Raw genomic sequence first — 72089 nt, 5'->3', positions numbered from 1 at the left:
CTGCATGCCAAATGCCACTTAGCAAAGGTTTATTCATTTGGATATATCTCAATGTGTCCTACCGGAGCCAGGTCCACATAGTGGCATTGAGTCTGCTCGATGACGTTGAAGTAAGGTACAACAAATGCAATACTTAGTCCCAAACAAATATTTTACTTAAGATCGATCTACATCGTCTTGAGCCTTTTTAGATGGTGAAATCATAAGATTTTAAGATTTGGATCAAGATATAGCAACCATAGAAATAGAAGAAAGAGACAGAGAACCGAGTGAGAGGAGAGAGAAAATGGGATATATCATATATGACCTGAGGGATAAAAAGAGATTTTATACATGCTTCACTTGGTACAAATCCATCTTACGTGTAGAGGAGTATCATGGCGGCTCAATATTTGGTGAAGCAGGGGAGTCGGTGGAGTGTAGGTAAGGAGACATCCATTCGGGTATGGAGAGACAAGTGGCTGCCATCTACATCAACATACCAAGTAGTATCTCCTAGACTGTTTTTGAGTGCAGAAACAAAGGTGTGTGAATTGATTGCACAGGATTCTACCCAATGGAAAGCACAGGTGATTGATGCACTTTTCCTTCCATACGAGGCAGAGTGTATTAAAAGCATACCATTAAGTATACAACCACCTGAGGATTATTTAGTGTCCGTAGCGCATACAAGTTAGCAATGAATCTTTATCGGCCTACCAATCATGGTGCAAGCTCAGATGATAGCCAAACTAAAAAATTTTGGAAGTTACTATGGTAGATACCAGCACCACATCAAGTTCGGCATTTCATATGGAGGGCATGTCGCGACATTTTACTGACAAGGAAGAATCTGGTACAAAGACAGGTGCTGCAAGATGACCACTGCAGTGAGTGTCATGAAAAACTCGAGACATTAGGCCATCTATTTTAGAGCTGCCCGAGAGCAAGGGAGGTATGGAGTTGCACAAAGATCCATTTTAGTATAGACACAGATAATATTCACTCTTACTTTGATTTAATGTGACATATGATTATGGGGGGAACCTATGATGAGTCAAAGGTGGCAATATGGGGTAACAGGAATGAGGTGCGTAATGGGGGTAAAAAGAAGTTGGGCAGTGAATTGGTGCAGTGGACTTCTCGCTACCTTAGGGAGTATTATGCAGCACTTGAGCGACCAGCCACAGTTCCAGGGATTCAAGTAATGATGTGGCCACCTCCACCCCCCGACAAATATAAAATTAATGTGGATGGAGTGGTTTTTAAGGCCCAGAAAGCAGCAGGAGTAGGTGTCTTAATTCGGGAGTGTCGTGGTCCGGTAATAGCAGTGTTGAATAAGAAGATCAATGCACTTTTGGGGCCTTTGGAATCTGAGGCAAAGGTTGTTGAAGCAAGAGTTCAGTTCGTAAGAGAAATTGGTATCCAGGACTTTATCATTGAAAGGGATTACTTGACAGTTTTTAATGCCTTTTGTGGTAACACCTCACCTCCCTCTTCAATGGCAGTAGTTGTATTAGGTATTAAGGTCTTGAGTGGCTACTTAAGTCGTGTGGAATTTTCACATGTCTGTAGACAATGTAATAGACCAGCGCATCTGTTAGCAAAACATGCCATTGGTATTGTTGATTTTATTGCTTGGTTCTCTTCACCATGATGTATCATTGTTGAATTGATTTGATTAATGAAGTTTTCGAAGTTCCTATCAAAAAAGAAAAGAAAAAAGAGAGATATGTAGAGAGAGAAAGAAATATTTAAATGGAACAATAAAAAATAAGAAAGATTATGTTGGAACGTGAATTTGAAAAGTGGGTTAGCTAAAATAGTGTATGTGTCTATGTGGTTAAAAAGATAAAATTAGGAGGGAAATTGGTTTAGGGCTAACACATTGTTAGGGTACTTTTTTTTTACATCTAATTTTAGTTGAGTACCACCTATTTATTTTCAAACACTACTAATAAGTTATTGGGTTTTTTCAAATATTTTTGCTCTATTATTTTGTTAATCACAAATGTTTCATATCTCATCATCTAAATTGGGTTATGATATAAAATATCACAAAAAAGCCCAAAAACTCATATTTTATCCAATTTTTTATCATTATTTAGCTAAGCCCAAAACCGGCCCTATGAACCCAATAAACACATCCTATTTATATAATAACTAATAGCCGAAACGTTTGACTTTTTGTTGACCTTATCTCATTGCACCATGTGGCTACATAAATTAATGCCACGTCTACCATTAAAAAAAGTAGAACAATGTATCTTTTTGGTGGTGACTTATTTAGTTTCAGTGGGTAACTACTTATTTGTTTATATACGCTGATTATGTTGTGTTTTCTTCTTTTCGTTTTTCCGTTTTCTGTTTTTTTTTCCCCGCTGCAAGAACAAACTCAGCGAACGTTGTGAACCAAAAATAGAGTGTCCTTGATGCTACTGCTACTGGTAATTCTTTTCTTCACAAACATTAGTTGGTCTTGCTTACTCTTGCATTAGTTGTTCTAACTCTTTCAAACCCACACCGTTTCATTGGGTAGTTATTTACAGTGAAGATTGTGGAGAAAAAACAAAGTAACCCAGCACAGGTTGTGGAGAAACAACAGAGTAACCCACAAAATCGCTATGGTAACCTTCCACTAATTTGGTAGAAATATTGGTTTTCCATTGTATGTTTTGATTTATACAACTTTAGTAAATTTTCTAAATTACGCTATGTTTGCTTTGGCGATAGAAAAAAACAATGTTTCCAGACTCCGATTTTGATGTTCTTAGTGTCCGTTTTTCTGTTCTCTATGAATGTTGGGTTTTCCTTTTTCAGATTTTAGGACTCAATTTACTTTCGGTGGTCATATAGATTTTGATGTTGGATTACATAGTAACGTTGGGTTACTATCTTTTGTTTTCTTCTCTCCATTTTTCTGTTTTTTTTTTTTTTTTTTTTTCCCGCTGTGACAACAGACCCAGTGAAGGTTCTTCACAAATATTAGTTGCTCTTGCTTATTCTTGCATTAGTTGCTCTAACTCTTTCAAACCCACATTGTTGACATTTCGTTTTCTGTTTTGTGTTTTGTTTTACCCCTCTGTTAGAAGGAACCCAGCAAAGGTTGTGGAGAAAAAAAACAGAGTAGCCCAGCAAAATCATTACGGTAACTGATTTATTCTTTTCTAATATTATTACTTTTTCAAACAACAACTTTAGACAACCTTACAATGCAACAGTAAAACGAATATAGTAAATAGAATATGTTTGTTTTGGCGATTTAAAAACAAATGTTAGACATGTTGATGAGAAATATAAAAGCCATGGAAGAAGGTTTTTGGCATTACAGGAACTGTTCAATTTGTCAACAGATTGTATATTTCTGTTTTATTTTTTTTTCCTTAATAATAAGGAATGTTAATAGCTAAGACATTGAAATTTTGTGCATACCATTTGTTTGATAAAATGCCTTACTCTTGGCTTACTTACTCTTACTTACCGTATTTAATATAGGATTCATTTATGACAGTGCCGATTTGTAATGATGATATAGGATTCAATAGATTTTTTTAAAAAAAAAAATCAAAGTAACCTTAGTATGATTATTACAATAAGAAGCTACGAACATGTGGCTTCTAATATATTAAACGTAGCATAAACATGCTATGATTATTTAAAAAGAATAATCATGAATTTCTTCACTATTAGCACAAAAAATTTTATTCCTCCATCTCATATATTAAATGTAGCATAGCATATAGGTTCAAAAATCAAAAGAGATTTACAAAAACAATCACAGCAAAAAACTAGAACACCAAGAAATAAGTTTTTCTTTAATTATAAAACTCAATCACATATTATACAATGGTAGAACTTTGTTTCTAAGGTATTTAATTTAATGCTTGGTAAATGAGTTTCTTTTGGAACATGTGGCTCCTCCTGCCACTGGTTTGAAGCCATATCATATCTGTAATGCATTAAAAATGGAAAGCAAATGGCTGTTTCTAAGCAGATCAAATAAACATGAATGGGTTTGGGTGAACATGGCTTATGAACCTAACTGATAGTTTAAATTTTAAAATTAAAAAGTTATAATAAAACTTATTTTGCAGGTCCTTTCATTTTTGGATAAAGAGCTGCATACTTTTTGAGGGAAAGAGCTACATAGTTAACTGTGTCAAGTCCAGGTTTGTTAACAATTGCTCTATTTTAAAAAAAAAGTTTATGTTGCATTTCTTTTCTACATATTCATAATAATTATTAATGTTATCTTCAACAAAAATTTACAGCATAAAAATGCTAATTAACAATAGATACATGCTTGAAAGAATATTCCCCTTTTTAACGTCTATTTGCTATCTTTTATTTATACAATAATAGTTAAGATTTGATCTTCTATAAATACTATGTTTTTTATTATATCAGTATGGAGTCCACTTTATTTTCAAGAGCGAGAAGAAAACTGATTCTATCACAGAAACGAAACAGAAATGTACCTACCAAATTTACAAATTCTTCATTAAAGGGAAGTCCTTCAGATGTTTCAGTAACTAGAAGAATGCTGTTAAATAAAAAAAGAAATGTTTCTGATGGTGTATCCAGTCCCTTATCTTGTGGTGATGCTTTACAAGGAGAAGTTTCAATAGAAAGAGACTCAATTTCTTGGAATGTATTGTCGCACACCACTATTCATGAAACGCAATCATTGCATTCTGGAAGCAATGATGAAACATTTGTAAGAAGAACTCGACAGAGAAAATATAATCCTGAAGCTGAAAATACAAACTCATTAGTGAATATATTAGGAAGAACTATTGTGAATGAAGATGGGAGTGTTACCACCAATATAACTGAGCAACAATTGCCTTTGCTAGAAGGTAGCATTCTATCTGCTGCAGCTGAAGGTATATTAAGAATTCTATTATATTAAATAGAAATTTTGCTTTGAAGAATTCGTTTTTGATTTTGTTTACATCTTAGACCTGGAACGGACAAATGATAGTGAAAGCTCAACAATGAATATTACAGTTGCTGAACATGATTTTTGTGATGACTCTGATAGAGAAGCAAATAATCTTTCAACCTTTGACCCTAGACGAAAACATTGTAAGTATTAAAATTTTTAGTCCTCAATACCAACCTTAAATATTAGGTTCCCAAAAAATGATCCTTCAATTTTTTTGTAGGAAAATTTATGGACGCAATGAATTTAGGACCTCCAACACAAGTATGTGAACACTGTGGAGCTCAACTTTGGTATGAGGAGAGAACAATTAAATCTAGAAAGCCTAAGAAGCCTAAATTCAGTTTATGTTGTTCAGAAGGCAGAGTTGAACTTACATTTTTGAAGGATCCTCCACCTTTTCTTAAAAGATTGCTCAGCATAAGCAATGATCAGAGATCAAATAAATTTCGAGTGGGGATAAGAATCTATAATTCTCTCTTTGCTTTCACTTCTTTGGGAGGTAATATAGATCGTTCAGTGAATAATGGTACTGCTCCATATGTTTTCCGTCTAAATGGCCAAAATCATCATAGAATTGGATCTCTTATTCCTGTTGATGGCCAAAAGACACAATTTGCACAGCTTTATATTTATGATACTAAGAATGAGATAGCAAACAGAATTGATGCCGTTACATCTGCTGATCATAGAAAAGATGTGGATATAGATATTGTCATTGGATTATTGAATATGTTAGACAATTGCAATCAATTGGTCAAGTACTTCAGGATGGCTAGGGACAGATTCAATGAGTCTGATTTGCATGATGTAAGGATACGTCTTATTGGAAGTCGCAATTATGATTCTAGACAATATAACTTACCTGATACTACTGAAGTTGCTGCTATTATTGTTGGAGATTTAAATACTGAAAATTGTGAAAGGGATATTATTGTTGAAAACCAGAGTTCAGGATTGCAGCGTATATATGGAAGTCATCCGAGCTATATGGCTTTACAATATCCATTGCTTTTTCCTTACGGTGAGGATGGGTATAGATCTGATATACCTTATAAGAATTTTGATGGAACAAGATCTAAAAAAAGAGAATCAATAACAATGAGGGAATATTATGCTTTTAGACTTCAACAAAGATCTCATGAAGGTAACACATTGTTGCTTGGTGGAAGGCTTTTTCAACAATTCATAGTCGATGCCTATACTTCCATTGAAGAGGAAAGATTACGATGGGTAAGGCAAAACCAATTGAAATTAAGATCTGAACTATATGGTGGCCTTAAAGATGCTGTGCTTCGTGGTGATACAAATCCAAAAACAGTTGGAAAGCGGATCATCTTACCTTCCTCTTTTACTGGAAGCCCAAGATACATGGCTCAGAATTATCAAGATGCAATGGCTATATGTAGAAGGGTAGGATATCCAGATCTGTTTATGACATTTACTTGCAATCCAAAATGGTCTGAAATCACACAGTGCTTGGAATTTATAGAAGGCCAAAATGTTGGGGATCGACCAGATATTGTAACAAGGGTTTTTAAAATAGAGTTGGATGAATTATTACATGATTTGAGGCATGAATCTCATTTTGGAAGAGTCATTGCAGTAGTATACACAATCGAATTTCAGAAAAGAGGTCTTCCGCATGCACATATTCTCCTTTTCTTGGATCCAAAAGATAAGTGCCCAAGCCCAGCAGACATTGACAGTATTATTACAGCAGAAATACCAGATCCACATGAAGATCCAATTGCTTATGAAGATGTAAAACAGTTTATGATGCATGGGCCATGTGGATATGCAAACCCAAGATCACCTTGTATGGTTAATGACAAATGTACAAAACATTTTCCAAAAAAATTTTATGAAGAGACAACTATCGATGAAGAAGGTTTCCCCGTTTATAGAAGAAGAAATGATGGGAAGACAATAGTAAAAAATGGAATTACTTTGGATAATCGGTATGTTGTGCCATATAATGTAGACTTACTGGTAAAGTACCAGTCACATTTGAATGTGGAATGGTGCAATAGATCTCGATCGATTAAATATTTATTTAAATACATAAATAAGGGACCAGATAGAGTCACAATTGTTTTACAAGAAAATCTGCCAGGTACTGATAATGACGAACAACAACCAAGCATTGTTGTTGATGAGACCAAAGCATATTTGGATTGTAGATATATTTCAGCTTCAGAAGCATGTTGGAGAATATTTGAATTTCCGATTCAGTTTCGAAATCCACCAGTTGAAAGATTAAACTTTCATTTAGAAAATGAAAATCCCATTATATATCCAGAAAATGCAAATTTGAACAACATTTTACAAAGGCCAGGAATCAAAGACACAAAATTTACTGAATGGATGAAAACTAATGAAGCTTTTGAAGATGCTCGTGAGTTAACTTATGCTGAATTTCCTACAAAATGGGTATGGCATCAAAATGTTAAGCAATGGAAACGAAGAAAAGGTAGAAAATGTATTGGAAGAGTATATAATGCTCACCCTTTAAGCGGAGATCGATTTTACTTGAGAATGTTGCTTATCATTGTCAAAGGCCCAAAAAACTTTAAAGAGATAATGACTGTAAAAAATATTACTTATCCTACTTACAAAGATGCATGTTATGCACTTGGGCTTCTAGATGATGATAAAGAGTGGCATGAATGCATAAATGAAGCTGCACATTGGGCCAGTGGCAAACAGTTATGCCAACTATTTGTTACCATACTCATGTTTTGTGAAGTATCTGATCCTTTAATTTTATGGGATTCTAATTGGAAAATTCTTACGGAAGATATACTTAATAGACAAAGACATATCTCCCATTTTCATGATTTGATATTATCTGATAGTCAATTGAAAAATTATGGCTTGTATGAAATTGATCAAATCCTCCAACAATATGGGAAATCTTTGAAAGACTATCCTCAAATGCCTCAGCCAGATGTAAATATTCTTATTCATAAAAGAAATAGACTTATTGAAGAAGAAATGTCATATAATATAGGAAGTTTGCAAAGAGAACATGAGATCTTGATATCTGGCCTCAACAATGAACAAAGAAATATCTATAATTCTATAATGGAAGCTGTTTTTTCTGAAAGTGGGGGCATGTTTTTTGTCTATGGTCATGGCGGAACAGGAAAAACATACCTTTATAGAACAATTTTGGCTGCTGTAAGATCAAAAGGAAAAATTGCTCTAGCAGTTGCTTCTTCAGGCATTGCTGCTCTTTTACTTCCTGGTGGCCGGACAGCACATTCACGATTCCACATTCCGATTAATGTTAATGATGAGTCAACCTGTGAAATAAAGCAAAAAACACAGACAGCAGAACTTCTTTTGAAAACAAGTATAATACTTTGGGATGAGGCACCAATGGCAAATAGAAATTGCTTTGAAACTGTTAATCGCAGCCTTCAAGATATACTGCAGATTGAAGATCCAATGAATTTAGAAAAACCTTTTGGTGGCAAAGTTGTGGTTTTAGGTGGTGATTTTCGGCAAATACTTCCAGTTGTGAAAAAGGGAAGACGTGAAGATATTGTCCAATCTACAATTTGTCAGTCACACTTATGGAATTATTGTCATGTGTTTAAACTACAACAAAATATGAGACTTTTGCAGAACAATATGAGTGAAATAGAAGGATTATCTGTACAAGATTTTAGTGAATGGATTTTAAAAATAGGTAATGGTGATTTGGGAGAAGGTGATGGTGACAATAACATTACAATTCCTCATGATCTAATCATCCAACCTACACAAAATCCACTGGAAGATATTATTAATAGCACATACCCTGATTTGAATGCTCAATACATGGATGCAAGTTACATTGAAGAAAGGGCAATTCTTGGCCCTACAAATGAAGTTGTAGAGGAATTAAATGACTACATAATCTCATCAATAAATGGAGTAGAACATGAATATTTGAGTTCAGATTCTATTTGCAAGGCTTCTTTGAATGTTCCTGATCAAGACATTTTATACCCTATTGAGTTTTTAAACAGCTTAAGATTTCCTGGATTGCCAAATCATAAGTTGACATTAAAAGTAGGCTTACCTATTATGTTGCTTAGAAACTTGAACCAGAATGAAGGGCTTTGTAATGGAACAAGGTTGATTATTACAAAGTTGGCTACATGGGTTATAGAAGCAAAAATTATTACTGGCACTAATATAGGCAACTGCGTGTTCATTCCGAGGAAAACATTATCTCCAACTGATTCGAAATGGCCTTTTGTTCTAAACAGGAGACAATTCCCAATTTCTGTGTGTTTTGCAATGACAATAAATAAAAGCCAAGGACAGTCATTGAAACATGTGGGAGTTTATTTGCCTAAACCAGTTTTCAGTCATGGACAATTATATGTTGCAGTTTCTAGAGTAACAAGCAGAAATGGGTTGAAGTTCCGCATAATTAATGATGAAACTGATCAAAGTTGTGAAACAAAAAACATTGTGTACAAGGAGGTTTTCACCAAACTTATTTAAGTTGTTGGTCATATAAGGTAAAATAAATTTATATGTTAAAATGTCATATATACATCTGTACAACTCTTCCTTTTTAGTTCTTATTAATGTGTTTGAGTTTATTTATTTACTATTATTCTACCTGGTTACTGCTAAAGAAATGAAACTATAAATTAAATGTTTGATTACCATCGAAATGCCATCACTTTATTTTACTAATTATCATATTGAATGATGTATGCAGCCAAAGGTCAAAAACTTAAAGATGATGGAGTTCAGTTTTCTTAATCAGCTTTCAAACAAGAGTGACAAGTACAAAATCAAAATTAGAGTATCAAGGATGTGGGATGCTGTAAATAGAAACAATCAAGAAATTATCAGTTCAGATATGATTCTTATTGATGAACAGGTTTGTATAAGTTTTTAAAAAAACACAGCAAAACATTTCTTATACATTATATATATTATTCACTTTATATACATTCAACTAACATCTTTTGCTTGCAGAATAATGCAATACATTCTACCATTCATAAGAATATTTCAAAAAAACTCAAACCTTTTCTGAAAGAAGGGCAGCTGTATGCATTATCAAACTTTGAAGTTGGTAATTGCAATGAATTCTATAGGCCAATTCAAAATGAGCAAAAGATCATATTCTTGCCAACAACCAACATTCAAGAATTAACAGAAACTGAAGTCAATATACCTCATCATAAATTTGAATTTGTTGACTACAACACCATCGTTCAACGACTTAACAGCCATGTCCAGCTATCAGGTATTAAATTGACTGAATATAAATTTTGCATTCTATTATTGTTAGAAAATCTTACATTATATTGTTGTTATATAAAGTAAATTATATCATTATCATAAATGAAAATAACTAACATTAGAATTTTTATGATGCATAGATATTATTGCAAAAGTGGTTGCTATCGGTCCAATTGAACATCCTACCATTAAAGGATCAAAAGTTGCATTGAGAAACATAACTGTGATGACTATACAGTATGTTTTAATTCTTACAAGTTCCAATACATTGAATATATATAATATAAATTTACATTAATAACAATATTTGAACAGAGGAGATAAAATAAAGCTTACCCTTTGGGGACCAGTTGCAAATGAAATTGATGATAACCTCTTCAAAAGGAATCCGGGACCTTTTATTATAGTTGCTACATGTCTAATTGTGAAAACTTTTAAAGGTCAGTACATTGTTTCTTTCATTTGCATATTTATAACTACATTAATAAATTATATGTGCATTTTAAAAAATTCTTCCATATAAATGTAGGGGAATATAACTTATCATCTACAAGTGGAACAAAAAGTTATATAAATTTGGAGATTCCAGAGACTTCTGCGTTTATGGATCAGTAAGTAATCTATATCTTTTTAGCAATATATGTTATATAATATTTTACAGTATACGCAAGCTTATACTAACTTCTTTATGTTACAATCATAGGGACGTGAAAAATGATCATCTTATAGAAGAGCTGCCAAGACAATTTAAGCCACAGAGAACAATTGAAGAAGAGATGAATAATAGCAGAAGAACCATAATTGAAATATTAAACATGGTCTGGAACTCTGAAAATAAGGTAAGGGAAAAGTTCTTCAAAAGAAAAATCCTAAAATGAAATTGTCAATGGCATGTTAAATTTTACAAATAAATCATTCAATAAATTTGAAATTCCAGGAGACTATCTTCACCTGCCATGGAAAGATTACAAAAATTGAAACAGCTTTTGGTTGGTACTTTATGTCATGCGAAACATGTCGTAGAAAGGTTAAACCAAGAGGTGAACATTTGTGGTGTGATCGTTGTAACAAACTGGCAGGCTTCCCAATCCCAAGGTATGTATAATATAAAAGTATAACTATATATATATATATATATATAAAGAAAAGTGAAAAAAAAAATTAATTAAAATTATATCTACCATGCCTTCTTTCAGGTATAGAATTGAACTGAAAGTTAAAGATGACACAAGATTGACAACATTCATTTTATTTGATTCTATGGCTGAAAAATTACTCCATATATCAGCAAAAGAACTTATAAATAAATGTTCACAGGTGAGAATTTGAAATTCACAAATAGTACTTAATATATTCTTTACTATAATTGATCTTACAATTTATGTCCTACTATTTCTACAAGGTACCTGAAGAGTTTGACATGCCTATGCAAATAGCAAACCTTATTGGGAAAACATTTGTCTTCCAATTGGAACTCAATGATTATAACCTCAAACAAGGATGGGAGATCTACACAGTAAAGAAAGTTTTTGATCCTGTTATGCAGATTGACAATTCAGTTAAACTTGATCAAATAACTGATGTGAGTACTTTTATATTAAATTTAAATAAAAAAATTAGATATTTTTAATGTTACTTATTCATATCGGAATAAAATTTACACTATATTCTTTTAACAGTATTATATGAGCGATGCTACAAATGATTCTGACAACAACTTACCAAGTGAAAAAGATGCTAATCCTACAAATGATGCAAGTCAAGTACAGCTCACACCTATTGCAGATCGACAAAAGAGGAAAAGGAAACAAAAACTCCTTTAATATGTTCAAACTTATGTTACAAATTATTTCAACTTTTCTTACAATAATACAATCACCATTAGGAAGGTGTTCTGCTATCTGTTGGGAATAGATAAATGACCTTACAAAATAGTTAACGAAGGAATAGGTGGTGTTAAATATTCTGAGAAATTGATGTTAATGGTTTTGTCTACATGTGTATTGGTTATATTTGATGGATGCATGTTATCCACCTGTTGTATTGGTTATATTTGATGGATGCATGTTATCCACCTGTTGTATTGGTCTTACTTGATGTATAAATGATGGTCCACCTGTTGTTTTCTCATATTTTTGGCAATTTACTGGTTTTGCATGATTGTCCACCTGTTGTATTGGTTTCAATTGATTCATGCATGATAGTCCACCTGTTGATTTCTCATGATAGTCTACGTGTTGTTCTTACTGACTAATGTTTCTTTGAACTTTCTTTGCCTATTGCTTTTACTTTTCATCAAAGAAGAGACTTTTACCTTTTGTTAAAAGTGTGGAAGTGTGCCCTGACCCACGTGAACCCTTTTTTTTTATTATTTAATTATTTATTTATTTTAAGTAATTTTTATTATTCATCCAAAAAAAAAAAAAATCATCAAAAGTATAATCTATGTATTTTCTTTTATTTATGAATTATGCTAGGACCACATAAATCAGCAAAATTTTGTGTCACATAGTGAGTTATGATTGGTAAAAGTATGTTCTCACATGGCCCATTGACACATCTTTGCCAATTATAACTCGTCATGTGGTAAGTTGTAGTACAAAATTGGGTCCATTTATGTGGTCCTAGCACAATTCTAAAGGTTAAACATATATGTAAATTATCATTTTAAATATTTGCAACAAATTATATAGATTTTGAATAATGAATATAAAAAATTAGAGGTAAACCGAAATCGTACACCAGTATTAAACGGTATCGAAATATTTCGTTTTTTTTTTATCAAACTGAAATGGCCACGGATGGTATTGACTTCCTTCTGCTATACTATGCAGCATATCTATTAAAAACGCACTATAATAGACTCTATAATAATATATTTAATTTTTATATTTAATATGTTTGCACAAAAAAATTACTATAACCCTATATATAGTAATTTTAATGTGTTTGTAATACGTAATATTAGAAAAGTAAGTCGTACGCCTATCATGCACCTTTCATATATAATTCTACCTTACAGCGGGTATATTCAGCAAAAAAAAAAAAAAAAAAAAAAAAAAGGTTCAAAAATCAAAACAGATTTACTAAAACTCAATTACATGTTATATATTTTCTAAATTTTCTTTACTTATAATGAATGATGATATATTCATCATGTTTGTATGTGTTGAGACAATGTTGTCACTTTTAGATGGTTCTTGGACTTAAAAAAATCATTATTTTTCATTTCAAATGTCTAAAACGTATAGCTGTTAGCAAATGTTTTAGATACATAATTTTCTTTTACAAATTCAATTTTGGCGTTGTAGTAAAATAAACCAAGATTAAATTTTATATTATACTCAATAATTTTCCCGTGCATCGCACGGATTAGCGACTAGTTCTATTTAAAGCCCAAGAATACTTATGCTTGGCAATATTTGAAAAACCCATGATTCAAATCCATGGCAAAACAATTTTATCAATAGAATTCAAATTCATAATCAAAGCCAATGGTTTAAACCCATGGCAATTTATTTATCCAAAACCCAATTCACATTAACAATATCAAGGCCCAATTCTCATTGGCAATATCAAAGCCCAGATCTCACTAGCAATATTTAAAGCCCAATGAAAAGCCCAGTTCTCGCTAGTAATATTCAAAGCCTAATTTTCATTGGCAACATAAAAACCTAATTCTCATTGGCAATATCAAAGCCCAGTTCTCGCTGGCAATATTTAAATCCCAATTCTCATTGGCAATATCAAAACTCAATTCTCATTGGCAATATCAAAGCCCAGTTCTCGCTAGCAATATTTAAAGCCCAATTCTCATTGGCAATATCAAAACCCAATTTTTATTGGCAATATCAAAAACTCAACTTACGTTAGCACTATTAAAAGCCCAAGCTAACTACTTGGCACTATTCTATCAAAAGCCCAAGGTTATTAATACTTGGCAAAATACTATACCATAATTATTTCACTTAAAAGTCCAATAATGAACAATAGTTTAGATTCTTAAACATATTACTATAATATCGCAAGCTTATGGAATTTATGAATTATCTATTTTCAAAACCCATGGCAATCATCTTATAAAAGCCTATGGAAAGTTATGATTATTAGACCCATGACATTTATTTATTTCATATTATAAACTCATGTTCGCTATCTATCTTACATCACAACATTCATAATATTTATTACCAAAACTCATGGTAACTATTCATCCTACATGTCCATTATGATTATCTATAAAGAAACTCATGAAAACTGTTAGGTTCTAAAATCTTAGGATTTTATGTATTTAGAACTCTAATTTGTATTGTTGGCAAACCATGATCAAAACAATGTTTTAGAAGTGTTTTTAGTCTAGCTCAAAGTTGTGATTTTATGCAAAGTTGGAATCGAGTTAAAGCAGGAAGCATTGTGCCTTTCGGCCTGGCTCGATCAATCGAAAGACAGGCTCGATCGATCGAAACTCGGGCAGAATGTTTTTCTGCAGATTCGTCCAACTCAGCCCTAAGTGTTTTAAAACGTTTTTAGGGTTTCTTATTTGTCATAAGTATAAAAGGCAAACCCTAGCCACGTTTTAGTGTGGCTCATAATTGCGGTTTGTGTAAATCTCTTGTGAGATCTAGAGGAGCTTTCCTTTACACAAACTTAGGGTTTTCAAGGAGAAGATTTATCTACGCCTTGATGATCAATTCAGTTGCTGCTATTGAAGTTTAAAGAAAACACAAGCAGGTGTGCTTGTATCTAGTGGTGAATCCAAGAAAGAAGGAGTCCGTGGATTCGGAGCTTGCACGTGGTCGTATCAGTAAGTTCTACTGGTTGGTAGTAATAAGAAGTCGAACGTGGGGGCTTGTAAGTCTTATTGTATGAACTTCGATTTTTTCAAGATAGTGGATTCAAGTTTACCTTGAGGATAGTTAGGTCAAATCTTCCCCAGGTTTTTACCGGTTTGGTTTCTTGGGTGATCATATCTTGTGTTATTTATTTTCCGCTGCTTTGCATGATTTGATCTTTATTATTGTAATAACCTAGACTTGTTTAATTGGACTAAGTAACAACTTGGCTAATTACCTAGGTTTAATCAATTGTTTAAGGGGTCTAAAAACTATCAAGAACATCACATTATTCCATTATAGTGATTGTTACCATATTTATTTAAAACTCATAGTAAATATTATTCTCAAGAACAATATTGGAGGTCATTATTTAAAAAAGCCCCAAAGAAAATATCATTAACAAAGTAATTCATAGTAAAAATTATGAGAAACTAAACAAGTTGTTATTTAAAACCCATGGGAATTAATACTCAAAATCTATGATAAATATTTATTAAAGCTAATGGATTCATTTTATTTCTACTAACAACTAAAGCCCATGAGGAGTAAAAAACCCATGGCAAAGCATGTCTTTAATGCCCATTTTGTAGGCCCAAGAGTCTCATGAAATAGGGAACAAGCCCAAGCAAAGAAAGGGCCATGTGGCCCAACTAAAAGTGTTGAAATGGAGCAAAGTTATAGCCTAAAAAGGTCCCCAGCAAGAGGCTTGAAAGTGGGCAACCAACTCTTGTTCATCCCTAACTAAAAAACAACTAGAAACCAAGGTTATCGATTCCGTACCGTACCGGCCGGTACGGCCGGAATATACCGTACTGGCCAGTAATCCGGTACACTCGACCCCCCTGTTTCGTACTGGAAAAAATACCGGCCGTACTGGCCAATTTTGGGCAATACCGACCAGTACCGGGCGTACCGGCCGATACAGAAAAAACTTTGTTTTTTTTTTTTTTTTTTTTTTTTTTTAAGTTTTGTAATTTTTGAATTTTTGTTAGGACAGAATGGTAACTTATTTGCATTAACTTATTAGTATTATTTGTTTTCTTAGTATGCAATGGTAACTTTTAAGTTTTCTATTTTATTTTTTTTATTTTTTCCCCCTTTAATTGATACTAAAGTCTAAAACCATGAATAATTAGTTTTGAATTGAGGAAATGTTTTATGGTAAACTTTTATATTTATTATAATATATATATACACAGACACACACACACACACACACACACACACACACACACATATATATATATATAAATATATATTTATTTATTTATTTATAAATATAAAAAATAGCGGTAAACCCGAAACGGTACACCGGTATTGACCGGTATCCAAAATATATCGTACCGGTGGCCAAACCGGAACGGCCTTTGGTACGGTATTGACATCCTTGCTAGAAACCCCTACAAGAGAACCAAGCATTTGAGGATAAACTAGAGGCTGTCTCATCAGTTTTCTACCACCCTCTACCTGATGTGAATAGTGCCCGAGGACTGTCATATCAGCTGAAGTTTGAAGGATGATGGAACTCCATCATCTTCCTCAAGACTGTACCTCCAGTAGAAGGAGAGCTGAAACCAAGTTATCTAAACCTTAACAAATTGATGCTATAAATGTTAAAAACGTTCAAGACATGATTCATGTGTCAAGCCCATGAATCCTAAAGGGGAAAATTTGAGAACATGTGGTTTGGAGGGCATAAAATGATCTCCAGCAGAACCCCCTGAAGTAGACTTAGAGTTTGACACCTGGCTTGGGGTGTTGAATCTTACTTCTTGGGGGACCAAATCTCAGTTGCAGCATTAGGATTCGTTCCTGATACACGCCTTAATCCCATTGATTAGGCTCAATTCTAGAAATCCTGGCATTTAATGCAAAGCACTCTAAAATCTCATCATTACCCAAAGAAGTAAGGCAGCCCCTAAAGTAAATCTCCTATTTCTAACCAAAAATCCCAGGAAGACTAACCTTGATTCACTACCTCTGATTAGTCATATGTTTTTTGGATTCTTGTTAATTAATACTTCTCTAAAGCTTCATTATAAAAACATGCACACCTCAGCCCACAAGAGGATAGCTACCCTCTCTAAAAATCTTGGTTTGTTTGCTATTTTGCTCATGGCTTAGCTTCCCTTAAACTCACCACTCATCATTTTTAGCCCACACTCATCTAATCTCAAATACTTTTTCCCCCCTTCACACAATCATAGCCCATAAATGTCTCTCAACTAGTCATAAACAGCCCACCACTCACAAAAAGCCTTAATCTTAGCATTAATCCCATCTCACTCAAAAAAAGCTCACATTCATCTCATTCATGCCTTATAAATACACACTCACCAAAATTTTAGCTTAATACTTGCTGCACTGAGCTGGGGATCTTTCTCTCCCTTCATTCCATCCTATTTTTCCTCTTTTATTTGTAACTATGGAGCCTTTAATCCTTATTTTTTATTATTATTATGAAGGTCATAATGTTTTGGATACTATGGAAGTTTTCCCTTATGTTGACTTAATAATAATAAGGAATATGATTTTTACTATGTAAACACACTTATTAACTTGGAATTATCCTACCGCTGGAGATAATACCATATTGCTAGAAGACTGATTTGAACTATGATGCTGTAAAAGAACTAATAATATAACAAACTAACAACAGTAACATGTTTATTGTGCTTTATTGTTGTTTTCTTGTTAGGGTGAAGCCTCTATTTCTTACTTGGACAGACTTACACAACACTAAAAGCCTTTGGGCTTTATTTCAAGGGCCCATTGTCAAGTTTTGACTTGGCTATCCCATATTTTATTTGGGAACATCAAAATTTTCCCCTCAACACACACTATCGGCCTTGAGTATATGGCAATTGTTGATGGCTTATAATGGAACACAAAGTAATAAAAGGAGAAGTGGAATAATCAAAGGAAAACGCAAGCAATCCATAGTTCCACACCACATGAAAAACCCTATGTAAAAGAAACCACATAGAAAACCTATTACCTATATGCTAGCCAACCTACTCTTGCATTATTTTCTTAAAAGTATACAAGTTTTTATTCCCTTTTTATGAAGGTAGAGGGAAGGGGTACATGATGTTGGGTTTAGACATTAGGTTGGCAAACCGTGAATAAAACAAGTCTTGTTTTGTAGTTTAGAAGTGTATTCAGGGGCATAACTAGAATTTCAAGAATGAGAGAGCCAAAGTAATAACAAATATAAATTTTATCCAATTTAAGAATATTACAGGTCTGTTTGGGATCCGCTTATTTTGCTGAATGTATTGTGGATAAAGGTAAAAATTAGTTGTAATAGTACAATGGGGCCATAAATAGAGCCATCCATATATTTTTGAAGATTTTAACCATTTGGGGGGAGTCTTTCATAAATTTAAGGGTAATTTTAATTTTAATGAGTAGTTCAACACTTGAGTGTATTTGTATGATTAAGTGTGTGTTTGGCATGGCTTAAGTTAGCTATTTTTAACTATTTAGCATATTTTTGCTACTGTTCATGGCCCTATTGCACTTTTTGATACTATTTGTGGATCTCATTATTCTATTTCAGCTATCTTTTAGTTTTATCTATAATATTTTCAGTAAAAACTTTCAGTTTCAACTAAATAAGCTATTCCCAAACGGCAAAGATTATTTTTGACAATTTATTTTACTATTCAGCTTATTTTTGTTACTATTCATGGATCCCACTGCACTTTTTGATATTATTTATGGGTCCAACTGTACTATTTCAACTAACTTTTACCTTTATCTGTTGTACTTTCAGTAAAAAGTTTTCAATTTCATCAAAACAAGCGGATCTCAAACCAACCCTAAGCTAGGCCAAAATTGGCAATTAACCCCAATTGCCTAACTATATAGTTAGTAGGGTTTGTTTCGAAACTATATTTTTAACTAATATCTTGAGTTTCAAAACCTCGATTTAGGGCTTATAAATCGAGTCTCAGAGACTCGGTTTCCCTGTTCTGATCATGTTCTGATTTGGCGTTTTTCCACGTAGCGTCCACCTGGAAATCAAGTCTCTAAGACTCGAGTTATATCTCGACACTTAGAGCCTCTATTTATGTCTACGTGGACTCCACCTGGATATCGAGCCTTAGAGACTCGATTTTCTAAAAGGGGAATCGAGTCTTAGAGACTCAATTTGTAAGCTGTGGTACATAGGCATCCACGTGGTTAGGGCAGTTGCTTGTCCTTAGCTCTGTACATAATTGTGGTTAGAGCTCTCTGTTTCCTCCTCCAAAAAACCCAGCAGCACATTCTCTCTTCCTCTCTCACTCTCTCTCTCTCTCATACAAAAATCACCCCCATTACAAAACTTCAAATCAAACTCACCCCACATTTACACATCCTCATGTCAGGTAAGGTGTATATATCTATTGTTAGCTTTTTTTTATGGGTGTATCATGACTATTTTTTTTTTTTTTGTTTCGTTTGATATTTTTCTTTATATTTTTGTTAGAATTATTTGAAGGTTTGTAATGGGGTGAGTTGTGTGTTTAGTTTTTTTTGGTTTGAGTATGAAATGATAATGATTGAGTGTGTTTGTATGTGATAGGGTGAGTATATGCAAATGTGGGGTTTGTGTATGCGTATGATGTAACAAGTTAGTGTATATATTTGCTAAGCTTTTATAAAAAGTAAAAAATATTTAAGATATATTTATATTGTTAGGCTTTTATCTTGACTATTTTTGTTGCTGTTTGGTTTAATATTTTTCTTCGTTTTTTTGTTAGAATGATTTGAAATTTTGTAATGGGGGTGAGTTTTGTCTTTAGTTTTTTTATTTGTTTGAGTATGAAATGATAATGATTGAGTATGTTTGTATGTGATAGGGTGAGTATATGCAAATGTGGGGTGTGTTTGTATATGCATATGATGTAACAAGTTAGTGTATATATTTGCTAGGCTTTTATAAAAAGTAAAAAATATTTAAGATATATCTGTATTGTTAGGCTTTTATCATGACTATTTTTGTTGTTGTTTGGTTTAATATTTTTCTTTATTTTTTTGTTAGAATGATTTGAAATTTTGTAATGGGGTTGAGTTTTGTCTTTTTTTCTTTTCTTTTTTGGGTATAAAATGATAATGATTGAGTGTGTTTGTATGTGATGTGGGGTGAGTACATAGTTGTCAAAACATAAATCATATCATGAATCAATTTTTGATTTTTCTGTATTGTGTATCATATCGTAAGATACACAAACATTTAATAAAATTTATAAAAAATTATATATATATATATATATATATATATATAAATGGTATATTCATTATAAATTTTAAATATATTCAACTAATGACTAATTTATTCATTACTTATGTAATAATATTTAACAAGCTAATTAAATAAATCAACCTAGTATGTGTTTATAACATACACATTCAAATCGTTTAAATTTAAAAGTAATAATATATTACAAATGATCAAAAAATAATAATTTATTTTCATCATATTGCCTAATAAACCCTCTAAGTCAATGCTGTTATCATGTTTATCATTTTGCAAACTTATTTCTTCATTAAAATTTTCTTCATCGTCATTAACATTTACTATCGCTCCTTGTTCTTTTTATTTTAATAATTAAAAAAAAAAAATCTTCTTGGCATCTAGTTTCTTGGACTTATAACAATAATGACAATAATAACAAAAAAAAGAAAAAATTATATTGTCAATTAATATCTTATTCATAGTATAGAAAATAAATTTGCAAATATTAAAGTGAAATGTAAGTGTGTACTGTGTAGTCTAAATTTTATAGGAAAAAGAGAGGGAAAAAAACTTATGAATATGTTATTTTATTAGGCCAAATTAAGTAAACTAATAATTTTGTGTTAAAAACAAGTCTAACAACTTGTTAGATTCAAATAAAAGTATAAATTTTAACAAAAATATCATTTTAAAGCATTTTTTCTATGTATCATATGATTTTACAATATGATACGATTCATACAATACCACATTGTATCGTACGATTCATGAGTACTTACGATACGCCAATACGATACAGAACTTTTTACACACGATACGATACGTATCGCGTATCGTACGATACTGACAACTATGAGTAAGTATATGCAAATGTGGGGTGTGTTTGTATATGCATATGATGTAAGAAGTTGTAATTTTTGTACTTTGAGTAGATAAAAAGGTTTTGTAATTGATGTTAAATGAAAGAGATAAAATATGTCACTAATATATTCCACTTGACTCTAATAGGTTCACAATTTTTGAAGAATATTGATATAAACATATACCATGGTGGACCCCTTGTCAATCCTGAAGAGATTTACGGATTCCCATTTAAAGGGTCGGGTATCCAGTGCTATTATATCATGATATGTCGTAGGTTGAAGACGTTGAATGATTTGAAGATGAAAATAATGGAAGAGTTGAATTTGAACCCTGCTTGTTATGACATAAAGATTATTTACCGTTACCCACAAGAAGTCCTTCATGAACAGATAAATTACAGGTATATGGCAATCAAAGAAGACAAACATGTAAAGATCATGTTCAATAGGATCCATAAAATGCCCCAAGTAAATGCTACTGAGTTGTATATAAGTTCGGAGTTGCTTGCAGAAGTTGATACCGAGGAGGTACAACAAACAACTACATCTTTACAATTTATAGCCTTAGATGATGTATGCATTACAATAGGAGGCTATACAATGGGAGGTTATACACTCCTATCTCAAGATCATGCTGCCAATATTGGTGAAATACACCAACCTCAAGAGACACATTTAGGGGAGGAAGACGAAGACGAAAATCATGCTACAAATAATGGTGAAAATTTTGATGATATGGATGAGTACAAAGAGAGGATTGAGTGAGGCGACTTTGACAGGGATGTGGATGACCATGAACTTGTTCCTAATTTTGAAGAGGAAAATATAGAGTACCATGATGAAGGCGATGCGGACGATGATATTGGCATTCAACATGTTACAAATATGACCACTACCTACACACCTCCTACTGAGTCATTCTACGCAAATACTCGGAAAAATATGGTTAATCTTTCACATCTTTAGATACCATTTGTTTCTACTTGAGAAGATGGGATGCATTTTAGTAAAAGGTTGACTTTTGCAAATAAAGAGACGGTGAAACGGGCATTGTAAGATGTAGATTGTTGCTATGTAAGGGATGATGTGGAGTTTAGAAATTAATGGGACAATGACAAGTGGAGAATGTTATTCTCATACTAGTGCTTGTAAAGAAATAGGAAAAGGGTAACCTATTCAGCCAATTAATTAGGGGAGGACTGGTATGATATAGATGACAGAAGTAAATGAAACAATAATTCAATATCAAATAAAATATCCCAACACAGTAAATACAGGCAAGACAAGAACTTAGCAAATAAAATAACACCAGCAATATTGCATTAATAAACACAATATCATTTCTGACATTATCAAATTTAGCAAGAAGAAAGTCATCAAACTTTCAGTAACATGGATACAATTAAACACTAAATCATCAACTTTTACAAACCCTAACATCAACAATTTAATTTAACAAAGACCCAATTAACAAACCCTAACATAATCACTGCAGAACAATGCATAGTTCAAGAGAGAAATTTGAAATTTGCCTGATATCAATAGTTCAACCCACGAACAGAAAAAAACACCCAAAAAAAAAAAAATCAAACCCATAAAACAAAAAAAGCATTTAAGAAACGGATTACCTGGCATTGGTTTCAGTGAGGGTGAGTCTGTGGAATAGGAATTTGGTGGAGGACGAGGATTTGACAGAATGAGAGTGAGGAATTGAGAATGTCTCTGAGGAATTGACAGGATGAGAGTGGTGGTGCGTGAGAGTGGAGACCGAGTGAGAGTGGAGAGGGTGCGTGAGAGTGGAGACTGAGTGAGAGTGGAGAGGGTGAGTGAGAGTGGAGGTGCATGAGAGTGGTCTAGTATCTATGACTTATGAATTTTGAATAAGCCCTTTATGAAATCATGTCTTAGAGACTTAGTTTCCAGGTAGCTTCCACGTGAATCAACCATGTCATTCTTAGAGAATAGAAATTGAGGCTCTAAGTGTCAAGATATAACTCAAAACTTAGAGACTCGATTTTCAGGTGGACACCATGTGGAAAAACGCCAAATTAAAACTTGATCAAAACAAGGAAACCGAGTCTTTAAAACTCAATTTATAAGCCGTAAATCAAGTCTTTGAAACTCAACAAGTTAGTTAAAAATATAATTTCGAAATAGTGCCTACTAACTATATAGTTGGGCAATTGAGGTTAATTGCCAATTTTGGCCCCTAAGCTAGTACCCAAGTCTTGAAATTTATAGGGCTAGTTTCAACCGGTAAATTGCGGCCTCTCATTATTTATGCTGCTTTGCATAACGGCAACTTTTCTTCAAGAACGACAAAGCCGCATTTAAAGTGATGGCGAAATTTATCTTCAATGTCTGCCACATTCTTATTTTGTAGCCTCATAAAACTTATAACGTGTCCTTTATTTGGATTATTATTAATAACAAAAAAAAAAAAAAAAAAAGGTTGGATAGATAAGTGGACGGTCTAAATGCAGCTAAACAAACCATCATAAAAATACAAGGGCTGTGATGGACAGCATTTTCCTTGTGGTACACAATATAGTTGGTAAGGAATATTTATTGTGAAAACTCAACGTTATCTTCCTCTGTTTTCCTCTCTTTGCTGCAGCATATTGACTCTTTCCTAAAATCAAGAAATAAAGTCAAGAGGATAATATAGTTTCTTGTTGGAATTGGTACAGGCTACCAAGTAATTAGTGCAATGCTTACAAGTTTGAACACATAATCATCTCAAAAAACAGTGAGATCCTCGCTCGTCTTTCTAAATATCTTCTGCAACATGTGAAATTATTTATTAGACTCTCTCTTGCACAGCATATATAAGCCTTCGAATTCTAGTTATAATTGCAGAGTAAGTATGTACAGACCTGTATACTTTTTTCCAGAACCATTCTTTCTATATTCATTTTTAGTATGTATATCAGTATATGAGTTGTAACGTTGCAATTCAATCTGTTCCAATAATTGTTTTCAGTAGCAGGGACTCTCTGTTATATATATGATTTCCCATCTTCCTGACTGCATAGAATTGACGGAGGGTCATTTTGTTTGTGGTAGGTATAGATAGAAAAGAAATGGCGGAGAAAGCGAGAGCAACAGCATCTAATTCTTCTAGTAGACAAAATGAGCGGAGATCGATTGGGGTGTTCGAGCCGGCAGAGAGTAAGAAGAGTATTAGTAGTGAGACAGTGGAGGATCATCGGGGTAGCACTTCCTTGTTGGGGTCTAGTAGTAGTAGTAGTAGTAGAGAGGCAGCAGTGAAAATAAACAAGTGGATGGCATTCGAGCCCCACAATTCTAAAGGGAAAGATAATAATAATAATATAGATATGGATATAGTACCAAACATAAAAGCTGAAGCAGGAATAGCGGAAAGAATAGCAGAATGGGGTCTGGTGGTGAAGTCAGAGTCAGATGCGGGAGAAGGTAGTTTCAAAAATGCAGGAAAAGGAAAAGGAGAAAGATTATTGATTTTAGGAGGAGAATCGACAAGAACATCGGAGGAATCGAATCATGGGTCTGCAAGAGTGTCATCTGCATCAGGAGATTTCCCAAGGGTATCGCAAGAGTTGAAGACGGCTTTGGCCACTTTGCAGCAGACATTTGTTGTATCTGACGCCACTAAACCTGAGTGCCCCATCGTGTACGCCAGCTCCGGCTTCTTTAGTATGACCGGTTATTCTTCTAAGGAGGTCATTGGAAGGAACTGGTATGCTATGCTATCCTATTAACGCCATTTCACTTTCCTTTCCTTTTTCTACTTCTCTTTTTTAATTCGATTATTACAATATGTTAATCTTAATCCTAGATATTTTAATCGGAAATAATAGGAAATCCCCATAATTGCAACTGTCTTAATTTTTTTTTAAAGCACAAAACTCAGGAACAGGTGCTGTTGCTGTAGCTTAGTTTCTCCCCTTATGATTTATTGTATACATACAGAAGTTTAAAATGTACCTAATGCTAATATTGCTCACGGAACGGTGTGTGAATGTTGAGTACAATAATAAATAAATAAATAAATAAGTGTGATAATCTATTAAGCACGGGTGCGTTTCGGGACTCGGGTGCGGGTGCGGGTGCGGGACTCTGCAATTTTTGAAAAAAGTGGGTGCGGGTGCGGCAGGACTCGACGATTAAAAAATTATTAAAAATATTTTTACAATATATGTTTAATATATTGCTAAGCATACTTTTACTTTTTCACATTATAGAAACAAATACCAAATTTAAGAGCAATAGTAGATAATAACTAAAACATGATGTTCATAAATTAAATATATTCCACAAGATTGAAACTAAAACATTTCATGATGTTTGGAAATTAGAATACAACTCATAAGTTTGAAACTAAAACACCTGAAGGCTGAAGCAGTGCAGTGTGCACACAGCACTCACAGAGAGCTCAGAACACAGAGAAGAGAGATGAGGGACGGAGCACACAGAGAAGGGAGATGAGGGACGGAGTGAGAGAGGGTCTTTGGGAGTTTTGGACGAAGTGTGAGGGTCTGAGGGGGTCTGGGTATTTAGGTTAAGTCAAACGGTGCGTTCTGCACCTTTTTTTTTTTTTTTTTTTTTGAATTTTGGCCTGACTCGGCCGTTTCGGCCGATACGGACCGATTTCGGCCGCGTCGGCGCTGATTTTGGCCGCGTCGGCGCCGATTTTAGCTGCATCGGCCCGATTCGGGAACGGCCACGTGGCACGACGCGGCACGGACACGTGGTCTGCGGCGTCCCTCCCGCGTCGCCGCGTCGGACGCGGGTGCGCTGGCCTGGGAGCCGCGTCCGTGCATCCCAGGTGATAATCATTGTTATAAAAGGAGGATATTATTTGTTTTGTTTTGTTGTGTTTGGTACTTCTCTTTTTTCTTTTTCTTTTTTTTGACTGGAAAGGTAGAGGTACTTCTCTTTTTTAAAACAGTGCATTATGTCATCAACTCATCATCTCTTTTTTTTTTCTTTTTCTTTTTTTCCCATTAAGTTAGAAATAAATACATTGGTATTACATTTTAAAAAATTCAAATCAAATAAATGTTATTCCTCACGTGCTCCTATTAACCATATGCGCAAAGCTAACCTCCATGTGCTCTCATGCGTCACCTGCACTTTCGACCATTTTAAACAGTATTTCTCTTTTATGTTTGTGGTGGATTCCATAAAAGTTTTTTTCTTGTGGATTGAATGAGCCCTCAAGGATTTGAGGGTTTATTCTTTGAAATAGACATGTTCTATTTTTTTTGTGTTTATCTCGTTGAGTCGTATTCGTAGACCTTCACCCACCGTCTCAATACCAATCATGTGCTTTCATGTAGTTGTATTGTGGCTTCACGAAATGCTTCCACTTTGAAGATACCCTTCACATTAATTTCTCAAATGCGCTTAGAGCTCTCACGTACCAATTTCATCTTAAGGATGTTTCATACCTATTATTTGACTTTCACAAGTCCATACTCCACATAGTACTTATCGGTGGACCCTCCTAATTCATTCAATGGGGATTTAAGACCTTTCTTATGTTGAAAACTTTCCTTCCTAACTTAAGTTTTTGTTATCCCTCATCCTTAAGTTTGATGGAATGTTCTACCTTTTACCAAAGAAAAAAATAAAGAAGTTTGAGGGAACGTTAGAATATATTTGAATATATCAAAATATTAGCATAGATAATATAGCCATGAGATTAATGATTATCACAAATTCACTATTGCTTATTGTAATACACAAAACATTAATGTGACCAGGCCTGAGCCTGAGCTCAAACTTTTCTTTCCACTGTTTACCTTTGGCTAAATTCTATTGCTACCTCACTAAGTCATTTTGTATTCTTCTTTAATTATTATTAAAAAATAAAGATCTGTGAGAACATATGTGAAAGATGAGCCTGTAACAGAGGGGTTTTTGACTTGTGGGTGCAGCCGATTTCTTCAGGGACCGGAAACAGACCCGAATGAAGTGGCCAAGATTCGAGATGCTGTTAAAAGTGGGAACAGCTACTGTGGCAGGCTCTTGAACTACAAGAAAGATGGCACCCCTTTCTGGAATCTTCTCACTATCACCCCCATCAAAGATGACCGTAGCAAGACCATCAAATTTATTGGGTATCTATTTCTTTCTTTTCAGTGCCTACAAATTCTCTTTCTTCTTTTCTAAAACAATTTGTTACAGCCTTCTCCTTATTGCATGACACTCTTATCTAGTCTAACAATTGTGGTACTTATACACTTGTATGAGTCATGCTGTATATATGTTCAACTGTTCATCCTTATATATACACGACACACATGCCTGTGATTCAATGTTAAATCTCTACACGTACACCTGCATGGCTTATATGTTAAAATCAGTGAACGATTAGATAGCTTAGTAGACTGTCCTCTTTGCACAGTAGGTTGTAGAGCCTTTTCTTGGCCTCAGCTCCGGCCTCGGCACATTTCTTGGTTTTGTTGGAAGAGTAGCCAATTTAAGCGAACTTTGATACTTTTTCTAATTGATATTAGTGTTCTCCATTGAACCAAAATCACCTAAATATATATGTTGAAAATGCTTTGCCTAGAGAAAGAGTAGGATAAAGAAGATATAAATCTATGACCAAGAAATCTCAGGTGAACAGGTCTTCGCAAACTGTAGTTTCAATGTAGATAGAAACTTTGGGCTCAAGAGAACTCACACTGCTTCAATTAAGTCTAAAAATCTTCAACTTGTCTGTATTTATGTATTATTGTTGGAAGAATGCTTAACTGACCTTATTCATATAAGTCAAAAAATCTTATAATCATGTGTCTTGGATTAAAAATGATTATATCTATCCTTATTCATGTAATGCATATCTTGAGATGTTAACATGTGCATGCATCACCTTACAATGTAATCTCGTGACTCTTAATAACCATTCATGCACCATTTTGTTTAATTAATGTTTTAGACTTGTTACTTCAATTAATATGCTGCCATAAGAATCTTATGATTATTTCAAACTAGGATTCTCCTCAGGCATTAAATGCCTATTCCTCATTTTGGTCATAAAGAACCTCATATCTGTAGAAACCCAAATCTCCTCTCCAATACTCGATGCATTTAACGAGCTTAAAAATTTCTGAATTACACAGATAATCTTTAGAGTGCTGAATTCAAGGATGCTCCCTAACTAAATTTATCATTATTGATGCCTTCATGATTATTATAGCTTTTCTGGACTTGGTAATTTCAAATCATAGGGCCACATAACTATTTCCTGAACTAATAAAACATATGGTCATAAGTGAATATATATTTTTTTTGCCTTTTTAATCATGATATGAATTGTTTAGCAGAATGTTTTCTTTTTTCTGTGAATTATGTTTTTATCTTGTCTTATGGTGCGATTTTCATGTTGTTTCTACAGAATGCAGGTGGAGGTCAGCAAGTACACGGAAGGTATTAATGAGAAGGCATTACGACCAAATGGTCTGCCCAAGTCATTAATCCGTTATGATGGTAAGAATTTGTTCTCGCTCTGTTGATGGATATGACTGTGACTGCTTCATCATCTTATTTTCACATGTCAGCTCGTCAGAAGGAGAAGGCTTTAGGCTCCATGACAGAGGTTGTCCAAACTGTGAAACATCCACGATCTCACACTCAAGCTACAAGTCATGACACTACCAGCAAGCATGAAGAACAAGAAAAATTTGACCTTGATTATATTCTGCCAAAATCTGCTGAAATTCAGAATATAAGCACACCTGGTGGACAAATACCTCAATCAGATTACAGGGATGATGTGTCTCGCTCAAGTTTAAGCCAGGAAGCAGGCAAAAAATCTAGAAAATCAGGTCGCGTTTCCTTGATGGGGTGAGTGTTTATTGTGTCACCATTGCTTTATGGTAAGGTTGATACTAATTGCATATTGTAAAAAAAAATTTACATTTTGAGCATTTTTGTTTATTACAAAAATATTAATTTAAGGTTGGTTAATCCCTATGAATGTCCTAGCAGAACCTATGACTCCTTTTAGAAGTACCAGATTTCTTATTTTATATGTAAATTTCTCTTACAGTTTTAGAGGGAGGTCTCTGAGCTCTGCAGAGAGGCAAGAACAGAAACCAAGTATTGAACCAGAGGTTTTGATGACTAAAGATATAGAACGCATTGACAGTTGGGACCGCACTGAAAGAGAAAGGGATATACGCCAAGGAATTGACCTAGCAACCACATTGGAACGCATTGAAAAGAACTTCGTGATCACTGATCCAAGACTTCCTGATAACCCAATTGTAAGATAAAAGAAAATTTCTTGTTTTTTGGTATTAGGATAAAACTTGAGATAAATGCTAAGAGATCAGAATTTTTGGTAGTTTTATCTTCTGATGCACTCAACTACAGTGCATTCATTCCCCCCTGCCCTCTCTTAATTATTAGCCTAATTGAACCATACTGCATTTTGCCTGTCTATCATCATATTAGATACACAAATGAGGTACTCCATTGATGTAAAGATGCATCTCTAAACTGTATTTTTTCTGTCTACTGCTGTCATCACAGCTTACTGCATTTTACTATCATACTCCATGTGATCATATAACACTGCACAAAATAAAAAGTTAAATATTGGCATTAATAGTAGCATTTTTGTCAAGACTCGAGTTATAGCTACTTTTTAAATCTTAAATAGTATCAATATCCAATATACAACCTTCATGGCACTTTTTGTAAGCGTTATATTTCTATTTCACAATATATGCTATATATGATATAGATGATACTAAAGGTGATATAATCTTTCATGTGCAGATATTTGCGTCTGATAGCTTTCTTGAATTGACAGAATATACACGCGAAGAAATTTTGGGAAGAAACTGTCGGTATGAAAACTGTATTGTATATCTTTGTTTTGTTATTATTTTGATTTCTTGTATCCATTTGTCTCCCACTATAGGGACATTCAAGTTGGACCCACTCTTGTTGTACAGATTGTAATTTTTTTTCCATCTTTTTGTCCATTCCTTCTCTTGTCTTTTCCTATGATTGTACCATTTAATGTTGTACTTAAAAGAGTTTTCACTATAACTCGTTAAAGCAGACGCTTGTATTTACTGGACCACTTTTTAAATTTAAATTCCAAAACTTTTGTCCAAATTTTAGATAAGGATGATATGTAAGTTAGAGGTCTGGGAGATGATAAGTTGTTGTATGAGAATGTTTTTGGATGTTGTTAAGATATTTTAGTAGCCAGTTCACCTCATTCAACAAAGAATGTTTTTTTTTTTTTAATACTTAGTTACAACAGTGGGGGAGGGGGAATTTGAACCCTGAATATTTCCATTAAAAACATTAGGAGGTGGCAGTTAAGCTACAAGGCTCTGGACAACAAATAATGGTTTTAGAATTCTGAAGGCAGATGTTTTTTCTGATATTGGTACCTCTACCATATTCATGTCTCATCGGTTTGGCAGTGAAAATCTTGGGGACTGAAGTTTGAAGGTTCAGTCAATATTCTTTTCAGATATGTCGTATTACTAACAAAAACTTTGAGTTATATTAGTTGTCATGGCAATTGTCATAGCTATAATCTTATAGTTTTAGTAAATTTTTATAACATTTTATGAAAATAACATAGCATTTTTTTTTTTTTTGGGTAGAATTCTTATTCTCTCCTATCTAGTTATATCTTACACTTGTTTGAAAAACCTTGGATCAGTACTGCCAGTTCTATTCTATTTTTCCTTGTCTATTTTCTAGGTTTCTTCAAGGACCTGAAACAGATCAAGCAACTGTCTCAAAGATAAGAGACGCCATTAGAGCACAAAAGGAAATCACTGTGCAGTTGATCAATTATACCAAGAGTGGTAAGTAAATACTTTTGATATCTGGTTTAATTGTTTTTATTGTTTCATTTTGCTTGAAACTAGGAAAGTTACTGCATTTTAGTAGAAACCGAATTGGCTGGTCATTTGCTTGAGTGAAAGGACTGCCACCTTTCTCATGTCATATGATATATAATTCCTTTGGGATTTATTTTATTTTCATTGAATTGGAAATTAGTGTTTTACCTTTTTTTTTTTTTAATTTCCATTGTGCTAAGTTGTTATGATTTCATGACTTTCAGGAAAGAAATTCTGGAATTTATTTCACTTACAACCTATGCGTGACCAAAAGGTGACTACAGGGTTTTTGTCTAGATATTTATTAAATCAAATATTTAATTTAATATCCATTGAATTCAGATGTTAATTCTCTTTCTATTTTTTCACTTGAGTCTGATGCAACTTTGGTAGGGTGAGCTTCAATACTTTATTGGTGTCCAACTAGATGGAAGTGATCATGTGGAACCCTTGCGCAACCGCCTCTCAGAGTACACAGAGCAACAAAGTTCTAAGTTGGTGTGTGTGTATTTTTTTTTTTCTTTTGATATCTTTTCTCCATCTATATATAAGACCTGTGAAAGTAGCTATGATTCATCATTCATAATGTCGGGCAATTAAAAACAAAAATCTTATGGAGATGGGTGTTCTTAATAAGAATTTTAAGGTAGATGAGTGGACATACCAAGAAAGTTAGAAAAAGGAATAAAATTGTCCATTAAAAAATCATGGTGGCACCTATTGAGAAAAAAGATGAGGGATAGCTACCCAAGATGGTTTAGGCCTAGCAACAAAATCACTAGACTAAATCAAGTTGGAATGAGAAGTGCTAGAGACAGCATATGGGTAGAAGTAGTGAAGAAGAATATAACATATAGAATGTTGACAAAGAGTGTGACTTTAGATAGAGTAGAATGCTGAAAAGAGATACATACAATGGACATAACTAGTGATAAAGGATTCATATATGTCATGGTGTCCTTGGGGATACTTCATTTGAGAGGCCAATTTAATATATAGGGACACCACTTGACCCTAAAACTTAAGCCAATAGTTTAGGCTCAATTATGTTATATTAACTACTCATTCTTGTCATTAGTATCCAATGTGAGACTTCACTACTTAGCCACCCACACCACTCATACGTGAATATTACAACAAATCCCCCCCTTCACGTGTGAGCCTTATACCAAGTCACTTGTGGCACTTTAGATAGTCTCCCCTTTTAATGGAAGCCCTTTTCTTGACAATCTAAGTGTCATGAATTACCATCACCAATAGAGTGCCCTTTACTCAACCATGGGTGGAATAGGCATGTGAGTCTTCCTTGCACAACTATGGGAGTCACGAACATGCATCTAATAGAATCCTTTTACTCAACCATGGGTGGATCTAACATGGGATTCTTCCTTGTTCTACTTCGTGAGACCTACTAATGAACACTTGCCCTTGAACCACTGGCTTTGATACCACTTTTTAGGGAGATAACACCCTGGGGAGACTTCAATTGAGAGGTTAATTAACATATAGGAACATCATAGGGTTATATTTGGTCTTTTCTTACAACTTATAGGTAAGAGTCCTAGAAATTACCCATGTTCTAAAAATAAGAATGTATTAGACTCAATTAATAAAAATCACAATCAATAGTTTTTGGTGAAACTTCCTGAAATGTACATAACGCACAATGAATGCATATGAAGCAATTACAAACATTTTACAAATCAAATGTATTTTCTAAAGCAATAAAAAAAAGATCTTACATGGCAGTGATAATTAAGCAGAGGTTTGTCTAAAATTCAAGTAATGCTGCAATCACAATTGCATTTCCCTTATTCATTAGTCAGCTAAATTGTACTTTGTGTGACCTGTGTCTCTAGATTTGGTAGAAAGAAAAATATAACTTATAATAAAATAAAATTAAAAAAAATAATAATTTAGAGATTGTCACTGCCAGCTTGAGGCTTTTAAATAGCACTGGTGTAATAGTCATTTGGGGTTAGTTTGGATAATCTAACATTTCTAGAAACTCTCTCCATGTTGAGTCCATCTTCTATCTTCAGCAGGTTAAGTTATATTTTGATATGGATAGTATCTTTTTATTTTTCCCCATTTTTTTGACATGTTTCTGAGTTTGTTTCTCTTTAATCAGGTCAAAGCCACTGCAGAAACTGTTGATGAAGCTGTCAGAGAACTTCCTGATGCCAACTTGGTAAGGTACTCTTTTTACTTCATGTTTGGACTGATAATTGTTGATGCATATATTATTGGATTTAAAGAATTTAATTTTTTTATTAAAAATTTGTTGACATTTCAATTTAGGAAAAAGTTTACCTTCAAACTGGTTTAGTCACATGACTTTTTTTAATGAGTCATGTGACTCGTTTGAATAATACATGCGGATGATATTATAAATCGCCATGTATTGGGTTGAAGAGACTCCTCCAAATTGGTTTGGAGAAAAACTGTCCTTCAATTTACTATAGTATATGATTATCTTATTTAGATAACGGATTATATTAAGTTGCATGGTCACCAAACCTTACAGTTCGATTCCTCCAAAGTTCTAATAGGAATCTTGTGAATTTTTTGATAAAATTTGTTCATTATATTTCTATCAAATGATATAACCAATATATTTCAAATAAGCTTGATTTACAAAGCACTGGAGATCCTTATATCCCACTTTCAATAGATGCACATCTCAATATTTATGATTTTGATTGTTACTCTCACACGTGTGTGTTTTAACTTGAAACCCTGGGTACTTGTTATGGCATTAAAAAAATTTCTGCAAAAATTTCTTTCATAAAAATAAAGTATTTGGGAATTTACATGACTATTTGTCATGATGGATAAGACATGATAATTTTTTATATTTCTATCTTATAAATTTTACTATTTAGTTGTTGCTGCAGTTTGTATTCTTTTTCATGATGAGAACCTGGTTCTCTTTCATCAATATGTTTGTTCATAGCTGATACAACTAATATAATCTACAATTTTTTAGACACCAGACGATTTGTGGGCAATTCATTCTCAGCCTGTCTTTCCAAAGCCTCACAAAAAGGATAGTCCTTCTTGGATAGCAATACAAAAGGTGAAGATTGCAAAAGTTAAAATCATACTGTGTCACACTCTAATACCATTCACATTTTTTTAGCTATTCAAACTTATCTTGCATAGTGAACTTCAGCTTTTTTGGGATAAGGATATGATGATTTGACTCTAAGCCTTCTCTAAGTGGTTATTCATTCATAACTATTATTATCATTATCAATATTTCTGGCATATATATGGCTACCTATTCTTTCATGTGTCAACTGCAAGTCCAGGAGTTTTATTTTTGTGGGATTCAATCTGAAACTGCCGAGGGTTTAAACCATATTCAAATGTACCAACTCAGAATCCTGCTTCGCAGAGCTAACAACAGATAATGACCTTTAAAATTATTAATAAGGGTGAACTACTGATTAATCCACGATAAAGCATGAAATTGGATACATATCATTCAGTTCATTATAAATTTGTAACATATATTTTTCCAGAGCATCTACCTTAACAATGCATTTGACTTCAATCTACTTTCCTAGTTGTAATGACATTGAGCTTCTTTTTCCAGTAACTCCTTTGCCTCTCAAACTTTGACAATATGGTTTAGATAAAGAATGCTGTCACTTCTTTTCTGTGGTTAACCTTTTCAAGTAACATTCCAATCCTCATTGCTTCTAAAATTCTAACAAAAGAAAAATATTGACCGAAGCACAGAATAAAAGCATACATTTTAAAGTCTTTCTTCAAGGTTACCATTTAGATTTGAGTTATGATGCTATATATGTCCATTATGTGGAGTTGCATTTCTTAGAGAGTGCCAAATTGGTTATCTATCATCTCTATTCCTGCCACTTAAAATTCAAACAAACACATGTTTGGCTCCACTTATAATGAGAGACATTTCTAATTTGGGGTACTCTTGCAGTTTTGAGCTTGCTCGAGAGGGGAAGCTAAAGATTCCACATCGATTAGGTGTATAATATGATATGGATTTTTATACTAGTTGGGAAGTTAGTTGGCCTCTCCACTTGGTAGTTTAAGCATTTGTGACAAATGCGTTGCCTTTGGGCTAATTGGCACCTCCACTACCTAATAAGCATGGGGGTGGTGGGTGAATGTGCGGGCTTCAATTCCCTTGGGTGCATGAATATGCTGCCTAGCAAAAAAACAAAAAACAAAAAAAAAAGCGTTTGTGACTTAACGACAAATAGTCAACATTATATTAAATTTATTTACTTCCTCTATACTAAGTTTGACCTCTCTACTTAATAGCTTAAGTTTTTTGGACAAGGTGTAATTTATTAAAATTTTACTAATGTAAGTAATAATTTTTTAAGTGTATCATTTATCTTAGTTTCTGTGGTAGAATCTGCGGGCCTTGAATAGTTATAATTACATACTGATATGTGTTCAAATCCATTTATGCTGTATATGTTCCAGTTATGTAAGTTTTGGCATCTTGCAGCTGTCTCCTTTACTAATATCTCAATCTTCCTTCCCTTTAATCCCTTTGTGCTTCTTAGATCACTGCACGTGGTGAAAAAATTGGGCTACGTCATTTTAAGCCCATAAGACCATTGGGTTGTGGAGATACTGGCAGGTACAGTGCCTTAAATTCAGATGTGATTGTCATAGATTTATCTTCATGCACAGAACTTGTTGTGACATGATTAGATATGACCTCCAAATTATTGCCTGTCTAATTTTGTGTGTGTATTCTAATTTTTATTTATCAGCATTAATGATATTTGCTATTCATTATGCTTTTTAGTGTGTATGCAAGTGTTCAAACCTATTTTGATTTTTAGCTGATGGAACTGAACAGAATCCTGGACAGCTTGAATGGATCTGTCAATATGATGCAGAACAATGAATTCTGATACCAAAACTGATACAGCACAAAATTCTCAAAGAGAACTGAGATTAAAAAAGAATAAAAAATTCAAATAAATCTAAGAATCAACACCTAGGTTTGCTTGGAGTCATCACAGTGGGATAGAATGCCCCGGAATCCACACCTAGGGTTGCCTAGAATCAGTACTGGGGAATTGGAAAAAACTCAATGAACTTATATAGACTATTAGGACTAAACCCTAACCCTGATTGACTTGTGTCAAAGCGTAATTATTAAATTATGAAAATAATCTTGACTCTAGGAAAATAAAAATAAAAATAATCCAATGGACCAATAGTAAAAAAAAAAAAATTGAATTCTAAAATTAAATTATACTAAGTTAAAATAAAATTGGTTTTGCACTTCCTTGCATCACACTTGGTGATTGGCAAAGCCTGTGCATATCCTGCGTTTCCTAGGAACAAAAGAAGACACTTCTCCCTCCCCAATCCCCTTCTATAAAAATAATATAGGTCTCTGAAAAAAAAAATTGTAATTATCTTACCTTAAAACGTGTTATATTCCTTTCATGGCTAGTGTCCCTCATCCCTCACTCCTTCCCTACCTCTAATTACCTTAAAGTGTGTTATATTTACTGGGGACCCTTTACTCATTAAACATGCTAAAATGATAAATATTTCAGATGTTAATATCATACCTTCTTGAATTAAGGTAAGTACAAGGGCTTGAAGAGTACAGGAATAACTGCAATATAAGCTGTAATTAGTTTTCATAAATAATCAAATAGGTTATTTTGCAATTTTATTTAAACATGTAGAAAGTAGTCAAATGGAGTGAGTAGAAAATTATTTCTTGGAGACCTAAAAATTGAAGGATAAATTTGTTGTGTTCAAGATGATGTCATTAGTTGGAAAGAGGAAAAATGAAATGGAGTTTGGATCCCATAAATCTTGGAAGGTTTTCAAGATCCGTTTTTACTAATTAGTCTTGCATGATTGATATGAGAGAAAGGGGTTCATTTAAGGACCCCAGATAGGGAAGATATGGCATTGATAAAATATTCATTAGATAATAATGGCTAAGTGATTAAATTCTTTTTTTTCCTATCAGCTTAAGCTTTTGAAATCAATGGTATTTTATCAATATTTATACTTAAAAAATTTGTTGAACCCTAAGATAAAGATGAAATAATTATATTTTGACACTAAAATATGTAATATGTAAATGTAATGCCCCTACCCCTTGGTGTCATGTTCAAAACTTAAGGACAGTGTCAGCCAACCCTAACCCTTGGTGGAATCTCTGCTACGTTCACCAATCCAATGAGATCTGAAATCATTTGTTGTCTACTGATCTGTTATAGCTTAAAGAAGATTGATTTATTACGCTCTTGTTTTACACTCAATGATTCACTTGTACGCTTTAAAATTGCTGTCTTTCTCCAGGTCACACAAAGGTCTTGTTTAACACCGAAAGCATTAAAGTAAAAATTGGATTCTTTTCTCTTCTTTATGATTAAATTACTGTGGTTTTTATTGCAGTGTTCATTTGGTGGAATTGCAAGGTACAGGTGAACTATATGCTATGAAGGCAATGGAAAAGTCAATAATGATGAACCGTAACAAGGTATGAATATATAAGAGAATTGTTATTTGACTTTTTAAAGATACCTAACTCATTTCCTTTCTATCTGAAATCAATGTAACAAGAGAATATTTCTTTCAAACTCCTTTCACTTTTTTTTTGGTGTCAAATAAATCCTGATGACTTATATTGAGTCTACAAAAAAGAATTTGGCTTCATGATTATGTGGCTTAGAATTTGTTATTCAAATAGCACCTCCTCCCCTTTTAAGAGCAAGGTGAGGTTGAGGTCGTCAATTCAAGACCCATCGGGTAGGTGTGAAATTTATCAAGAAAAAAAAGGCTAAGAATCTGTGCCCTTCTCTTACATTTGAAAGTTTCATGAATTTCATTAATTCCCATAAATGCAAAGGCACATATATGCACAACTAATAACATTTTAAATATGTATGTGAATTAAAAATTCTTATATGTTTGGAAGTTTTTAATTTTTAGTGAAAGTAATTTATCTGTCACTAGTCACTTTGCCTAGATTGATGATTTAATCAGTTGGATTACCATTCGTTTATTAGTTCTGGGGTTGAAAGACTTCATCCTCTATGGTCCATGGCCATGGATTAAATCTTCACAGTGAACATACTAGCTTCTAGGAACCGGCCTATTATTCCCTGTTGCAGTGTTGTTCTTAAAATTAGTCAGCTAATGATGAAATAAAAAGTGCCATCTATAATAAATTCTTTCCATAAATTGGAACACTTATGCTAAATATGCATCCCATTTTAATAAATGGACATCATAACCTACCTAGTAATTGCAATTACATGTGTTTATGTTAAACTTAAGGTTTTCATCCATATAGTGACGGAGTTTGCACCATCCAACACATTTTTTGTTAATACAATGCCCTACTCTGATCAAATATCATGTTTTCTTAAGGATATTAAGCTATCAATTTTTTATACTGCTATAAATACAATTATATTATTTTTGCATCCACATATTGTTGGTGATGTTTACAAAGGAATTTTGATATATGCTGCATGCACGCATAGCATTCATATCCATATCAGCCACACACATGAACATGCATAGGTATGCAAATTTTTTTAGTCTTACCAAAAGAGTCAGTTCACATTACTCATTGTTCTAATGGTCATATTTTTGTGGGTGCTGTACAGGTTCACCGAGCATGCATTGAGAGGGAAATCATTTCACTACTAGATCATCCTTTTCTTCCCACACTCTACACTTCATTTCAGGTCTACTCGTTTTTGTAATTTTAATTTTCTCTTACTAACTCTAGACGATCGTAAATAAAGGAACTGGTTAGTTTTCGCAACAGGCTTAATCTCTATGCTCAATTACATATGCATACATACACATGCATATATGTGTAGTTGATGCGTGATTGCTTCTATAATATGATTTTGAGGATAGAGGAAATCAGAATTGCAGCCTGTGAGCTGAAAATCGAATACTTGTAAGATTCAAGTGGACTTATATGGCTTTGTTCAAGCTCACAAACACACTAACACTACTGTAACTGATATAATCACACGAGCATTCCTAACATGAGTAGATTAGGCAGCCTGTGCCCTTGTCTATCTTTTTCTATCTTTGCCAGGGCTAAGGTTGAGGATTCAAATCCCTACTGCTCCTGGCTTTGTCATTCAGTCGTAACAAGTCGACTAGGCAGTGACCAAGATCTATGTTTCAAGCCTTTCTCACTTACCTAATATTTCTTCTCTATACTGAAAGAGGTTGTTTTGTAATATTTAAGATTGTTTTATATGTATCCAAGAATATCTAATAAGTATTTCTTATGGTTTCCAGATTAAAAAAAATTTATTTTCAATTTTTCAATCAAGTATTGGATACACAGTAGGAGTATTTAACAAATATGATCACCTTTGTAGAAGTTCTGAATTACAAAATGGAAAAGCAATAGTAATAACAAAAAATAGTGTCTAGAAGTATGTGGCAAGAAATACAGAAAAGGAGGGGCAGGGGGGGGGGGTGGGGGTGGGGTTTGTGCTAGCTTTACTACAGGATTATTTCAGTTTCTTGCTTGAGAATAAAACACTTGGTATGACTTCTGTATATCCTTCTCTTTTATCTAAGTTAATCTATTAGTGGAGTAGCCTTTAATTCGATGCCATTTGGGATTCTTGTTGTTGGTTAATAGTACTGATTTGTAATACATTTGAGTATACTGATGTCTCTTTATCTCCTCAGACTTCTACACACGTTTGTTTGATAACAGACTTTTGCCCTGGAGGAGAATTGTTTTCCTTGCTTGACAAGCAGCCAATGAAACTTTTTAAAGAGGAATCTGCAAGGTACTCATTGGTTGTGTTTGTAACATATTTTAGTGCCAAAGCAACATGTTGCCTTACCGTTCTTAGAAGTTACAATATAGAAGACCAGATTTTATCTAGTTGAAACTATTTGATTGTCCCAGAATTCTACTATTATTGAAGTGGAGATAGAGTTTATCATTCAGTTGGTGCAACTAGAATGTTATGATTGCAGATATTCCTTGTACACTGTCTCCAACACTGGGTTAATCATTGTTAGACTGGTCATGTAAAGAACAGATTAATTATGGGTTTCTCTTCATTTCTAATTAGTACTGGAACATCTTATTCTCATCCTGATAAGTGTACACCTGTTATATATCAAACCTTTTATCATTTCAATGCTAACTTTTATTCATCTCTAGGTTCTATGCAGCAGAAGTTGTCGTTGGCTTGGAGTATCTCCATTGTTTAGGTATTTAGATCATATGAGAATCTCTTGTATCTTTCCTCTGGTTTTACGGTATCAATTAGTTTTTCATTTCTTTTTTTTTTTCATTAACTTGTATAATGGATTGGAGGAAATCACAGGGAACTTACATATGTGAGTGCTTCCTAGGAAAATGGAAACCATTGCTTTTTTTTTTTTTTGGCTAAACTGGAAACCATTGCTTAAGATGTCACAAAATTACAAGTCCTTAATTCCTTTTTTTTTTTATATATATATAAATCTTGCATGACTTTATCATACCAGTATCATAGACTGTTGCTGCTTCATCACTTTAGTTTATTCGTGTTTAGTTTGGCAGCCAAGTCTAGCAGAGATAGGCTGTTAAGATGGAGAAAAGTGGACCTTCTGTTTGTGTGCTTATAATTTGTCTTTTCCAATGCCTTTGTACAGGAATAATTTATCGTGACCTGAAGCCTGAAAATATCTTACTCCAGAAGGATGGGCATGCCATGCTAACTGACTTTGATTTATCATTTATGACATCATGTGAACCACAAGTATGTTACATTTTTCCTGTCAGAAGACTTTGTGCTTCAATTTTCACAGACCTGTACCTGTGATTCTTGCCTTTCCTAGTATAGGTTTATGGTCTTCACTGAATCAACAAAGTCACCTTAAGTTGACAACCAAAAAAGAAGACAAAAATTAAAACAGAGATGAAAAAAATCCACCTAGTCAAAGAGTTATAGTTCACAGGAGAGCAGTCCACTGCTCTTTTCTTGTCAAAGGAAATGATCATGCAAAGAAAATCAAACCCGTCTTCCAGTTGACTATTCAACTGGCTGCATGATTGAATCCAAGAAATATTCCTGTCTCTTATATATTTATTAAATGGTGGTAGTCTGTGGTTCATTTCCACCTTAGTGCAAGGCTTGATTCTATCAGCTCATCATTTTATGTTGTCACTATATTATCAGCTCTATAGTCCTTTCATTCTTGCACCAAAATGTTGGGAAAACTTCTCTTCTTAAGCAATTAGAATATTTCTTGTACCTTGAAATGTTGGGAATCCGAATGACATGATCTTCAGGTTCTGCTTGATAATTACTAGGTTCTTAAAATGTGAACTACTGACCATGCTACTACTTACTGCAGATTATAAAGCATCCCCTACCCAGTAATAGGAGGAGATCCAGGAGTCAACCACCACCAACATTTTTTGCAGAACCTGTCACACAGTCGAACTCTTTTGTTGGAACTGAAGAATATATTGCTCCTGTATGGTGAATCTTTAGTCATGCTAAGTTTTAATTTACTTCATGCTACTTCTTGTACTTTGTTTGGTATACCAAATGAAAAAAAGTTTTGGTTTCTATCAGATTCTATAATTTTTAGGAAATTCTTCACCAAATTTTATGGAATGTTTAAGATGTGTTAAACGTGTATTGTTCTGTGTATCATTAGAAATATTTTTGACAAGTAAACTTTTATGTCTTGGACATCCATTTACTTCATATTATTTTGAATGCAACAATTGGCAAGGAAGTTGCTTTCCTGCAAATCCTTGGGTCTTGAACATTATGCACATCCTTGTTCTGCTTCATGTTCTTTTGTGTTCAACAAATTTGCAAAGGAAATTGCTTTCCTGAAATTCCTTGGTCTGCCATGTCCTGCATATCCGTGTTCTGCTTCATGTTCTTTTATTGTAACAAATAGCTACATTGCTTCCCTGTACATCCTTAGCCTGCCTCTGCAAAACTAAAGATGAGTAAAGAAAGCTGAGGAAAATGTAAATTATTAGGATATGTTAATTCTTGAGGATGCTAAAATCAGTAAAATGAAGTATAATTAGTGTTAGTAGGCTATATTACAGAAGTTTTTATCAAGGATAAAATTTTCTTTGTCGTCACATTGAATAATAGGAACCGTACCTTTTTTTACTACATAATCGAATCATTTTCCATAAATGAGTTCCCAGTACCATTTCTGGATTTATTCCAATATGGAACTCAGCTTTGATGTCCTGTTTATATTACTTTTTATTTTGGACTTTTCATAATTGGTAAGAAATATCTGTGTTTGAGAACATGCTAGCTGCTTACACTCGCATATTCATCAATCAGTTATGTAGGTTTTTACTGTTAACATGTTACTTATCATGTTTACCAGGAAATAACTGCATAACTTCAAATTGTATTAGCAATATTAAAAAAAATTTGTTATTTACTAATTTCTTTTCAATGTTCTTATATTTGATTCAGGAAATAATTACAGGTGCAGGACATAGTAGCGCCATTGATTGGTGGGCTCTTGGTAGGCACATGCTCAAACTTGACCATTTTGTGTGTTGTCAGTTTGTATTAACATTTACTTAATTATTTTTTCTTTTACATTTTTAAAATGATATTCAAATATTTTATAAGAACATAATATGGGACCTATACCTCATGATTTAAAAGCACACGGGTCACGAGATGTATGACTCTTAAGAGTTCTGATTAATTTTTAAAACATCAAGGTATCTTTGGACTGCTACACTCCAACGCTAGCCTTAAAAAGGTTATTGACTGAGAATCTAGATGTCGGGGTTCCTTTACATGGAGATATGAAACTCATTCACTTTTTTTTTATTTTGATAATAAATGTATTCTTCCTGTTTAATCTGCTTCACCGCAATAATTTGGATTCTTTTTTTCTTTTTTGTGATTAAAGCCTTAGGTGATTCCTGTTTCAAATTCAGGTATCTTGTTGTATGAGATGCTTTACGGACGTACACCTTTCAGGGGAAAGAATAGGCAGAAGACATTTTCCAATATCTTGCACAAAGATCTCACCTTTCCAAGCAGCATTTCTGTAAGTTGTTGAATTATTAATGTGCTTGCATATGCGTAGGAAAATCTTTGTTTTACTGTCCACTTGGAGTTGCTTTTGTTTGATAATGTTGACCAATTGAGTGGGTACTGCTGCGTAATCATCAAGTTGACCTTTGGATAAAATTTGACCCTATTTTCATTTTAATTTCTAAAAACAATATTTAACATATTTCTACAGCAAAAAGAGTTGTGAGAGTTTTAATATCAATATTTACCTGTATGGACAAGGTTGTAAGCAACCATTTGAGGCTAACTTTTTTTCCCCAGTAAGTAAGCATTAAGTCTATATCTCTTTGCATTGGTTATGCAAGATTATTAGATCAATTCAAGATGAAATCCCTTGGTTTGATTATTTCTAACAATACAGTTTGATAAAGCTAGATGTGGGGTCAACGTCAAGCTCAAAATTTGGGGGAATGGAGTAAAAATAGAAACAAAGATGCGGGGAGTTGATCTATAGATATTAATGAGTTAGTGCTATTGATATCTTTGATCAATAATAGGAATGGAGAGATCAGAGAGGATGTGAACCATAAGATAGGTGTAGGGTGGATGAAGTGGAGAAGCGAATCAAAGTTATTTTGTGATAATAGAATACTTATTAAGTAAAAGAGAAAATTGTATAAGACTACTATAAGACCAATGTGCTCTATGGTACTAAATATTGGGCTATTAAGAAGCAAGATGTTCATAAAAGGTACATGAATGGAAATACAATAAAGATAGAATACAAAAAGAAGAATTTCACTTACAGGTAGAGATGGCTCTTATTTATGAAAATATGAGACAAAGTCACTTGAGGTGGTTTAGTCATGTGCAAAAGAAAGCAATTAAAGCACCTGTTAGAATGAGTGATTCAAGTTGAGGATGCAAAAAGAGGTAGATGAAAACCTAAAATAACATATTGCTAATAGTAAAAAAAAATGACATGCTAATTAAAGAGGCTTAAAAGAGTATGATTTGGATAAGATAGAATGATGGATAAGTATATGTGTGGTCAACCCCAATTTAGTCTATTGAAGATTGATAGCTGACCCCAAATTTTGGGATTAGCTTTGATATTGTTGTTGGCAATGCCTCAAGCAAAAACTGAAAAGAGCACAGGGGCATACCTCAGAAAGCACAAACAAAAAATTACCTTTTTACAATCTATATTATCTTAAAGTGCAAAAGCAAAACAGAAGCTATTAGTAACTCAAATTAGTATCAAAGAAGTGCCAAGATCGCTGCAATCACAGGTACTGCTAATTGCTCTACAATTTGTTGAAGCTGCTAATCTTACACCTCAAACTCCAACTAATCTCCTTGACTTTGGCTGCTATAGAAAAATTTTGTCAGAAGTTCATCGCACTGTAAATACAGTTAAATTAAAAACCTGTAATTTATTTCAATAAATTTTCATCCTAAAAGAGGTGATTTAAGGTGCCATTTCCTTTAAGTGGAAAACATGTTCTGGGGAAATATGATTTATACCAAAAAATGGGACTGCTCTTTGTTAAAATTGTAAAGGAAGTAACAAAAATTGTCCATCATTTAATTTTTTGAAAATAAACATCTCAAAGAACAATGGAAGCCATGCACAAAGGAGTGGACTGTTGTTGTCCACAATATACTTAACATCGGTTAGTCACAAGACCAGTAATTAGAGGTGTATGATTTCTAGGATCCACATTCTAGATCACTAAACGTAGCCTACTGTGTCTTTTAATGTGTTAAATTTTTTTATGCCTTAAAATGTATCCTGGAAATGACTTGCAAATGAGCTTCTTTAACAATTGGATTTATGAGGCATGAATCATTCAGTCAGTTAACTTGGAAATATCGGCTGTTATGCATTAGCTGATCTTACTTCCTTAATGTTCCAGGTAAGTCTTGCAGCCAGACAGTTGATTAATGCATTGTTGCAGAGAGACCCTGTCAACCGTTTAGGATCGAATACTGGTGCCAATGAAATCAAAGGACACCCTTTTTTCCGTGGAATTAATTGGCCCTTGATCCGCTGCAAGGTAGTAGTAGTACATTTCTAATCAACAGAAAAATTTAAATATTGATTCTTAGAAATGTTGATGGTAATTTTGAAAGACTACTCAGGAATTAATAGATATAAATCTTTCAGAAGTCTTGATTATCAGTTTGGTTGTATGCAGAGCCCACCGCCATTAGATGTGCCTATTGAATTCATTGGAAAAGATCCAAAAGCCAAGGAAGTACATTGGGAAGACAATGGAGTGCTGGTTAATTTTATGGACATGGAGATTTTCTGAAGGTTCACATTACTTACTACATAAAATCAGATCAGCATTATGCCTTTCTATTTGCAGTTGCTGCAAACACAAGCCAAAATATTAAAGAATCTTCATCACTTGATGTGGTTAAAATTATTATCTACTTCTTGAGTCTTGTGCTTGTTCAATTTTGGACAAAACCTAGAGCTGCTTGATATTAGTTTTATGCCCATTGTTATTTATAGTATCTTTTGGGTTTTACGCTCATATTTTCTGTATGAATTGTGCAGGATTAGTTATAATGTAACATAAATCGAATGATGTTGGTCCTGCTTTTCTCTGAAGATGGAGCTACCTCAGCTTAGAAACTAGAAATTGCAGATCATAAAGGAAAGAGAAGCGGCCATCAGGGAGGGTCCTGTAGCATAGCATAGTATATATTGGTAGTGCTGCTGGGTTGTCTAAACTCTAAGGGAGGGGGTTATATCGTATATGAGGTATCAATGACAAAATTAGCATTTGGACAGCATCTAGACCATTACCATTTTTTGGTGAATATCACATGGAGAACAAATCTTATCATAGCAGTTAATAAATGTTCTAAATAAAGAAAAAATTGATGAGTATTCAAGTTTTTTGAGATATATACATCCCTTTTACCACTTCAATTTGGTGATTCGCATATGTTGACATGGTTTAAAAAAAAAAAAAATGTTCTTATTTTAAATGCATCCATTTCAAAGTTTACCGCACATTCAGTAATTTGCAGATTTTGAAAAGGTCAAAAAAAAAAAAAAAAACCGCCATGTAGCCAGTCCAACGAAACCGCCATGTGTACCAAATCAATTCACTACAGATATACAAGGGAAAGGAGAAATTATACCATGTTTCAGTAATACCAACTCAACATCTGTTTTGGTATTTCCTACCCAATAAATAAGTGACACCTGTTTCAAAAAATCACATCAGACTACTTCAATAAATTAATCACAATCTTCTATACTATCGAGAAGATAAATTAATCATTTATTAGAGTAGTCTGATATGGTTTTTTGAAACAGGTGTCACTTATTTATTGGGTAGGAAATGCCAAAACAAATGCTGAGTTGGTATCACCGAAACATGATATACTTTCTCAAGGGAAAGACTTTATCAAGAAACTAATTGCACTCCCCTAGGCGATATATAGAGCATTGCCCAACAATTTCGCCATTGCCATTGAGAAAAATAAAATGCCACTATGATTAATGATTTACACCCCAAATTAATTACAGTTTTAGGCTAATCTAACAATTTAGTCCAAATGAAAGTGATTAACTTATTAAACTATGCATGGATGATAACTTAAGCATGTAAAAACATGTAAATGAACAACCCATAGAAAATCACCCCAAAGATAACACTCAAATGTGTTATAAAAGAGGAAAACCCTAGTATTGAGCATAAAAACCTCTCCATAGACTTAGTGCCGAAATGATCCACTATAATAGGTAGTTGTAGTACAATTACTCACAAAACCTTCCAACTAATGTAGCAAATTTGTACGTAAGCCCTCTGAGTTTCTACTAGCAACTGACTTCAAAGTCCTTTCTCTACTCTAGCATTCAAATTTGCAAGTTGTTGCCAATCACACAATCAAGCATCCTTGATCACTCCAAGGCATCTTGGAGATTTGGGATTGCTTCAATGTTCCAAAGAACTCTGAAGGTTTCTGTGTGTATTGGATTTAATCTCCTCTCATAGAATTTGGCAATAATGAGAGAGGGAAGGTAAAAAGAATGAGAAGGTTTTAGCTATAGTGTTTTAGATCTCTCTCTAGCTCTTCAAATGGAGATAGGGTATTTTTCCACCTTTAAAGTTCGTGAAAAATTAGAATACATATAATGAGGGCATGGTCTAGAACAGCATAGAGAAGAATAACTAATTTCTCTCAGGTTCTTACATGCTAAGTGAGGGCAAAACTATTGTCCAGTGGAGTTTCAAATTTGAAACTCATATCACCAATTCATTTCATAAACTTAGTTTCGGAGTATGAAATTATGCAGACTTCAGCTTCCATTTCAGCACTTATACACTTTACCAGGGACGAAGGTATTAATTGACGGGGGGCAATCCCCCACCCCCCCCAATTTTTTTTTTTTTTAAATATATTAGTATATATATATATATATGCATTGAATTTAGCAATTTTGTTCTATAAAATTACATTTTGCCCCTTTAACAATATTTTTTATCCTTTTTAGAGTAATGTTACAGTTACAAACTTATCTACAACATTTTTATATACAGTTGAGGTATAAATTCTTATTGGTTCGCGTTTGAGCCTATCACTTACATCACTTTTTTACTTACCAATAATCACTCACTACTTTCTCAAAAAAATAAAAAAAATAAAATCACTCACAATATCAACAATATACCTCTAGCACTTTCCTCATTTTATTGGTTCGCGTTTGAGCCTATCACTTACATCACTTTTTTACTTACCAATAATCACTCACTACTTTCTCAAAAAAATAAAAAAAAATAAAATCACTCACAATATCAACAATATACCTCTAGCACTTTCCTCATTTTAATGGCCATTAAAAAATTTATAGATCTAAAATTTAAAACAACATATACTAGCCCAAAAACATTTGTGCAACAACAAAAATCACCAATAGCAAAACTAAAAAAAAAAATTAAGTCCAATTAACCAATTTTAGTCAAAAAACAACTACCCCTTTAAAAAGTTTTAAATAAAATAATTTTGCCTTTACCCAGCAGGCACACACATCAAAAACTCATTAAAATAAAAAAATAAAAAATAAAAAACTCAACGGCTAAGAAGCCGTTGGGCTAGAGGTTAGAGTCGCCCCCCTTAACTCAAAGTCTTGGCTCCGTCCCTACACTTTACCTCACTAACTCAAATACAACTTGAATATCTACAAAGTTCAAAATATAATGAAAATTGAATAATTTAATTAAATGAAAATTGAATAATTTAATTACATGAAAATTTGACACGGAACTAGCCAACACTCTTAGATCCTAACAGCCATTACCACTCCAATCAAGTGGAAATCAATGCTCAAATCAGTATGATGAATTATGAAATGAAGGTATAATAATGCCATTTGAATGTAGTTTTAGAGGAAAAATTTTCCAATTTACTACACAATGGTTCATTAAAGCATGCATGTGTTCTCTTAGTGACATGACTTATTTAATAGGTCATGTGATTTATCTATATATATCTAAAAGTTTAAGCACAGTATTTACTATTATTACACTCCTGTTGAGCCATATCAACAGCCATATCATCCACCCATTTTCAACATTCTATCTTTTTTTTTTTCAACTCTTTTTTTCTTATTAATTTACTAACTTATTGTTATACTTTCTCTAACTTTTCCCCTCCCTTTTACATTTTCATGATTTCATCCCCCCACAACTATCTATTTAATATCACTTATCTTCTATCCCTTTATCTTCCTTTATTTTTTTTTTTTTTTGTTTTTCTTATTCCCCTCATTTTACTATAAATTTACAATTCTCTTTCCCATATTTTTCATGAATCTCTACTTTAGGTTGATAAATTTTTGTATTATTTGGAACTCTAATTTGGGTTGATGTGATTAAGTTTTGTGCTTTTAAGTTATTATCTTTTTTATTCTCTTTGATTTCATAGATGTTATCATATTGTATTATAAAGATAGTATATAAAAAAAAAAATATAATGCTATTTTATTAAATAACATGACTTGAACAATTTGGTGTTTATTACTATATTTGTTATTTTTACTTTTTTTCTTCTCATATTATTTTATATAAATTTCTTATTATTCTCTCTCACATTCTCTCTTCAAAAAGTGGCTATTCTCTTTCTCTTGATTTTTGTATTTTTTTTTTCTTACAACTCTACTTTATATTGATGAATTATTGTGATTTTTAAAACTCTATTTGAGTTCATATGTTTTGGTGTTGTATTTTTTAGTTCCCCTTCTCAAGTTGTCTCTCTCTATATAATAAAATTTAGAGAATAAATTATACATATTCAATGTAAGTCTGATATGAGTTTTGATTATTATGATAATCTCTTTTAAGAGAATGAATAATTTATTTAAATAAAAATTATACATACATACATATATGTACATATTTATTTATTTTTCTTAAATGTATAATCAACTTCATGGAATTCATTTAAAAGTAACGATGTTAAAACAAATGAAAAAAATGCCCTAAATATTACAGTTGTAAATTTAGCATTATCGAAGTAGACTGAAATGCTACATTAATGTGACTCAACAAAAGTATAGCAACAATATATGTTATGCTTAAGATTTTAAATATTATGAGTTTGAGATTTATATATATTTTTAAATAAATTTGGATTTAGATTAAGTGCTTTCAACCCAAATATGTCTTTTCCTATTATGTAGTTGAACAAAAATAGATCGAAGTTGACCAAAATGGACCGAAGTGGTCCGAATGGATAGAATAGGACCAAATAAAACAAAGTGAACCTAATGGATAGAATAGGACTAAATGGTTCGAATAGAACCGAAGTGGACAAAATGGACAGAAAGGACCCAATTGGATAAAAATGGACAAATTGGATTAAAGTGGACCGAATAAGACCGAACTGGACAGAATAGAATCAAAGTGGACAAAATTTACCTAATATGACCAAAGTGGACCGAATGGCCCGAATATGAATGAAGTGGACTGAATAGGACTAATGTGGACCGAATACGACCAATATGGACCGAATATAGCCAATGTAAACTAAATAGACCTAATAGGACCGAAGTGGACTGAATAAGACCCAATGGACCAAATTGAACCGAAAGAACTTTAGTGGACAAAATGGTCTAAATGAGACCAAATGGTCCGATTAGGACGGTATGGATCGAATAAGACCAAAATGTACCGAAGAGGACAAAATGGACTGAATAAAACCAATGTAGATCGAATGAGACTTTTGAATATTTATCATTTTTATTACATTTTTAGGGCTCATATTTCTAATGTTTATTTTCTTTATATTTTTTAACCTTTTTTTTAATGATTTTTTAACTCAAAACTATAGAGTTTAACCTAAATATAATAAAATTTCATACTTTTCAACTCAAAAATTAATTAAAAAAAAAAGGAATTTTTGATTTGGTAAAAAACTTTTTCCATACATTTTCCTAAAACCACGTTCGTCTCCTAGAATGCCTTGTGTAATCTTTTCAACTTAAGTTTAAAGGGAGGTTGAGGGGGATAAATGGGTCTAGGCTCTAGACACGATGTGAAGCCGTGGATACGAGGTTAAACCCTTCTATTAAAGGATTGGTTGTATAATAAAACTGTTGCAAGATACTATCTCCCGAGAGAGGAAGAGACAATTCTTTTCCTTGAAAGAGCATTTGGAAGCCCAAGGTATCATCTAGAGTGACATTTTTTTTTTTTCACTTTGGCAGGAAGATTTTCAAGTTTTAACAGTTAAAAACTTTCCAGAAGTGACAAGGTGATTAGTGAATTAGAGTTGCACTTGCACAAGGTGTTGGGGGGCTAAAGACCACGTGTTGCTACAATTTTTGTTGATAAATCACTAGTTGCAACTTGCTACAATGTGATGCTGTACGGGAACTGTGGAGTTTGATGGTTCTCCTATTTGGCATTTCATTGGTTTTGCCCAAAACAGTGACTGAGTTGTTGGCAGGCTGGAATGGATTTCCTTGTCCACTAAAATATCTGTTAACATTGATTTCTAAAGAAACTTGATGAGGATTCCCACCTTGAAGAACAGAATTTCAACAATAGAAATGGTAATACAACAAAGTTGAGCAGGTTATATCACAAAATTTAAACTTATCCAATGAAAATGGAAATGCATCATTAAGGCTCATTGCCTTGCACATAAGTGCTAATAATACCCTTAGAAAACTACTCGCAAAACACCTGGCAGAAACCGGCCAAATGCATCAACCATATAGAACATGTAATTTTAATGGTAATTCAGACGTGCAATCATGTCACAATCCTCAAAAACACATACGAAACAAAAGGTGCATTCAAGTCATTACAAAGAAAAACACAGAATAAGAATAATACAATAAGCGCTTGAATTTCAACCAATATATCAGGCAACTATGTATGTCTGTCCTCTACTTGGTGGCCTGAGCAATTATATTACTTATTGAACTGCGCTGCTCTTTTGCCATCTCCACCAATGAATCCTAAAAACCAACAATATAATGCGCTCAGCAAAAGTGTGAAACTTTCCAAAAGGCATCAGGACTAAGAAAAAGTCTACCTGTGCAGATATCAACCGTGCAACTGATTTCTTGCTAGATTCCTGAAGTTCACCAGCAATCAATAGTTCATCCAATATATAGTAGGCCTTCATGTTAAACAGTAACAAACAGTGAGCAAAAATGAGCTTACTTTCACATCTATGTAAAATGCATATCCAAAAAACAGTGCAATTTGATTACTGAGGGACATTTGAAATGGCTGCTCAACATGGCACATAGGTGGACACATAAACCAGACTCAAATGCTAATTAAACAGAAATTTTGCCCATAAAGCATGAGTAATGGACATACCTTGTGGAAATTGAAGATCAAGTCCAGCTCACAGACCTGCGAAATATGAATAAATTACTAGGACGTCCATCCTTAATCATAATCAAATGGGAAAAAAATGGTGTGCTACTTTTATAAATGAGTCACAGATTATTTTTCACTAACACTGCCAAAGTATCGGTCCAAAATCTCCACATAATGATGAATTATTTCAAGGACCTCTAATTCATTGTCTTCTTGGTCAATGCACATGCAGAAATACAGACTAGCATATCTGCACAAACACATTATTGGAAACAGCTCAGTGGTTCATGTCAGAGATGGAAAATAAAATATTCCTCAAGAAAGAGATTCTCATTATGACAGCAAACACAGAGTAATATTCTGGCATTACCTTTTATAAACAACTTTATATCCTCTCCATTCAACAAAATTACAGAGCTTGGGCCCTCGGGTAAGAATCACTCCACTTAGCTCCCGTAGAACCTTCTCAACGTGATCATAAAAGGGTGGATATCAACATTGGAAAAAATGCACATCAGTTTAAGAAACAAATGCAGTAACAATCTTTGTGTTCATCATTGTGAACACATAGTATTCTCATTTTTAATAAAATTTCTTAGTTATCAAAAAAAAAAAAAAAAAAAGGAAGCAACAATACCTTCAATTACCAATAAGCTATAAGGAGAACACACACACATCCCAAAACCAAACAAAAAAACAAAGCAGGTGATACATAACCCCCACAGGGTAGCTCAAATCTCCTCTTTCCCCTCCCCATAGGGCCAAAACTTACTAATTTTAAACCAAAAAAAATAAAAATAAAGAGCAGCTGATACCTTAGTTCTTTCCTTCTGAGTATACGGTGAATACCATTTTGTCAACCTCACTTTTCCTTGTCGACTAATAAGAAGCACAAAGTGAATCTACAAAAAGTTCAGGAACATAAACCATTACAGAATTAGCCAATATAAAAACCTTGATGTTAGGTCAATTAAGCAGTTAAGTCACATAAAACTGACAGAAAAGCATGTAAAAACAGTCTCAAAGAAGGCATTACAATAGTGAATATGATGATGTTAATGTTAGAGAATATCAGAAAATTTCCACGATATGAGATAGTTGAGTCATGTGCAGGTAAGACTTAAGAGCTTGTTATTCGTAAGAGTTTTTGGGAGGTGAAGAATCTTCACTGAAGATTTCTCAGGAATGCAGCTGGTCCGGGAGGAAGATTCTAAAATTGAGGCAGATCACTAGGCCTTTCATTAAATTTGTAGTTGGCATGGGTTAAAATGAGGAGCTAATTAATGTTCAAAGCAAGTGGAGTTTGGTAGAATTAGAAAGAGAGGACAGGCCTATTTGGAGTCCAGGAAAAAACAGCACAGTACTCCAGCACAAAGAACTTGGAACAATGGAAGAAAAAGGCTTCTTGAGGTTAAATATTTGGTTCCCTAAAGCAATTCCCAGGCATGATTTTACTTATCAAAAAAAATTCCCAGGCATGATTTTATTGGGTGGCTATGCTAGCAATGCATAAAACATAAGCAACAAGGAATAGGTTGCTGCAGTAGGGTGACAGATCAAGAACTGAGATACTTGTCTCTAAGAGAATCTCGAGAACCATTTTAAGCTAATGCCTATTAAGGAATCCTAAAGTTAAATGGGTTGAGATTGTAACATGAGGAGAGGAGGAACTAAAAGGCAAAAACTTGAGGTCTAATTTAAGCATATTACCATATTTTGCAGCAAAGGAATGGTAATGTCCATCATGTAAAGATTAATCATACGGAAGACATTGTGAGATTGATAAGACGGAAAGTAAAAAAAAAAAATGGAAGCTTGTTGCTAGTGGGGTATCTCTGATAACTGTGGTTTAGAGTCAATGTAGCTAAGAATTCCATTAGCATGTTGTAGTAATTTCAGGGTGGCTACTGGCTAGGTCTTGAAAATGTTGAGTTGAGAGTTGGGTGTCTGTTTTCTTATTAGTAGTAATCTGTTGATTTAAAGCTTCAGTATTTGTAAGTACAACTGCAATGAGTTTTAAGTTTTAGGTTTTAACCAACCAGCTGCTTAAAGCAAAAAGCAGCATCCAAGCTCAAAGCACAAAATTGTACTAGGAATTTGGAACAAGGGTAATCATAGATTCAGTTTCTGTTAATACCTAATATATAAAATAAAATAAAATAAAATAAAAAAATCAACATTTATAACGGATTCTTCTGAGAGACTAAAATTCTCACACACAAAGAAAAAACCCAGATGGTAAAAAATAGAGGTCATAAGAATAATCACTATGGGTGGATGGATGGATGGATCCATCAGGAAATGGAAAATAGTATGGGTGTGATTTAACAGATCTTGAACAACAGAAGAAGAAGAAGCAGTGAATACAAAATCTTAATTTTATGTTCTACTTGTACATATAAAAATAGAATTAAGGAAACCCAAAAAGCATATAGAAATAGAAGAGAGCAGAGAGTTTCATGAATCGGATCTATATATCCAAATATCATTCCAATTGAAAGAAAATGAAATGGAGAGAGAGAGAGAGAGAGAGGTTACCATTTTGGTGTGTGGAGATCAGATCAATTAGATAGAAAGAAAGAAAGAAAGAGCTTGAGCTTGAGCTTCTTCTTCTTTCCTTCTCCGAGACTCCGATAATGCAAATTTCATTTACGGTCGTCAGTCTTTGAGTTTGAGAGGCTTACGAGTTACGACCATCCCACTTTGGGCCCAATGCCAGGCCTTTCTTACATATACAATATAATTGGCCCAGACCCAAATACCATATAATCAATCATTCATATATTCAACTCAACCCAAGCCCACTTATACTTTTTTTTTTTTTTTTCTTTTTTGGAGAATCTAGTCATGTTTTATTGAAACAAAACTAAGGAGCATCACGAATTACAAAAGAAGCTACATCTTCAAGAATGTCTTCTAATTACTCCTGAAACTCCTCAAAAAACTGTCTTTTTTACAAGCACATGAGTGGTCCATGTCACCACCGCATTTTACATTATTTGATAATCATTGAGATGACAAGTTTGTGAATAATAAACATTTTAGTAATGTTAATGGTGGATTTTTGTGAAAATCAAATAATAACTTGCCACTACAGTAGATTGTGGAAAACTAGTCATTACCACATTTTGTCCTCTTTTAATGGCTACATGTTAATTTCTAACAATAAGCCTAAGGACACAAAAAGTTTCCTAATTTTTTCACAATTATTAAAGACCTAAGATAGTATATATGTTATGATTGATTATTTGATGTACCATAAATTGGTTTTAGTTTTGGAGTCATATGAAAGTGGCGTTGCATTAACCATAACTAAATTTTGAAAAAAAAAGGTTGTTGAACTTTGTATCACTAGCATTGCTCAATTGAGAGGTAAAAGGGGAAAAAAAATCATATAAAAAGAGATCATATTACTGATCGAATTCCATTAATGCATTTCTTTCCGTTTCAAAATGACCCCAAAGAAAATGGAATGAAGGAGATTGCCATTTCTGTTAACTAATTAGCATGTTTGTTTAGTTTGATGGGGGCCGGGGAAAAATGATATCTCTTTTATGTTTGTGAGCATGAACTTTAATGGAATTTCCCTTATATATCCCTCTACCAATAAAATATAACTATATATTGTACTAAAGCTAGCATAACTTAAAGCACGGAGATTTGAGAACACAAAATAGTACTTCCAAAGTCACAAGAGAAATACTACCTAATTTCCATTCTTTGCTCCATTTCCTTCAATCAAACTCTAGTGATTTTCTTGCCTCCCTTTCCTTTTTCTCTCTCTCTCTCTCTATATATTTTTTTTTTTCAAAACAAACTGGACAAACTAAAAATGCCTTGTTTGATCATATCCATGACAGTGTTTTAGTGTCAAAAATTTGTAACTAAATTAGCATCTTTTAAATAAAAAAATCTAGAATTTTTAAAAAGAGTATTTTTATTCGTTGTCCGTACGTCATTGGATTGGACTTTTACACCCGGCCGCGCGCAACGTTTTCAAAGAGGTCCTTATCTGTTGAGGTCAATGCTCAATAAGTCTAACTTAATTAGCTCCATTTGCAGTGCAGAAGACAAAAAATAAGAATTCAAAAACTTTATTAATTTTTGTATCCGGATTCCGGAGGAGGACCTACCTCACATCATATCATATGGTAAGTCAACTATCATCAAATCGTAAATTACGTACCCTAACAATTGTTCGGTTGATCTCCCTCTACGCTTGTTATTAAAAACAAAAAAACAAAAAAACCATCCAAGCTAATTAAGAATAGAGATCACTAAAATACAAATTAAAAACAAAAAATCCTGCCAAAATAAGCTTCCTACAAGTAACCTTCTATTCTATTCCCTTTTAATTTTCACCTTGATTACAACACTTTGGTTCTTATATATGTATCACCATTTTTACAATAGGTAGATCTCACAGGAGAAAAATATATGATACATATAAGATAATAATTATTGCTGCAGAACTAGAGGTAGCGTCTGAAAGTTGAAAAATAAAGAGTTGAATTAATTAACTATCTGATGACTGATAAAACCGAATTGTAATTGTACTGCATGTAAAATGCCTTCTTCTTCTTCTTCTATCCAACAACAAGCTAGCATCAGTCACACACTATCCCACATGTATTTTTTTGATAAGCATCACGCTTCCACAGGTTAATTAGTATTCATACTCAGATACCCATTAATTTAATGGAGCCCCTCTCTCTCTCTCCAGTTGTGTAAAATGACAGTTGGGCAGTTCACTCATGTGTGTTTGAACGTTGAAGGATAAAAAGAGTATTAATGAAATCTTATTGCTTCTTAATTAGATTTGCAAATTAAGCCACTGGACTCGGACTGGGAAAGGAGTTAATTAGATGCAAAACCAAATAGAAAATTCCTTCATCATCTCAAATTCTGTATGTATTCTGATCAAATAGTCCCCTCGTTGACTTGTTGCAGAGTACTCTTATATATTTCTTGTTCCTATTGAAATATTAATCATCAACAAACAAATAATTCAACCCCCCCAAATTAAAAAAACAAAGCAACAAACAATTAACATAAAGGTTGCCTTGTCAAACTATTTTTTAAATGGAGATTATTTTAAAACTTATCATCTTCCGTTGAAGAAAATATCTAAACAACCTACATCATCAGCTAAAACTAAACATAGTTTCTGTTTGTTCCTGTGATCAAAGGCTTAGGTGGATTCAAAAATTTCCTTCCTTTTTTTTTTTTTTTTTTTTTTTGTTGTGCAGATTTTTTGAAGAACCAAAAATTTGAAACAATTCCTGAATCCCAAAACAAAAAAGATGAAAATATTAAATGTAAAACAAAGTATACAAAATTTTGATTTTATTAATGCCAAGAAGAATCCAGATAGGAGGGGATACGTAGTGAACTAGTACCACTACTACCACAGTTTGCATGAGAAGTATTTACAACTGAAAATAAAAATGACCTACAAAGTGGACAGGTGAACTGGTTTCGGTCTAGCCAGCTTTCGATGCAGTGCATATGGAAAACGTGGCCACATCTAGATAGTTGGCTCACCACATCTTCTTTCTCAAACTCCACCAAGCAAATAGAACACATTTCATCCACATTTTGCAACTCTTCAAACCTAGTCACGGGAAGGTATCCCTCATTGAAGCTCTCAACTACTGGCTCATCATGAGTAGTGAACATGAGGAGGCCCATTATGCCGAGCAAAGCTTGCTTGAGTTGGAGAAATGGGATCCAGAAACAAGTGTAGAAGACAATGGTGGCCATGCAAAATGGAGACTGAGAAACTATAAGACAATTCATTTTTCACCTTTTAACTCTTACTCTCTCAAAACTTCTTCTTGCTTATATTTTGTGTTGACTAATGAAAGATGATATGAGAGAAACCAAAGAAGACAAACCCTTTATATAGCAATCAAGGCTATGACTCAAGTTCAATTTCTTAGTTTTTTAAGATTAAATAATATGTATTACACTTCTATAAAATAATGGATAAGCTAGCTTTGACTTTTGGAGGGCTAAGGAACTTCATTTTAAAATTTTAAATTCATTTCTCAAACATATAGAGTGTCTGAAAATTGAAATGTATAAGTTTGTGCTTCATTTTTAATATATATAAAATTAAATATATTTAAAGTCACTATTGAAGTTTGATATCCGCGAGGCTACAGGGCCGGCGCCGACCCCACATTCTCCTAGTCTTAAATTTGTATTTATTTAAAAGAATCTAATAAAACAGCACCTGTCTCGAGTTTGATATAATAATAATAATACTGTAACCATAGATGATGGATCATCAAAAAAAAAAAAAAAGGATAACAATTAGTGGTAATCTTCTCAGTAGAGTCAGTTGTACATCATGCATGCTAGAGTATATAACAAGTAAGTTAACAACTGGTTACACAACAATGTTATATAGCACATCAATTTAATTTTTAAAACTTCTTACAATTGTACTAAGGTGGTAATAAGTTATAATTGAAGCTAACATTATTTTATATGATTTTTTTTTATTGATATCTCATTTATCAAGTATCAATCACAATATGTATTGTCTTTGAACTTATATTGTTATTCGAAATTGGAAATGTACTTTTTGTGAAATTAATTTAACTAGGAAAAAAAAATTCAAATTGTCCGTTTGTGGCCTAATTTAAGTGTATATGTGTGTAAAACTCCCTCTTGGAGACTTGAACTCCAGCTCTTACCCTCCACACCCCACAAGCACCTATACTTGTGGAGTGACCATTGCACCAAAGGTGTGCAGTGATTGTAAATCAACTAGTTGATACCTCTTAATATGTTAATGACATTTAGAGAAAGTGAATGAAGTTAATTAGATGAAGCAACAGATTTTCAAAAGTTATTGCCAACAAATCTGTATAATGTTTTCCCACTTATACTAAATTTATTACAGGTTTTGAATTATAATTTTTTTTTTTTTTTTTTTGGGAAATTATCTCCATACATGTTAGATTTGACAATGTTTCTTTATCTCCATACATGTTAGATTTGACAATGTTTCTATCAGATCAGCAAAGGTTGACACTGCCTACCTCAAAATATCCAGTAATTAGTCATTGACTTGGACTAAAATTATTTACATTATTTAAAATAAAACGTAAAATCAAGAGTATATAAAGTCAACGGGAACGAAATCGTGATTTTAATTCTCTAATAGGCAATAAGATTATCACAAATTACTGTAGGAACCTACCAACAACAACAACAACCAAAAAAAATAATTATTGTAGGAATAAAAAATGAAATATACTTTTGTAGGGATAAAGGCCTAGAATGACATGTTGGGCCTTGGGCTTTTGTCCAGGACAGCTGAATTGTCCGAGAAGAAGCAAGTAGTTATCAGGATTTCCCATTGAGAGACTTATAAATGAGGGACGAACAGAATGTGATCCGGGGAGAGGCTTCTCCTTGGATATAATAAAGACAGCTCAAGCACATATTCCAGCAACTTAGGTAACCCTCCAAGAAGCTCCAGCAATAGGAACATGTCTCATGAACGTGCAAGAAGGAAGGAAACTCAAAAATATCTAAGAGAAAGCTGCTACCACCGTATTAAATGCACTACAGCTACTTTTCTAGCTGCATTTATATGGAGAAAACCTCTGAACAGTGTTACCTCGGCGAACACAACTCATAGAAAGCCAATGAGGGTGTCTGATGGGACAAGTATTCAAGTAAGGGCTCAGATGATCAATAAGTGTAGGATCAAAATGGTCAAAAGAGGGCTATATAACGTGAAAGACCCTCCATGGGAGGGGGGACAAAAAAACTGTAAACAAATCTGTAATAGAGCTTTAAGCAGAAAATATTTAAAAATCAACGTCCTCGGACCAATCCGAGAACATTATTCCTTAACAAACTTCTGTTATCTTTCTCTTTTTAGCATCAAAACCTGTTTTTCTGTTACCTGGTTCACGCAAGCCCAGTTTCCCAACCCATTCTCTACAAATTTATTGTTTTAGGCTGTTTTGGGCTTAAGTCCATATATCCGTTGAGTTAGAAGTCTAAAATTGATCCTTATAATTGGCGCTGTCTGTGAGAAGGAATACTTGGGTGTTAGCGAGCTCAACGTTCAACCATGGCAGGTTCAGACCTACGACAGGTAGAATCCATAGGATCCCAACGTCAAAATCCTTTCATCAACCTCGAGCGTAGAAGGGATCGAAAGGGGAGTGTGCATAGTGCCCGGACCGGAAGAAGCCAGTCACGGGGAAAGGGTCATCTTTCTCAAGAAGAGAATACCAGAGCGCTACAGTTGGAAGTCGACCCGCTAAAGAAAAAGTTGCGCCATGCATAGCGGAGGCAAGCCTCCTCCAACCCGGACGCCTCCCCTGACGGTGAAGAGGATGGTAGTTACAGACGGTGGTCAAAGACCCCACCCAGTGAGTCTTTCTCCTATGAAGAGGAGCACCACCACAAGCGTAGGCATAAAAGCCCCCTTCGAAAAGGTGTGGGAAACGACGCTATGGGCAAGGCGTTGGATCAAATCTCCAGGTCGCCTTTCGTGCGAAGAATTGAACGAGCAGAACTCCCCCAACGGTTCACTTAGCCCGCGTTTACCATGTATAATGGCAAGACAGACCCCGTAGAGCATGTGAGCCACTTTAATCAGAGAATGACTGTCCATTCCAAAGACGAAGCCCTGATGTGCAAGGTCTTCCCATCCAGCCTAGGACCCATAGCAATGAGATGATTTGAGAGCTTGAAGGCCGATTCCATAAACTCCTTTAAGGAGCTCACCCAGACATTTGGTTCTCGCTTCATTACCTATAACAGAGTCTCTCGATCCCTATCTTCCCTACTATCCTTGAGTATGAGAGAGGGAAAGACCCTGAAAACATACTCGGATAGATATTGGGAGATGTACAATGAGATAGACTGTAACTTTGAAGACGTCGCCATCAGTACCTTCAAGAGCGGCCTCCTAACCAAGCATGGCTTAAGGAAGTCCCTAACGGGAAAACCTGTCACCAATCTGCGTCAACTCATGGACCGTACTGACAAGTATAAGAGGGTCAAGGAAGACCAGCAAATGGGTAAAGGAAAGGATAAGGTTTTCCCTCAGGAAATGAAGGATTTCAGGTCGGACTGATACAATAATAGCCGGCCACGGAGAGATTTTGGTGGTCAGTCAGGACCTACCAACACTCAGGCGGTCAATGCAGTGTTCCGAGAACCGGTGCACAAGGTTCTGGAGAAGGTTAAAAATGAACCGTTCTTCAAATGGTCAAATAAGATGGCTGGGAACCCCTTGAGATGAAACCAGAATCTTTATTGCCAGTATCATCAAGACCAGGGGCACATTACAGAGGATTGCAGGAATTTATGAGACCATTTGGACCAGCTGGTCCGAGAAGGGAAGCTGAAACATTTGTTGCATCACACCAGTAGTCGAGGGGGCCAAACAAATTTGGAACCTAGGAGGGATGATTCTTCAAGACCGCCCATAGGAACGATCAATGTCATCTTCGCTACTCCCGGCAGGACCGGTTCTTGCCCCTCCAGAGTAATGTCCGTTGCTCGCCTTCCTGCCGAAAGCAATAATTCGAAGCCTAAAAAAGCCAAAGTGGAAATCCGACTAGTTCTAGGCCTCTCGAACGAGAACAAAATTGAAACCATTCAACCCCACGACAATGCTCTGGTGGTCACACTCAAGATAGGAGGGTACGATGTAAAGAGAATGTTGGTAGACCAAGGTAGCACTGTTGAGGTCATGTACCCTGACCTGTATAAGGGGCTGAGATTAAGACCCGATGACCTGACAACTTACAATTCCCCTCTGATTAGTTTCGAGGGAAAGACTATTATTCCAAAAGGTCAAATCAAACTACCCATAAAAACTGGTTCGGAAGTGGTGGAGGTAAACTTCATTGTGGTGGATGCTTATTCCTCCTACACGGCTATTATGGCCAGACCCTAGCTTCATGCTCTAGAAGCCATTTCATTCACCCTGCACCAGAAAGTAAAATACCCCTTGAGGGGAATCAACCTGTGGCTCGGCAATGCCTTGTAGCCGCCATCTCATGGCAACACAAAACCAGCTCCTCGGCCACTGCCGAAAGGGACTTATAGCAATCAAAAACCTCGGAGCCGCCATCCCATGAACCAGCCGAAGAGCCCAAATGTGAGGATTTGGAAAAAATTATCATAGGTGGTGATCTGGAGAAGTTCTTTCAAGTAGGGGCTCAACTACCCCCTTAAGAAAAGGAGGAGCTATTAGTATTCTTCAAGAGAAACATTGATGTGTTCGCATGGGACGTTTATGAGGCTCTGGGGGTGGATCCAGATTTTATCTGCCATCATTTGAACATTAACTCATCCATCATTCTCAAGAAGCAATCACCTCAACGCCCATCCAAAGAACATGTAGACGCTGTTAGGGAAGAGGTGATGAAGCTTAAAAAGGCATGGGCTATCAAGGAGGTCTTTTACCCCGAATGGTTGGCCAATACCGTAGTAGTGAAGAAGAAGAGCTGGAAGTGGTGAGTATGTGTGGACTTCACGGATTTGAATAAGGCCTGCCCAAAAGATCCCTTCCCTATGCCTCAAATAGACCAATTGGTGGATGCAACGGTCGGCCATCCTCGAATGAGCTTTTTAGACGCCTTTCAAGGGTATCATCAGATACCACTCGCCTTGGATGATTAAGAAAAAATAGCATTTTTCACTCCCACTAGAAACTACCACTATAAGGTGATGCCATTTGGTTTAAAGAACGCAGGTTCAACCTATCAAAGGATGATGACAAGAATGTTTGAATCTCAGTTGGGCAAAAGTATTGAGGTCTTCATAGACGACATGGTGGTGAAGAGTAAGGTGGTGTCTGAGCACATTATAGACCTCGGAAGCATCTTTGAAATCCTAAGGAAATATAAGCTGCGCTTAAACGCTTCCAAGTGTTCATTTGGTGTTGGATCAAGCAAGTTCTTGGGATACATGGTGACTCACCGGGGTATTGAGGTCAACCCTAATCAAATCAAAGCCATTAGCAGTTTACAACCACCCCGGAATCCCAAAGAGGTCCAGAAGCTTACCAGAATGGCTGCCGCCCTAAATCGCTTCATTTCTCGGTTGACAGATAGGTGCAAACCTTTCTTCCTCTTGATGAAAAGGTGGAAAGGATTTGAATAAACTGAAGAGTGTGCATTGGCTTTTCAACAACTTAAAGAATATCTATCGCGGCCACCTATCATGTCTAGTCCTGAGGTGGATGAGGTCCTGTTCGCATACATTGCCGTGACCCCTCATGCTATAAGTTTGGTTTTGCTACGAGTTGATAATGGCGTACAACGGCTAGTTTACTATGTAAGCAAATCACTACATGAGGTCAAGATTCGGTATTTACCACTAGAAAAGGCCATCTTGGCTATTGTGCTTGGCACACGAAAACTCCCCCATTACTTCAAAGCGCATATAGTTGTCGTCCTGACTCAGCTCCCACTCAAAGCTATACTTCGAAGTGCTGATTACACAGGGAGGATTGCTAAATGGGGCACAATCCTAAGGGTTTTTGATATCAAGTACATGTCTTGTACCTCTGTCAAGGGGCAGGTCCTCACGGACCTGGTGGCTAAGTTCGCCGAACCCCTATGGGAAGAAGTGACAAAAGCGCAACACATGAATGAAAAATCGGTTGGCATGATCTCCCAACAAGGCTCGCTATCTTGGAAAGTGTACGTTGATGGCGTAGCAAACCAAAAAGGGTCTGGGGTGGGAATAGTATTAATATCCCCCGAGAAGATCACTATCGAGAAATCGCTAAGACTGGGATTCTCGGCCACAAATAACAAGGCTGAATATGAGGCACTGCTAATGGGAATGACCATGGTTTAGAAAATGGGCGGGAAGGCGATAAAGATGTTCTCGGACTTGAGATTAGTCGTTGGCCAAGTAAAAGGAGAATTTGAGGCGAGGGACAAAAGAATGCAGAGGTACTTAAGTTAGGTAAGGCACCTACGGTCAAGATTAGAATCTTTCAACTTGTTGCACATCCCCAAAAGTGGAAACACCTATGCTGATTCCCTAGCCATGCTCATACATGTCTCGTACCTCTGTCAGGATAGGGCCTAGCTGAATGGACCCCATAATATCATTCTTGATGGACGACATCCTACCTAAGGAAAAATCAGAAGCAGTAAAGGTGTGTAGGAAGGCTCCTCGGTTCTGGTTGTCAGATGACCAAAAGTTATACAAATGCTCGTTTTCCGGGTCCTACTTGTTGTGCATACACCCTGAAGCAACAAAATTACTGCTGGAAGAGTTATATGAACGGATTTGTGGGAGCCACACCGGAGGTAGATCTCTGGCACACAGGGCTATCACTCAAGGCTACTAGTGGCCAAAAATGCAAAAGGAAGCACAAGAATACGTAAAGAAATGAGATCAATGTCAAAGGTTCATGCCAAACATGCATCAACCGAGAGGAGTCCTTAATCCTCTGTCCAGCCCTTGGCCGTTCACGCAGTGGGGCTTAGACATCATAGACCCTTTCCCCAAAGTAGCAGGTAACAAGAGATACCTGCTAGTCGGCACGGACTACTTCACCAAATAGGTTGAAGCTGAGCCCTTGGCAAACATCAGGGACGTGGACGCCAAGATTTTTGTGTGGAAAAATATTTTCACTCAATTCGGAGTCCCTCATACCCTCATCTCGGACAACGGCCTTCAATTCAATAGCAAATCTTTCAGAAGATATTGCTATGACTTGGGAATCAAGAACAAATACTCTACCCCAGCCTATCCCCAAGGGAATGGTCAAGCAGAGGCCATTAACAAAGTCATAGTGAGTGGACTCAAGAAGAAATTGGACGATGCTAAGGGGAAATGGGTAGAAGAACTACCACATGTCCTCTGGACATACCGAACCACACCTTGCAGATCCACCAGGGAGACTCCCTTTTTGATGACATACGGCGCCAAGGCAGTTATTCCTCTAGAAAACGGCTTCCCCACACTGAGGACTAGCTCTTTCAATATGAGCAATAATAGTGAATTACTAGAAAAGAGTTTAGACTTTATTAAAAAATGAAGGGAGAACGCAATGGTTCAATTGGCATACTACCAACACAAGCTCAAGTAGGGTTACAATGCCAATGTGAAGCTAAGGCCATTAGCGCCAGGTGACTTGGTATTAAGAAAGGTCCTAGGTATTGTAAAGAACCCAGCATGGGGAAAGCTAGGGCCCAATTGGGAAGGACCGTACCGCATCACCTCTGTGGCTGGTATAGGAGCGTATTTCTTAGAAGTTTTAGATGAGCATGTAATACCACACTCTTGGAATGTAAACAACCTAAAAAGGTACTATTATTAATGAAAGTTTTCTTTTTCAATATGTCCATTCATTGTATAAGTACGTTGTTCTTCCTTTATAAATGTTTAAACAAAACCTTAGTCATGCCTGAAGTCCTCGGACCAGATACTTTGGGGAAATTAATACACTATTACATATTTTATAAGTGTTTAAACAAAATCTTAGTCATGCCTGAAGTCCTCGTACCAGATGCTTTGGGGAAATTAATACACTGTTACATATTTTATAAGTGTTTAAACAGAACCTTAGTCATGTCTGAAGTCCTCTGACCAGATACTTTGGGGAAATTAATACACTATTACATATCTTATAAGTGTTTAAACAGAACCTTAGTCATGCCTGAAGTCCTCGGGCCAGATACTTTGGAGAAATTAATACTCTATTACATATCTTATAAGTGTTTAAACAGAACCTTAGTCATGCCTGAAGTCCTCGAACCAGATACTTTGGGGAAATTAATACTTTATTACATATCTTATAAGTGTTTAAACAGAACCTTAGTCATGCCTGAAGTCCTCAGACCAAATGCTTTGGAGAAATTAATACTCTATTACATATTTTATAAGTTTTTAAATAGAACCTTAGTCATACCTAAAGTCCTTGGACCAGATGCTTTGGGAAAATTAATACACTATTACATATTTTATAAGTATTTAAACAGAACCTTAGTCATGCTTGAAGTCCTCGGACCAGATGCTTTGGAGAAATTAATACACTATTACAATTAGATTGATCCAATAGTTACCAACGTATTGTTATCTGTTTTTAAGTATAAGGAAGCAACGACACAACGCTATTTATGATGTTGATAATCCTCAAAGCATATAAAATAAAAAGTGCAAGATATTTCTGAGATAAGAAAAAAAAAGGGGAAAGACGTTTCTATTAAATAAGATGAGTACATTACATTCAGACAAAAGTATCACCAAAAAATCCCTAAGAACTACAGAAATTTCCTAAGTTCTAAGCCTATGCCTTGGGAGCAGGAGGATCTTGCTGGCCTGGCTGAGAGGAAGGAACATCCTTGGCCTTGTTGTTAGCTTCCTCAAGGCCTCCATATCCTTAAGCAGGAGAAGTGGCTGCTCTAAGGACTCAGCCACATGCATGGAATGACCTCTCTGATACTCCCTAATAGAGGCATTCCATGGAATCGTAGCCCCGTCAACCTCTAGCTGAGACGACCACACACGCTGTGGTAGGCGCACCTCGGCCTGGTTCTGCTCTTCTCGGCTGTCCACGGATTAGGACCTCTTATTCTTTGGATCTTTAGTAGTCTTTTGCTACTTCATGCCCTTTTGAGGGGGCAACTTTCCCTCTTCAATCTCTTCCAGCAGCCTTTTCTTCTTTAAGTCCCTCATCGCGCATAGGCCTGGATCGGTAAGGAGAGGAGCGGGAGGGGGATGAAGTGTTATAGGAACTTGGGATTTGGGTACTTCTTGTGAAGTTACCCCCTTGTTCCTGGAGGCCATGAGGTCTCGCACCTTCGTCCTCTGGTTTAGAGCCATCTCTTCTTCCTCGGATTCGGAGTCAATCTGAGCAACCACTAGACCCGGAGTGTTGGCTGCAGAAAGCCTGTCAATATCAACCTCGGACTCCGAGAGTATTATCGGTCCACTTGAGGCTTCACCTTCATCCTCAAGGCGAAACTGGTCTATCTCGGCCGAAAGGGACAAGTGTGCAGAATCTGTCCCTTCTCTTGGAGCAGCTACTTCCTGGGGAACACGCTGGATGGGCAACTGGACGAGCGGAAGATCTCTCTAAGCAAGGAATCCTGGCTTAGATACGTCTATCTGGTTCAACTGAGGATCGCCAGCCTTTATTGCTTGACCTGCATCCTGGAATATACGAGATGGAGGCTCATGGTCCAAAATTAAAGGAGTAGCCCATAATTGTCTGTCCTCTCTTACGAATACCTCGAATCTCAGTAGTTTGTTAAGGGTCGGTACGTTCACCAAACTTAACCTCGGAGCGTCGTGGTTTTTGTCTACAAAAATTCATCCAAGAAGAAACGATGGTTAGGACAACAAAACTATCATCTGAAAAGACGAAATATCAAGGAAACTAAACTACGGAACCTAATCCTAATGCACCCCACCTTGATCCCCCACTCGAGTTGGGCAGTGAAGACCGTCATGCCACTCCTCGGAGACCAGGAGGTAATCGTCCTTCATACCCTTGTTTGACTTGGGAAGGCACGATATCAATCTGATGATGTCGGACTGGGACTTTAGGTAATACCCCGCACCAACGAGCTTATGGCACTCGTACAGGTGGACCACATCAAGCCATATGAGCCCCAAGCCCATCTGCTCGTTGAGAGTGTCCACGCAACCCAAGATCCTAAAGAGGTTGAGGGCGCACTCGTGGGGAGTTAGCCTATGGTTAATAAGGTAGTCCCTAGTTACCCTACTCATGGGCAGCGTCATTCCTCCCTCCAAGAAGGCAATCATCGGAATGACGACCTCACCTACTTCTCTATCAGTAAGAATGCGGTCTGGGGCACAATATTGTAAGGCTACTCCCTATGGGATAGGGTACTTGGCCCTAAAACCCTCCATAGCGGTTGGGGAATCTACTAAGTACTTGAACCTACCCATCTAAGCAAACGCAAGGGGCACTAAAAAATCTTTCAAAAGAAAAGAGAGCCAAGGAGGCCGGCCAAGGAGAAAACAGTCTGAGGAAGTGGTAAAAACTTACGGAAAACGAATGAACGACATTGCAGAGAGTTCTGGAGAAGTTGAGAGTTCTTGAAAATTTGAAAGCTTTTGCAAAATGAGGAGAGAGAAGTCCTTCAAGCGCCTTTTATAGAGGGAGAGATTAAATGGGAGTTATCCCGCTCGAACTTCGAAGAAAAAGGTCCACCGTTGGATATGCGCCTCACCGTCAGATCTGGGGAACAAGGTGCTGCCTGGAGCAATCAATGACGCCTCACGAACTTCGAAACAACAACAACAATTATAAGATGCGTTAAACCGTACTCCTACACGTGTAAATCAAGGGGGGAGTTGACTTCATCTCTTAGGAATCAAAATCCCACTTTTCTCCTTGGATGAAAGGGAAAAACCGAAATTTTGAGGGGCTATTATAGGGATAAAGGCCCAGAATGACATGTTGAGCCTTGGGCCTTTGTCCAGGACAGCTGAATTGTCCGAGGAGAAGCAAGTAGTTATTAGGATTTCCCATTGAGAGACTTATAAATGAGGGACGAGCGGAATGTGATCCGAGGAAAGGCTCCTCCTTGGATATGATAAAGACAGCTCAAGCACATATTCCAACAACTTAGGTAACCCTCCAAGAAGCTCTAGCAATAGGAACGTGTCTTATGAACGTGCAAGAAGGAAGGAAACTCAAAAATATCTAAGGGAAAGTTGCTACCACCGCATTAAATGCACTACAGCTACTTTTCTAGCCACATTTATGTGGAGAAGACCTCTGAACAGTGTTACCTCGGCGAACGCAACTCACTGAAAGCCAAAGAGGGTGTCTAATGGGACAGGTACTCAAGTAAGGGCTCAAATGATCAACAAGTGTAAGATCAAGATATATTAATAATAAAGAGGGTGTCTAATAGGACAGATACTCAAGTAAGGGCTCAAATGATCAACAAGTGTAAGATCAAGATGGTTCAAAGAGAACTATATAACGTGAAAGACCCTCCATGGGAGGGGGGGATAGAAAAATTGTAAACAAATCTGTAATAGAGCTTTAAGCAGAAAATATTTAAGAATCAGCGTCCTCGGACCAATCTGAGAAGATTATTCCTTAACAAACTTCTATTATCTTTCTCTTTTTAGCATCAAAACCTGTTTTTCTGTTACCTAGTTCACGCAAGCCTAGTTTCCCAACTCATTCTCCACAAATTTATTACTTTGGGCTGTTTTGGGCTTAAGTCCATATATTCGTTGGGCTAGAAGTCTAAAGCTGATCCTTACAACTTTTGTTCAAAATCAACACCACAGGGATATTAATATCCCAAGTTCTCATAAATAATCTTTTTAAAAAGAAAAATTGATTAGCATTTGATCGAAAGTCTTTGTTTTTCTCTACTCTTTTTTAATTTTATAATTAGTATTATACCCCCATTAATTAATTTAAAATTATATATAAATAAATCAAAAATATATTAATAATTAGTGAGCCACATAACAAAATTAAAACTCACTATTTTTATGATATGTAATACATATATTGAATCACTTTGCATAAGCACAATGTATAGTGTGTAAACTTTATTATATTTAAATATAAAATATTAAAAATAAGTAAAATAAATATTCAAATTCTTGAAATTTGTAATAGTAGAGTAAACTATTTTGTAATAGAGTTTAATATAGGGTACTTAAACTATAATTGATGGAAGTATAGAAAGGCTTAATTTGTCTTCAATTAATTAAGGTTACAAAAGAAAAGGAAAAAAAAAAGAGAGTTAATGAATGTCCTTAAAAAAATTACATTGATTTAAAAAATATTTTTTTAAAAAAATTTATAGTAAAAAAAAATAAATAAAAAAAAAAAATAAAAAAAAAAACCTAATTGCTTATCCTTCAAGTCAAGTGAAATAGTTGTTGAAATTAGTGAATTAAGTACTTCTTATAAAACTATCTTGACTTTATTGCTTATCTTTGGTTCAAGCTACCATCATTATTCGAATGAACAAATTCCAAGACTAAATTTCCATTTACATTAAATTTGGTTTCCCTTCTGCTGACTTCCAAGGTACACTAATGGTACTGCCTGCCTGCTGCCTCCATCTCATTGCTACAGCTTCTGGTAACCCTACTACTACCTACACACCACTTTCCTGTATAGTTTAAGGCTCGTTTGGTTTGTATATTTATACAACAGTTTTCAGTTTTTTTGAAAATACGTGTGAGTGAAAAATGTGTGTGAAAATGCGTGTAATATTATTTAAAAACTGAAAACATGTATTTTAAAATGATGTTTGCCAACCACAAATTTGACTCAACTCACAAGTCATTCATTAAAAAAAAAAAACCTATTTGTTATGTTTCTTACTATATACTCCATAAATTAAGCGTCTCTTTTTTCCTTATAAATTAATAAGTAAAAAAAATTATTAAAAAATAGATGCATTGTGTACTATAATTGATAAAGTATAAAAAAAAAAATTTTAAAATAAATAATTTTATCACAAATATATATAGACTATTTGGTAATGAATTATTAGATAGAGAGAATAAAAACTGGGGCACCCAGCACACCTGTAATGAGACAGTTCCCTTGTTGCCTAGGTTTGACTTACCTTAAACTGGAGAGGAGAAAAAAATATATAAAAAAGACCGACCAAATCACAAAGATCTTGAGAATTGGCTTTGGTGAGTTGTGGTTGGCATTTAAATTAATGAGTGGGTACTTTACCATATTCAAATTAAAGTCTCTTGATCGAAGAGGGAGATGTATCATGCTGATCTCATGCATCTTCTTCTTCTTCTTCTTCACTTTTCTCGCTTCAATTAAACAATAATCGACCATGTGGTACGCACAACAAGCGGAGGACTCACCGGAGAGAACCAACCAACTCCCTTCTAATAATACTTCCTCACCTCAGGGCTTTGTCAATTGTCAATAGTAAGAATCATATCATCTGTATCTGACCAAAGCGTGCAGCAATGCCTAAAGAGAACTGTAGGTCATTTAAGATATACTACGAGGTCCAAACCACCTTTTTTTTTTTTTACAATTAAATTTGTGTTCGGAATCTATTCCTTCTCTTTTGTGTGTATATTTGTTTCTATATAAAAATGTGTATGAAAAAGTGGAGAGCTGGATCAATAAAGTTAATGTGAGAGCGAGACACGACTCCTACTAGACGTATCCACTTACATAAAGATCTCAAAAAAGAACAAACTCATACAGACTATCCAAAAACTATCCACTTATGTAAAGATCTAAAAATAAAAACAAATTTAATGGTTAGTTTGATCTACTCCCCCTCCCTTTCTCTCAATCCAATCTGGCTGCAAAGATAAGAATGGGTTCCACAAAATCCTTTCTGTGTTGTGAGCCAAATTCTGATAGATATTTGAGGAGTCTCGTATCCTTAAAGAATTAAATTTAATTGACAAGCTTAAAGTTTAATATATAAAGAATTGTACTTAATTTTTACCCTTTTGTTAATTTATATAATATTTAAAAGCTGAAATATAATATTTATTATTGTTACACTTCTTTTGAGTCACATCAATGTATCATTTCAGCTAATTTCAATTCATTCATCTATTTCAGTCTATTTTAGTCCACTTTGGTCTATTCTAGACCATTCAGTCCACTTTGGTCTATTTCAGTCCAATGCTCTAAATATCATTTCAAACGTCGTTCAAGTTTTCCCATTGGAATGGAACATTCCAATATCAGTCTATTTTAAGGTACCGTTTCAAATTATTAATTCAAAATCAAATAACATACATACTCAATATTATTATTATATAACATAAGTATATAACATGCCATATATGAGTATATTAATGAAGAAAAAAACTATGTCATAAGTAAGGTAAACAAGAAAAATACATTATACCACTGCACACCCTTGGTGCGATAGTTACTCCACAGTATAAGTGCTTGTAGGGTATAGGGAACAAGGATCAGGGTTCAAGTCTCTAAAAGGGAATTTTACGTACATATACACTTAAATTAGGCTAAAGTATAATTTTTATCTTATATAAAAAAGTAAAAAATACATTATTAATGGGAAAAAAAAAAAGGCTATGGACATCTTCACTCCTTGAATCTGCACTTGTTCCTTACTCTTTAGATAGACCAGGTAGAGGGAGAAAATTTGCAACGGAATGAAACTATTTCCTTCTTTTTTTTTTTCTTTTTTTTTTTTTTTAATACAAGATTTTATATAATTTCTTCGGTGATG

At 34.6% G+C, this 72089-nt stretch overlaps 4 protein-coding genes across 8 annotated transcripts; 3 read left to right on the top strand and 1 right to left on the bottom strand.

Moving 5' to 3' along the window:
* The first annotated feature begins 2327 nt into the window (after positions 1 to 2327).
* Positions 2328 to 12315, top strand: LOC126706841 (uncharacterized). 2 transcript variants are annotated; one of them, XM_050406396.1, is made up of 13 exons: positions 2328 to 2426; positions 2519 to 2606; positions 3069 to 3127; positions 9651 to 9815; positions 9914 to 10187; positions 10324 to 10420; positions 10499 to 10623; positions 10713 to 10794; positions 10887 to 11022; positions 11121 to 11278; positions 11380 to 11500; positions 11586 to 11765; positions 11863 to 12315. In XM_050406396.1, exons 4-13 carry the CDS (start codon positions 9672 to 9674, stop codon positions 12004 to 12006), a joined length of 1461 nt encoding a protein of 486 aa, XP_050262353.1. In that variant the 5' UTR covers positions 2328 to 2426; positions 2519 to 2606; positions 3069 to 3127; positions 9651 to 9671; the 3' UTR covers positions 12007 to 12315. The 2 variants fall into 2 exon arrangements, with proteins under 2 accessions (XP_050262353.1, XP_050262352.1); XM_050406395.1 differs by lacking the exons at positions 2328 to 2426; positions 2519 to 2606; positions 3069 to 3127 and having other exon boundaries at positions 9628 to 9815.
* LOC126705289 (uncharacterized) lies at positions 5165 to 9427 on the top strand. The gene has a single exon (XM_050404178.1). The coding sequence runs from the start codon at positions 5165 to 5167 to the stop codon at positions 9425 to 9427; it is 4263 nt and encodes a 1420-aa protein (XP_050260135.1).
* An 11370-nt stretch (positions 12316 to 23685) lies between the features above and the next one.
* LOC126706484 (phototropin-2) lies at positions 23686 to 45932 on the top strand. 4 transcript variants are annotated; one of them, XM_050405978.1, is made up of 24 exons: positions 23688 to 23854; positions 24172 to 24823; positions 27027 to 27209; positions 28493 to 28584; positions 28656 to 28941; positions 29147 to 29363; positions 29881 to 29951; positions 30829 to 30935; positions 31196 to 31245; positions 31365 to 31469; positions 33103 to 33162; positions 33961 to 34050; positions 35528 to 35604; positions 37401 to 37485; positions 38621 to 38701; positions 39678 to 39781; positions 40165 to 40214; positions 40641 to 40747; positions 41346 to 41468; positions 42452 to 42503; positions 42931 to 43043; positions 44929 to 45069; positions 45211 to 45329; positions 45579 to 45932. In XM_050405978.1, the coding sequence occupies exons 2-23, from the start codon at positions 24189 to 24191 to the stop codon at positions 45325 to 45327; spliced, it is 2946 nt and encodes a 981-aa protein (XP_050261935.1). In that variant the 5' UTR covers positions 23688 to 23854; positions 24172 to 24188; the 3' UTR covers positions 45328 to 45329; positions 45579 to 45932. The 4 variants fall into 4 exon arrangements, 3 of the variants coding, with proteins under 3 accessions (XP_050261935.1, XP_050261936.1, XP_050261934.1); XM_050405979.1 differs by having other exon boundaries at positions 23689 to 23854; positions 24178 to 24823; XM_050405977.1 differs by having other exon boundaries at positions 23689 to 23965.
* A 5276-nt stretch (positions 45933 to 51208) lies between these two features.
* LOC126706485 (AP-1 complex subunit sigma-1) lies at positions 51209 to 54578 on the bottom strand. The gene is made up of 7 exons (XM_050405981.1): positions 54412 to 54578; positions 52689 to 52775; positions 52244 to 52335; positions 52015 to 52123; positions 51871 to 51906; positions 51578 to 51664; positions 51209 to 51500 (listed from the first exon to the last, which is right to left on the bottom strand). The coding sequence occupies exons 1-7, from the start codon at positions 54412 to 54414 to the stop codon at positions 51429 to 51431; spliced, it is 486 nt and encodes a 161-aa protein (XP_050261938.1). The 5' UTR covers positions 54415 to 54578; the 3' UTR covers positions 51209 to 51428.
* Positions 54579 to 72089: the final 17511 nt, after the last annotated feature.

The sequence above is a fragment of the Quercus robur genome, chromosome 11 (genome assembly GCF_932294415.1).
Source record: "Quercus robur chromosome 11, dhQueRobu3.1, whole genome shotgun sequence".
Taxonomy (NCBI): domain Eukaryota; kingdom Viridiplantae; phylum Streptophyta; class Magnoliopsida; order Fagales; family Fagaceae; genus Quercus; species Quercus robur.
Note: the sequence above shows the minus strand (reverse complement) of the source record. Positions and strands in the feature narration are given on the sequence as shown.

Excerpts from the sequence above, each read along its gene's own strand:
- LOC126706484 (XM_050405978.1), top strand. The coding sequence starts at position 24,189 with ATGGCGGAGAAAGCGAGAGCAACAGCATCTAATTCTTCTAGTAGACAA. Across the intron at positions 37,486-38,620 it reads TAATGATGAACCGTAACAAG|GTTCACCGAGCATGCATTGA; the intron begins GTATGAATATAT and ends GGTGCTGTACAG. Across the intron at positions 40,748-41,345 it reads TGACATCATGTGAACCACAA|ATTATAAAGCATCCCCTACC; the intron begins GTATGTTACATT and ends TACTTACTGCAG.
- LOC126706841 (XM_050406395.1), top strand. The coding sequence starts at position 9,645 with ATGCAGCCAAAGGTCAAAAACTTAAAGATGATGGAGTTCAGTTTTCTT. Across the intron at positions 10,624-10,712 it reads AATTGTGAAAACTTTTAAAG|GGGAATATAACTTATCATCT; the intron begins GTCAGTACATTG and ends ATATAAATGTAG. Across the intron at positions 11,023-11,120 it reads TCTGGAACTCTGAAAATAAG|GAGACTATCTTCACCTGCCA; the intron begins GTAAGGGAAAAG and ends TTGAAATTCCAG.
- LOC126706485 (XM_050405981.1), bottom strand. Across the intron at positions 52,124-52,243 it reads TATAAAGTTGTTTATAAAAG|ATATGCTAGTCTGTATTTCT; the intron begins GTAATGCCAGAA and ends GTGTTTGTGCAG. Across the intron at positions 51,665-51,870 it reads TGATCTTCAATTTCCACAAG|GCCTACTATATATTGGATGA; the intron begins GTATGTCCATTA and ends TTTAACATGAAG.
- LOC126705289 (XM_050404178.1), top strand. The coding sequence starts at position 5,165 with ATGAATTTAGGACCTCCAACACAAGTATGTGAACACTGTGGAGCTCAA.